The 70,836-nt window shown below is 44.3% G+C and overlaps 16 non-coding genes and 2 pseudogenes across 16 annotated transcripts; 11 read left to right on the top strand and 7 right to left on the bottom strand.

Annotated features, from left to right (window-relative positions):
* The first annotated feature begins 7,094 nt into the window (after window positions 1-7,094).
* LOC138227110 (U1 spliceosomal RNA) lies at window positions 7,095-7,230 on the top strand (annotated as a pseudogene).
* A 635-nt stretch (window positions 7,231-7,865) lies between these two features.
* LOC138227113 (5S ribosomal RNA) lies at window positions 7,866-7,984 on the bottom strand. Its single transcript, XR_011184835.1, has one exon. It is a non-coding gene; the product is annotated as a 5S ribosomal RNA (ribosomal RNA).
* A 1,807-nt stretch (window positions 7,985-9,791) lies between these two features.
* Window positions 9,792-9,955, top strand: LOC138227105 (U1 spliceosomal RNA). The gene has a single exon (XR_011184830.1). It is a non-coding gene; the product is annotated as a U1 spliceosomal RNA (small nuclear RNA).
* A 635-nt stretch (window positions 9,956-10,590) lies between these two features.
* Window positions 10,591-10,709, bottom strand: LOC138227104 (5S ribosomal RNA; annotated as a pseudogene).
* Window positions 10,710-11,995: 1,286 nt separating this feature from the next.
* Window positions 11,996-12,137, top strand: LOC138227112 (U4 spliceosomal RNA). The gene has a single exon (XR_011184834.1). It is a non-coding gene; the product is annotated as a U4 spliceosomal RNA (small nuclear RNA).
* Window positions 12,138-20,774: 8,637 nt separating this feature from the next.
* Window positions 20,775-20,856, bottom strand: trnas-gcu (transfer RNA serine (anticodon GCU)). Its single transcript has one exon. It is a non-coding gene; the product is annotated as a tRNA-Ser (tRNA).
* A 1,623-nt stretch (window positions 20,857-22,479) lies between these two features.
* On the top strand, window positions 22,480-22,552 carry trnar-acg (transfer RNA arginine (anticodon ACG)). Its single transcript has one exon. It is a non-coding gene; the product is annotated as a tRNA-Arg (tRNA).
* A 2,689-nt stretch (window positions 22,553-25,241) lies between these two features.
* trnar-ccu (transfer RNA arginine (anticodon CCU)) lies at window positions 25,242-25,314 on the top strand. Its single transcript has one exon. It is a non-coding gene; the product is annotated as a tRNA-Arg (tRNA).
* A 5,102-nt stretch (window positions 25,315-30,416) lies between these two features.
* trnar-ucg (transfer RNA arginine (anticodon UCG)) lies at window positions 30,417-30,489 on the top strand. The gene has a single exon. It is a non-coding gene; the product is annotated as a tRNA-Arg (tRNA).
* Window positions 30,490-36,695: 6,206 nt separating this feature from the next.
* trnan-guu (transfer RNA asparagine (anticodon GUU)) lies at window positions 36,696-36,769 on the top strand. Its single transcript has one exon. It is a non-coding gene; the product is annotated as a tRNA-Asn (tRNA).
* Window positions 36,770-38,312: 1,543 nt separating this feature from the next.
* Window positions 38,313-38,394, top strand: trnas-uga (transfer RNA serine (anticodon UGA)). Its single transcript has one exon. It is a non-coding gene; the product is annotated as a tRNA-Ser (tRNA).
* A 1,558-nt stretch (window positions 38,395-39,952) lies between these two features.
* trnar-ucg (transfer RNA arginine (anticodon UCG)) lies at window positions 39,953-40,025 on the bottom strand. The gene has a single exon. It is a non-coding gene; the product is annotated as a tRNA-Arg (tRNA).
* Window positions 40,026-45,147: 5,122 nt separating this feature from the next.
* trnar-ccu (transfer RNA arginine (anticodon CCU)) lies at window positions 45,148-45,220 on the bottom strand. Its single transcript has one exon. It is a non-coding gene; the product is annotated as a tRNA-Arg (tRNA).
* A 2,982-nt stretch (window positions 45,221-48,202) lies between these two features.
* LOC138227117 (U4 spliceosomal RNA) lies at window positions 48,203-48,344 on the top strand. The gene has a single exon (XR_011184839.1). It is a non-coding gene; the product is annotated as a U4 spliceosomal RNA (small nuclear RNA).
* An 11,144-nt stretch (window positions 48,345-59,488) lies between these two features.
* On the bottom strand, window positions 59,489-59,570 carry trnas-cga (transfer RNA serine (anticodon CGA)). The gene has a single exon. It is a non-coding gene; the product is annotated as a tRNA-Ser (tRNA).
* Window positions 59,571-61,821: 2,251 nt separating this feature from the next.
* On the top strand, window positions 61,822-61,893 carry trnag-ucc (transfer RNA glycine (anticodon UCC)). Its single transcript has one exon. It is a non-coding gene; the product is annotated as a tRNA-Gly (tRNA).
* Window positions 61,894-62,723: 830 nt separating this feature from the next.
* On the top strand, window positions 62,724-62,797 carry trnai-aau (transfer RNA isoleucine (anticodon AAU)). Its single transcript has one exon. It is a non-coding gene; the product is annotated as a tRNA-Ile (tRNA).
* A 7,253-nt stretch (window positions 62,798-70,050) lies between these two features.
* LOC138227115 (U4 spliceosomal RNA) lies at window positions 70,051-70,192 on the bottom strand. Its single transcript, XR_011184837.1, has one exon. It is a non-coding gene; the product is annotated as a U4 spliceosomal RNA (small nuclear RNA).
* Between the last annotated feature and the right edge of the window lie 644 nt (window positions 70,193-70,836).

Genomic DNA, 70,836 nt, shown 5'->3' on the forward strand with positions numbered 1-70,836 from the left:
ACGCGACAGCCCCGAAATGTTTCCAGAGTGCTGTGCACTGAAGACTTGCCTGGTGCTCCTCCGTGCAGATTGTTTGTCCTCCTCCAGTGCGGGACGAGCCAACACAAGGGAGCGCATTCGCCAACATCCAGGCACGCAATGCGATTTGGAAAGCAGCTCCTTTCCAAAGAGTTGCACACGAACGATCCTTCAGTCCCGCTCGGGGGGCACGGAACCCCCGCCACACACAGCTTCAAGTAGCGAGTCAGGTGCCTGGATGTTGGCGAATGCGCTCCCTTGTGTTGGCTCGTCCCGCACTGGAGGAGGACAAACAATCTGCACGGAGGAGCACCAGGCAAGTCTTCACCAGACAAAAACCTCCAGTGCACAGCACTCTGGAAACATTTCGGGGCTTTCGCGTGTTTATTTCAGCACGTAAAGCGCACCGGTCCAACACGTCGGCCGGGCGCGCGGCGCCTCCGCCCTCTTGTGGCCTTGCGGCGTCAGAGCAAGAGGCTCCTTCTCGCTGCCCTTCCGCTGTGTTGCAGGGCCCCGAGAGGGAACCCGGAGCGCCCACTTTGTGGGGGGCGGGGGACCGCGTTCGCGCTCTGCCCCCGGTCTCTTGCGCGAGTACTAAATCTCACGGACAGGGGGGCCTCGTCATTGATTGTTACAGGTGAGACGGGGATTAGGAGGAGACCCCGACTGATGGGTAAAGGGGAGCACTAACACCAGAGGGACACCCCCGGCGTCTCTTTTTGAGAGACGCCCTGGGGTTTCCTAATGGCCAAGGAGGGTCGGGACCTCGGTTTGACGCCTCCCGCGAAGGACGGCACCTGTTTGTGCAGCAGAGTGTCGCCATCAGGAGGCTGGGGCGTAAGAGAGCCACACAGCCCGCAGGGTGAGCGCTCCCTACTGGTCCCAGTCACACCTCTTGCAGGAGCAGCAGCAACCGGAGCTTTTCCGGGGTGGAATCTCCCATCCGGGTGCCGGCCAGGCTTACACCTGCTGGGCTGCCCCGGGGGTGAGCCCAGTCGAGAGTCGCAGGGCCAGATCTAGTCACCGGGGAGAAACGATACAAGTGAAGGATTGCTCGGCTCTCGGCACTTGAAAAGACCGACAAATGTCTTGTTCCCGCCGGAGCTGAATGTACCCGCATGTGTGGTGTCGTCTTCTTCCCCCGCCCCGCTGTGTTTGCTGTATTGTCTCTGAAGCCGGCCCCCCCGAGACGAGACGGGCTGTTCCTTTGCCCCAATTAACACTTTACAGGTGCCATTCCCCGGCATTGTGGCCATTGTCGGTGCTCACACGCGATAAGATAAGGCGGAGGAGAGCGGGGCATGCCCAGCGGCAGACATTCAAGGAGGGGGCAGTGCGAGGTGAGGTGAGGTGCGACACGCCGGAGCCCCGACGCAGCTAATGCGGAGCACTTGTTGGACTGGCATCGAAAGGACGTGTGCGCACGGAGCGAGCCTTCCCTGCGGCGGAGCGCGGGAACTTTCTCCCCCCCTCCCGCTGCAGGAGTTGTGTGCACTGCAGCGGTGCCGAGAGAAAAGCACAGAAGGCAGCAGGCTCTGGAGAGCAGGTAAGAGACGGAGCCTTGTGGGCAGGCGAGCAGGCCCGTTTTTTGGAAATTGCTGAAAAGGTTTGTTCGGTGTGTGGCAGGCGCACGTCGCGAGCTTGCGTGGCGATCTGCCGGTCTGGAGTTATGCAAATGAGGCCGAATTGCATCCCGGGACATGCTGCGAATCCGCAACGGCGACTGCAGATGTGTAGGAAACGGCGCGCTCATTTTCTCGTTTTGCCCACACTTTTGAGTGTTAGTGTGGCGTGTGAGTGTGTGAAAGAGTGGGCCCAGCAGGAGGCGGTGGCGTGCGGGGCGAGGAGGTGGCCTAGGCTGCGCGATTTGTGCTGTGGGTGCGGGCCGCTTGCAGGGGCCTGTTTAACTCATACTTACCTGGCAGGGGAGATACCTTGATCAGCCTGTAGGTGGAGTAGTTGGATTGTTTTTCTTTTGTTGGAAGCAGTGTTCGATTTGCGGTTTTTGAAATGGCAACCTTTGGATCCCGTAAGAATGCTGTACGTTTTGAGCTCTTGGATGACCTCTTCATGGATCGTATGCAGTTCAGCAGAAAAGTGTTACAGAAGGAACTTGGCTTTGAACCTCGGCACTTGGATTTCATCTTCGCTCTCCCAGGTCAGAAAGCATTTGAGGTTGTATTTGCTACCTATCCTCTGTTTGAACAATGCGTGGATGTGTTTGAGGCAAAAAGAGGCAAAGTTCCTGCACTTGAGAAGATCAACTTGCAGCCTCTGACACAGAGAGAGAGGAAAACGGTGCATGTTGTTATGTTCTCGGAACTGGCAAAGACGGAGGACATTCACACCTGGCTTAACCAGTACTGCACCGTCCACCATGGAACTGAGGTTAGAGATGTTGATGGTATAAAAACAGGAGCAAGGAAATTCGAGGTTCGCTTGCTACCGGACAGCGTAAATGGAGGCTTAAGGCACCTGCCCTCTACAATCCGGCTGGGCGCCTGCAATGGCTATGTGTTTTATGTGGGACAACCAAAGGTGTGTCGGCGCTGTGGTGCTGTGGGACACCTGGCATCGTCCTGCACTGTGAAATGCTGCAAGACCTGTGGCAAACAGGGACATTTAGCCTCTGACTGTTCAATGCTGCCAAAGTGCAATTTATGTGGCTCGGAAGGACACGTTTTTAAGAACTGCCCTCACGCCTACGCCAATAAACTCAAAATGAGAAAGGATGAGGCAGTGCTTGTTTCAGCCAAACCGGCCCGAAAATCCAAAGCAAACAACAAGTCAAACAAAGAACCCTTGTTGGACAAAGACTCTCAGCCTCCAGCCAGGATCAGTCCTGCTGTGGCTCCGGGGCTGGTGGAAGAGAAATCCACTACGCCCCCACAACCGCAGACTGCACCAGACATGCACGAGGGTTTGAAAACCCCCGAGAACAGCGAGGACCCCTCCCCCACTCCTGCTCCTCAGAACGAGGGCCAGTGTGGGGCCCCCCGGTGGAGCGGGTCCAGCGAGGATACCCAGGATTCAGCAGAGCTGCTTTTCTCAGACTCTGCAAGTGCTACAGATGCCCTCCTCTCCTCCATCCAGTCCATCACGGAGGATCTGCAGCAGCTGGTGGGTGAGGGGGAAGAGGAGACTGGTGCATCGGCTGCACCCCTTTCCCCTCAGTGCTCCCAGGAGCTGGACTTGAGGAAAAGAAAAAATGACTCTGTTTTCTCCCCGAGCGAGGAGGAAGGAGAGCATGGCGATGGGGACAGCTGGAACCTCTCCACCCCTCCCTCTACCCCCTTCCTTGAAATGGACTCTGTGAACGCTTTTACTGCTGCCACCCTGATGAAGGCTCATTCAGAGGATGGCTGGCAGGAAATTGGTAAGAAGAAAAAGAAAAAGAAAAAGGTAACAGGTGAGACCGAAGAGAAATGTGTTTTGTAAAGACTGGTTCCACTTTCTTATGTAATATGGCTCTTAACATAATTTCTCTTAACACAAGAGGTATCAATGACAGAGTTAAATGCCAGTCTGTCTTTGATTACCTCCAGCAGAGAGAGGGAGATGTGTTGATGTTGCAGGAGTGTGCTTTAGCCTATCAAGAGAGGTATAAAAGTTTTGAAGATAGGTGGGATAAAGGGCCTTCTGTTTGGTCAGGGGACAATAACAACAGAGCCTCTGGCGTGGCCATTCTTTTCAAAGGATGGGCATTCAAATTGAAAAGTATTCAGAGGGTCATAGATGGCAGGTTGCTGTGTGTGGATGTGGAATGGGGGACCGTTAACCTGCGGCTAATCAATGTGTATTGCCCTACTGACGTAGGAGGAAGGGTGGAGCTACTCAAGGCACTCTCCCCCCTATTGTTATGCAGCACAGACGTGATAGTGGGAGGGGATTTTAATTGTATCTTAGAGCACACAGACAGGCAGTCTAGCTCGCCGATAAAATTGGATTCCAGCTCACTGGCCCTGCAAAACTTAGTTCAAGACTTTAAACTCTCAGACACATATAGATGTATATATCCCACAACAGCAGGATATACATGGTCAGGGAGGAATAGCAGCTCCAGAATTGACTATTGCTTTGTCTCAGAGAGAGTGAAAGTTGTTGGGGTCACTCTTCAGACTGTCTTCTTCTCAGATCATCAGGCTTTAGGGTGTAGAGTGGAACTCCAGGGCGGGACTGTCTTTGGCCCAGGCCTCTGGAAACTCAACACAAAGCTGCTAGAGAACGAGGGGGTAGTATCCCGCTACAAGGAGAAACTATCACAGTGGCTGTCCTTGCAGTGTCTGTACGGGTCAGTAGGAGAGTGGTGGGAGGAGGTGAAGGTGAGGACAAAGGCCTTTTTCATGGCTGAGGGAAGGAAGGCTGCTGCCAGACGGAGAGGAGTGCTAGCCAGGAAACAGAGGCAGCTGCAGCGTCTCTACACGATGCTGCACAGTGGCTTCGATGTGCTCGAGGATATCGCCCTTTTAAAAAAGGACATCCGGAGCATAGCCGAAGAAAGTAGTCGAGGAGTGCTGTTAAGAAGCAGAGTGCAGTTCTTGGAAGAAAATGAGAAGTGTACTCGCTTCTTTTTCAGGAAAGTGGTAGGCTCCAAGACTGTCATGGAAAGTGTAGTTGATGAGGAGGGACGAGAGAGAACAGAGCCGAGTGCTATCCTCTCCTGCACCGAGGCCTTCTACTCAAGACTGTACAGCTCTACAGAGGTAAAGGATGAAGATATTCATTTTTTTACCTCAAAGCTAGAAAACATTTTGAGTGAAGAAGATAGGGAAGTACTTGAGAGGGATTTGACAGTAGAAGAGCTGAGACAGGCTATGGAGAGCTTACAGAAGGGGAAAACTCCGGGTGCTGACGGGCTCCCTAAAGAATTTTATTGCACCTTTTGGGATCTGCTTCAGGATCCGCTACTGCTCCTATTCGAGGAAAGCTACAAGACAGAATTGCTGCCTGACTCCTTAAGAGAAGGCACTATCTCTCTCTTGTTTAAGAAAGGAGCAAAAAATGACATAAAGAACTGGAGACCCCTCAGCCTGTTAGGCGTGGACACTAAGATCCTGTCCAAAGCCCTTTTCCTGCGCCTACAAAATGTAGTGGCCTCACTGGTAGGGAAAGAACAGACTTGTGGGATAGCAGGACGCCTGATGAGCGACAACCTGGCCTTGTTGAGGGATGTCTGTCTGTACTCTGAGGATCGCTCCCTCCCTCTGTGCATTTTAGGTGTAGACCTAGAAAAGGCCTTTGACCGCCTAAACCGGCAGTACTTAACATCGGTACTTGAGCACATGAAGTTTGGCCCCATCATGAGAAAGTGGATTAACCTGCTGTACACAGGTAGCAACAGCAGAGCCATGGTTAATGGCAATAGATCACGCACCTTTGAAGTCTGTTCAGGGGTGAGGCAGGGCTGCCCATTATCCCCCTTGTTATTCGTTTTGGCTATGGAGCCCTTAGCCTGTGCCTTGCGCCAGGATCAGGCCATTAATGGGATACCAGTGCCTGGAAGTGGGGGAGGAGAGGTAAAGACATCTCTATACATGGATGATGTCACCCTGCTCCTCTCTGACAATGCCTCAATTAGCAGAGCTCTGCAGTGCTGTGATCGGTTCTCTTTGGCTTCCTCCGCAAAAATTAACACATCTAAGAGTGAGATTTTTTATCAGAACTGGAGGGAGCCAAAAGAAGGACATGATCTCAGGCTGCAAGAGAAGAGAATTAAGGTCCTGGGGGTGTATTTTGGAGAAGAGATGGGAACAGTAAATTGGCAGAACAAATTGCCAATCTTAAACAAAAAACTGATGCAATGGAAGGACCGAGACCTCACCATGACAGGGAAGGTGCTGGTCATCAAAGCCGAGCTCTTGCCTGTCTTGAATTTTCTGGCTTCTACCTTCCCAATCCCACACCGTGTTGCGGCGGTGCTGAGGAGATTGATGTTTCAATTTCTATGGGGTGGGAAGCAGGAAAGACTCAGAAGGGAAATAATGTACAGGCCGCTACCCTCAGGGGGGAAGTCTGTCCCAGATATTGCTACGAAGCTGCTTTGCATTTTCCTGGCCTCTGTGCTGAGAGGCTTTGCAACAGCACCTGCAGCGCGTACCTGGACTTATTTTTCCAGGCTCTGGGTAGGTAGGGAGGTGTTCAGAGTGTGGGGTGTCAGACCCAAGCTGGACGTCCCACTCTCTGACACATGCCCTGCAATTTATGGGACAGTTAAAAGTTTTCTAAGATCTCACCCAATTGGCCATATTCCCCTCCGAGATGTCAGCGTCCAAAAACTGGAAGATTTCGTAGCACCCCAGAACAATAGGCAGACCCCTGTGGGCATTTTAACATCAGCCCAAACAAGGAAGGTGTGGAAACACACATCCTCTAAATTTCTGTGCAACATTCACAGAGATTTAGCCTGGAGTGTCGTCCACCAGTGCTTACCGGTACGAACTTTCTTGTACCGTAGGGGCCTCACCCCCAGCCCTCGCTGCGTTAGGGTGGGCTGCGGCGAGGAGGAGACTGTGACCCATCTCCTGTGGTCCTGCTTTTTTGCTAAGGCCTTCTGGGCACAGTTTGAAGATTGGTTGCAGGCTCTCTCGCCCCAATTTACCCTGACCGCTGCTTTCATCATATACGGCATCTCTCCTGTCAAACTTCCCCCTGACGTGTTTGACAGGATCTGGGCCGTGGTGAACAGTGGGAAAGACGCCCTGTGGAGAGTGAGGAACATGGGGCTGTTCAAAGGCATCGAGGTCCCAGTCAAGGCAGCAGGTAGCCTGGCCCTGTTCATCACCCGAGAGAACTATTACCTCAGAGATCTGTGGAGAGAAGGGAGGGAGGAAGCAGAAAATCTGTGGGAAATAGAGAGCATTGGACAGTATCTCAAGAAACTGTGAAAAACATTATCATGTTTAAATAAAGAATGTGATTTGCACCAGAAAAAAAGAAAATTGTTGCTATGTAACTGTTACCGTGTCAAAATGTAATGAGATGTGATCATATATACTGTTTTAAGTATGTATATTAATGTAAAGCTTTCTGATTTGTGATTTCCTGTATTTTTTTGTGAAAAGAAAATAAAGTTCTTAAAAATCGAATCGGTTCGCCCAGGGCGAGGCTCGGCCATTGCACTCCGGCTGTGCTGACCCCTGCGAATTCCCCAAATGTGGGAATCTCGACTGCATAATTTCTGGTAGTGGGGGACTGCGTTCGCGCTCTCCCCTGATGTGCTTGGTCCAAAATCAGATACGGGAGGGTTAGGACACCACGAGCTGCGTGGCTGCGGAAGGATCCCGGTTGACAGGAGTGGACGCCGCTGCTGGTTCTCGCTGGCTTTTAGTTAGGGGTCCGGAGAAGCATCTCAAGCTAGTTCCACTACTCCTTCCGGACGTTCATTCCCTTTTCAAAGTCAGTCGTTTTGCTGTAGTCTGCGTTCTTTAGGCTGATTATCGAGGTTAGCCTTTATTTGGTCATGGGGGGCCTCGGTACTGTATGCTGAGTCTAAAGACAGTTTCACCCGTTTTCTGATTGCTCGGTTCTGTACCAGTGCAGACATGTCAAACAGTGAATGGCTGTACCTCTATTGTATCCGTGCTCAATGAATGAAATCGGTAACAAATGAATATATGTCTAGTTATACGAAAAACGAGTGGTTTATCGACTCATCTTCATTTGCATATTTAGAGGCAGCTTCGATATTCGTTTTACAGACGGGTTTTTTTTTTTGAATATGGATCACACACATGCCACAGCAACAAAACATCTCTAGAGATGAGGCTATAGATCACCTTTCCATCCTGCAGGTTTTCCTCCCAAAGCCTACGGCACCAAGGGCGACCCCTGCTGGCCGGGAGAGCAAAAGCTTACAGCACCTGGAATTCCTAGGCAGTCTCCCATCCAAGTACTAACCAGGCCCGACGCTGCTTAGCTTCCGAGATCAGACGAGATCAGGCGTGTTCAGGGTGGTGTGGCCGTAAGCGAAAGCCCTGGCGCCTGACTCGCTACTTGAAGCTGTGTGTGGCGGGGGTTCCGTGCCCCCCGAGCGGGACTGAAGGATCGTTCGTGTGCAACTCTTTGGAAAGGAGCTGCTTTCCAAATCGCATTGCGTGCCTGGATGTTGGCGAATGCGCTCCCTTGTGTTGGCTCATCCCGCACTGGAGGAGGACAAACAATCTGCACGGAGGAGCACCAGGCAAGTCTTCACCAGACAAAAACCTCCAGTGCACAGCACTCTGGAAACATTTTGGGGCTTTCGCGTGTTTATTTCAGCACGTAAAGCGCACCGGTCCAACACGTCGGCCGGGCGCGCGGCGCCTCCGCCCTCTTGTGGCCTTGCGGCGTCAGAGCAAGAGGCTCCTTCTCGCTGCCCTTCCGCTGTGTTGCAGGGCCCCGAGAGGGAACCCGGAGCGCCCACTTTGTGGGGGGCGGGGGACCGCGTTCGCGCTCTGCCCCCGGTCTCTTGCGCGAGTACTAAATCTCACGGACAGGGGGGCCTCGTCATTGATTGTTACAGGTGAGACGGGGATTAGGAGGAGACCCCGACTGATGGGTAAAGGGGAGCACTAACACCAGAGGGACACCCCCGGCGTCTCTTTTTGAGAGACGCCCTGGGGTTTCCTAATGGCCAAGGAGGGTCGGGACCTCGGTTTGACGCCTCCCGCGAAGGACGGCACCTGTTTGTGCAGCAGAGTGTCGCCATCAGGAGGCTGGGGCGTAAGAGAGCCACACAGCCCGCAGGGTGAGCGCTCCCTACTGGTCCCAGTCACACCTCTTGCAGGAGCAGCAGCAACCGGAGCTTTTCCGGGGTGGAATCTCCCATCCGGGTGCCGGCCAGGCTTACACCTGCTGGGCTGCCCCGGGGGTGAGCCCAGTCGAGAGTCGCAGGGCCAGATCTAGTCACCGGGGAGAAACGATACAAGTGAAGGATTGCTCGGCTCTCGGCACTTGAAAAGACCGACAAATGTCTTGTTCCCGCCGGAGCTGAATGTACCCGCATGTGTGGTGTCGTCTTCTTCCCCCGCCCCGCTGTGTTTGCTGTATTGTCTCTGAAGCCGGCCCCCCCGAGACGAGACGGGCTGTTCCTTTGCCCCAATTAACACTTTACAGGTGCCATTCCCCGGCATTGTGGCCATTGTCGGTGCTCACACGCGATAAGATAAGGCGGAGGAGAGCGGGGCATGCCCAGCGGCAGACATTCAAGGAGGGGGCAGTGCGAGGTGAGGTGAGGTGCGACACGCCGGAGCCCCGACGCAGCTAATGCGGAGCACTTGTTGGACTGGCATCGAAAGGACGTGTGCGCACGGAGCGAGCCTTCCCTGCGGCGGAGCGCGGGAACTTTCTCCCCCCCTCCCGCTGCAGGAGTTGTGTGCACTGCAGCGGTGCCGAGAGAAAAGCACAGAAGGCAGCAGGCTCTGGAGAGCAGGTAAGAGACGGAGCCTTGTGGGCAGGCGAGCAGGCCCGTTTTTTGGAAATTGCTGAAAAGGTTTGTTCGGTGTGTGGCAGGCGCACGTCGCGAGCTTGCGTGGCGATCTGCCGGTCTGGAGTTATGCAAATGAGGCCGAATTGCATCCCGGGACATGCTGCGAATCCGCAACGGCGACTGCAGATGTGTAGGAAACGGCGCGCTCGTTTTCTCGTTTTGCCCACACTTTTGAGTGTTAGTGTGGCGTGTGAGTGTGTGAAAGAGTGGGCCCAGCAGGAGGCGGTGGCGTGCGGGGCGAGGAGGTGGCCTAGGCTGCGCGATTTGTGCTGTGGGTGCGGGCCGCTTGCAGGGGCCTGTTTAACTCATACTTACCTGGCAGGGGAGATACCTTGATCAAGAAGGAGGTTCGCCCAGGGCGAGGCTCGGCCATTGCACTCCGGCTGTGCTGACCCCTGCGAATTCCCCAAATGTGGGAATCTCGACTGCATAATTTCTGGTAGTGGGGGACTGCGTTCGCGCTCTCCCCTGATGTGCTTGGTCCAAAATCAGATACGGGAGGGTTAGGACACCACGAGCTGCGTGGCTGCGGAAGGATCCCGGTTGACAGGAGTGGACGCCGCTGCTGGTTCTCGCTGGCTTTTAGTTAGGGGTCCGGAGAAGCATCTCAAGCTAGTTCCACTACTCCTTCCGGACGTTCATTCCCTTTTCAAAGTCAGTCGTTTTGCTGTAGTCTGCGTTCTTTAGGCTGATTATCGAGGTTAGCCTTTATTTGGTCATGGGGGGCCTCGGTACTGTATGCTGAGTCTAAAGACAGTTTCACCCGTTTTCTGATTGCTCGGTTCTGTACCAGTGCAGACATGTCAAACAGTGAATGGCTGTACCTCTATTGTATCCGTGCTCAATGAATGAAATCGGTAACAAATGAATATATGTCTAGTTATACGAAAAACGAGTGGTTTATCGACTCATCTTCATTTGCAGATTTAGAGGCAGCTTCGATATTCGTTTTACAGACGGGTTTTTTTTTTTGAATATGGGTCACACACATGCCACAGCAACAAAACATCTCTAGAGATGAGGCTATAGATCACCTTTCCATCCTGCAGGTTTTCCTCCCAAAGCCTACGGCACCAACGGCGACCCCTGCTGGCCGGGAGAGCAAAAGCTTACAGCACCTGGTATTCCCAGGCAGTCTCCCATCCAAGTACTAACCAGTCCCGACGCTGCTTAGCTTCCAAGATCAGACGAGATCGGGCATGTTCAGGGTGGTGTGGCCATAAGCGAAAGCCCCGGCGCCTGACTCGCTACTTGAAGCTGTGTGTGGCGGGGGTTCCGTGCCCCCCGAGCGGGACTGAAGGATCGTTCGTGTGCAACTCTTTGGAAAGGAGCTGCTTTCCAAATCGCATTGCGTGCCTGGATGTTGGCGAATGCGCTCCCTTGTGTTGGCTCATCCCGCACTGGAGGAGGACAAACAATCTGCACGGAGGAGCACCAGGCAAGTCTTCAGTGCACAGCACTCTGGAAACATTTCGGGGCTGTCGCGTGTTTATTTCAGCACGTAAAGCGCACCGGTCCAACACGTCGGCCGGGCGCGCGGCGCCTCCGCCCTCTTGCTGCCCCTGCAGCTGCTTCACTTTTCCCTTTAGTTGCCATCGATTTTTTTGTAGTGCTATACATATACGATTGAGGTATCTTAGAGTTCTCCTTCGAAGACCCAGCACTCTCTTTTCTTTTCCCAGTGTTACTCATATCGGACTTTTTAAACCTAAAAAGGTTTTTTTTCTTTCAATTATAACTGAAGTTTAAACAACTAGTGTTAAGTCCTTATTTTTCTGTAGTCAAAAAAAGCAAAAATTAACATTCAGGTCATGAAAAACTCAAAAAAACTCCCCAACCACTAAACTTTACCTCCCACCTGAGCGCCATCTTGAACGCCCCTACCACCAGAGAATGCTCACGATTTCGGAAGCTGTCTCCGGGACGTGCTGATTCCACACATCCTGAATAAATCATGATATTGTTAGTTGCTGTAGCTAGACGTTCAAATGAGTTTCATGGCCAGATGGACTGTTTCCTCCAGCGGTATAATATTGCAGTGAGACAGCACTATGCCTGCAAGACTATGTCACGCTAAACGCCACAGATTGTGTTTGTCCGTTTGTGTCAGTCGTCCCGCAGCCACGGGAAGTGGGACACAAACATGCTGCAATGCTTTCAAGACGTTAGGATTTGTTTGTGCAACATCCAAGAAGAGTACTTGTGGCTTGAATGTGAACTGTACGTGCCCGCCCCCTTTCCTCTGTAGTGCATGAGTTCCTCCCGGCATGCCCTTCGTCATTGTTCTGTCATCTTGTATTTAAAGGGTTGTATTTCTGCTGCTGAAAATAAGCAACGGTTTTCTCACAACGCCCTTTGTTCCCAACGGAGCCCTTGTCTGTCATGAAATTCTTCAAAACCTCAAGCTAGAAGAAGAAGAAGACGACAAATATGAAGCGTTATAGCAACGACATGCCATGAGACGATCGATAACGATTTCCATAGGATCCCCGCGGTTGCCTGGCAACCGTCAGCTTTGCGCAGTGGCAGTATCGTAGCCTGTGAGGTTTAGCCGAGGCGCGATTATTGCTAGTTGAAAACTTTTCCCAATACCCCGCTTCCGCCGGTTTGCAATACAATCGGCGAGAGCAATTTTTGACAGTCTCGTCAGAGACTGAGCAAGGTGTTTAAAGACAGATTTGGTCACGGTGATATCATGGTAGAAAGAAACGAGCTTGTTACGTCTCAACAGAAACGCTCTTTAGCTCTTTCAGCTTTATGCAGAGAACGGCGTCTGTCGAGATTACTTTTGTGTCAGCGCGAAACGCCGTGTGCTGTCAGTTTGGTTTCATATTGCTCGTAGCGGCGCCTGGCTTTTGTCTGTCAAACGTTAGGTTGCGCTTCTTCATGCTGCATCGTCGGCATGAGTGGAGCATTTTAAACGTCTGTACTTACTGCGCCCCATAAGAAATCGTTTGTCCCCATTCAAAAGAGATTGTGCGATGTCCTGCAGCGTTCGCAAAGCAAACCTTTGACAGTTTGAAAAGAGGAATTTATTCTGCTTCCTGTGCGTGCAGTAGTTACAAAGTTGAACGTCTTTACACGATCTGCTGCAGTTTTCAGTGGGTGGGCTTTGTCAAATGGCTTGGAAAAACGCACTGTGTTTCGGCTCGGGAAACATCATGAGCAGTGTCCTGCGTGTTTTCTGTGTATAGCTGTCTTTTAACGCATACAGAATTCATTCGAAATCATTGATTTCTCCAATTAACAAGGGTCCCTTTTTGAACCTGCCAGAAGCATTCTTTCAATGTAACAGATTTACTCCGGGGAAGGGCAGCATGACATTGAGAGTAGCTCAAGCTTTCGGCACCTTTATCTGACTGCATGTATGCAGACACTGCTCAGAATCCCCTGTAAGGTTCTCCTTCAATTCCGTTTTGCAGTGCTTTAGCTCTTTCAAAAGGCTTCGCTTTGCTAGTCACAATCCAAGGCTCATGACAGCATTTGAAAACATTCGCAACTGCGTTGGCCGGGAATCGAACCTGGGTTAACTGCTTTGAAGGCAGCTATGCGCAACACTGGCTCGCTCCAGAATAAATCTCACGTCGAGGGCATATTTTTTTCCATTTTACCGTGAGTCGGGCTCAGCTGCACAGAGGAGAGAGCAGAGCAATGAGGTCACGGGGACAGGGGAGTCACACGCTAGCGGTTTGAATACGCGGAAGATCACTGAGGGATCCACAGTATATGGACCCTCCGTGCGCCATCAGTCCACACTCCGGACTCTGAATCCTGCCATCCGAGTTAAGATCTCGGCGAAACCTGAGGCGCAGTTCCTTCTTAAAACGTAATCTGGTGAGCATTTCTAGAATCGTACTTGTATAGATGCAGCCTTTAATGTGTTGCTAGGTTAAAATTGATGACTTCTTGTATTTCAGTAGGCAACTGCCCTCTTGATTTCGGATTTAATTTCTTTATTACAGGAGCGCTTTTATGAAGACAGAGTCATGTTCAGGTACTTTGCTTGATGGAGGAAGCTCATTTCAGACTCTGTGATCTGCTCACCTGGAAAGGTCTGCTATACTACTACAAGAGAGAAGTAGAGTCTGGAAGAAGGGACAATTTTATGATGCTTTGGAAGATAATGTTTTTTTTTCTTATACTGAAAATGAAAGGTAGTTGTTTCTATATGGACTCAGTCTTTGGAATTTGTATATATATATTTCAGTGATCCCTCAGCCATTCCTTCTGTATTGTAATTCAATTTCTCTTTTAAAATTCCTTCCCCACTTCTAGGACCTGCAGTTGCTGAACTCCACAATGGCTTCTATTGGAAAGTCTGTGACTGAGACCAAGTAAGTGTTCACTTTTTTATGAAACCATTATTTATTTAGGAGCAATGAGCAATTCTTATATAAATGCAATAAAATCATTATGCTCAAACTATGAGAGAGAAAATTAAGGATAATTTAAGAAATCAGTCTTAGCTTGTTTCTATACACAGATGGTATTATTTATTTTCAAAGGAAACCCGCGAGGATTCCCCTGGTGTGCAAGATGTGCCTGAATACTCTTGATCAGCTTCCTGCTCACTTGAAGAGGGCGTGTATGAAGCACGCCACGGCAGAAAAGATCAGGATGGCCTCTCAACAGGCGAGGGAGGACATGATGAATCACCTGAAGAACGGGGTCATCGTGGATTACCACAGAATAGAGATCGTGTCTGGTGAGGCAAACAGGATAGTGGTTGTAAGACTGCTAGAGTCCTTGGGCCTTTTTGTACATGGGAAGCCTGAAGACACATTGGCAAGGTGAGATATTTTTAATCTGTAAGGCTTCTGTAGTTTCTTTTTGAAATCATTGTTACAACATATTATGTAAAAGCATGTTGAAAAGAATCTACCTGCATTCCAGCGGCCCTGAGCAAGAGGCCGCTGTCCAGGAGGAAGAGATGCCAGAGGCTGCTCTAGAAACTGAAACAGAAGCGGATAAGGAAGGGGAAGATGTGAGCTCTGAAGAACTCTATCAGCAGTAAGACTTTTTATTTTTCAGATGTATCAATTTTTTACTAAAATTCTAATTTGTCTTATAGGTATAAAATGTTTAAACCGGTGTTTTATATCCTTACAGGCCCTGAGTAGTTAAAAAGTATCAGCAGGCCGGAAGAGAGTGGCCCAAGCTGGACTCTATAGAAAGCACTCCCTGGATGCTCCTCTCCTGATTGGATTCAAACAGTACCTTACCAAGGATCTGGGAGTGGCAAATTATTCTCAGGAGGTATTTATTTTTTAAAGGCATTTAAAATTAAGCAATGGTATCTTCATTGTAAATGTTTTTATTTCTTAGCTTAAAATTCACCCATGTGAAATGATGTCAGCCATAAACATCATGACTCTATATTTCCTACCTGAATCTATTCTACTTAAATTATTACATTATACACAATTTGAGTTCATTTTAAAAAGTTAAAGGTAATGAAAGGAATGCATTTTCATAAGAAAGATAATACCGATATGCATGTGATAATCTTCCTTATATCATGTAGTGCATCATTTGGACACTTTGTGGGCTTCAAATACAAAGAAAATCATGTTCTATGGTACAAGATAAATACAAAACTTAAGCTTTTATTTTAATTAGATTTCTTTATAAAGCATAAGCAATAATTTATTACATCGCTTCTTGAATTAAATCTTTTGACAAGAGGTAAGACTTCTGTTACATTTAAACCCATGTTTAGCTGTGTTTTTTAGATTTAACTGAACCAATTTCTGTGTGTGATAATGTCCTTGAATTCTGACAACATCACACTAAATTACATGATATAAAACAGCTAATGTTTCTAGAGATAAAGTTTCTGAGATGCTTCTAATTACTTTTTATTACCAGGGACAGTTTAATTCACCTTGTACAGTACTGTAAGACCAAGATGCTTTTTTTAAAAGTTATTTAACATTTTATAGAACTTTGTCTACTATGGCAACATGATGTGCTTGGTGAAACTTGGAAAAATACTGCTTGGCCACTTATCTTAAGATAAAGATAGGATAAAGGTTTATCTTTTGCACCTACCTGACCCCCAGGGAAGGCCAATGCTTTCTAAGTTGATGGTTCCCTACAGTAGACTGTACTTTAATTTCAAAGGTAATGTATATTGACCCAAATCAGTTTTGGAATCCAATCTACTGACGAGATGGAGCACATCCTTTTTTCAGGATTTTAGCATCATACGTTTGGTATATTTAGTCCCTAATGCTGAAAGAAATGATCATAGAACATTTGGACACTTTGTGGGCTTGAAATACAAAGCAAATCATGTTCTATGGTACAAGATAAATACAAAACGTAAGCTTTTATTTTAATTAGATTTGTTTATAAAGCATAAGCAATCATTTATTACATTAATATATGTGAAAATAACATTTTAGCATCATACGTTTAGTATATTTAGTCCCTAATGCTGAAAGAAATGATCATAGAACATGACATCTAACCTTACCTGCGGTGTTTTTAATCCCTATTGCTCAATGCACGGTGAAAGCATTCCATACATGTGTCTGACAATGAGGAATGGGCCCCTGAGACAGTCATTTGCCTGTTTCACAAATGATCGTATTTTACTAGAGATTCTGTTTGGGATTCAAATGTGCATTCGGACAGCAATCCCTTTCAAGAAATGATACGTTCTGGATGAGGTCAAAGGTGCTGGAACACTGTATCTAGGATGTGTTTGCAGAGACTGTGTGTCTCCTGCTTCAACGCAGTGATAAACAGATGTGCTCCTTTAATTTATTGGTACATGCCCAGGGCAGTAAGCAGTCTGAGGATTTATTTCCAGATGGCATAGAGCAGTGAAGCAGTGAAGTAGTGCAAAACACTGGATCATTATATTATTAGAATCTATTCTACTTAAATTATTACATTATACTCAATTTGAGTTCATTTTAAAAAGTAAAAGGTAATGAAAGGAATGCATTTTCATAAGAAAGATAATACCGATATGCATGTGATAATCTTCCTTATATCATGTAGTGCGTCATTTGGACACTTTGTGGGCTTGAAATACAAAGAAAATCTTGTTCTATGGTACAAGATAAATACAAAACTTAAGCTTTTATTTTAATTAGATTTGTTTATAAAGCATAAGCAATCATTTATTACATTAATATATGTGAAAATAACATTTTAGCATCATATGTTTAGTATATTTAGTCCCTAATGCCAAAAGAAATGATCATTTGTTTAACATGCACAGGTCTGTCTCAAAGGATGCAGTACTCCTGAAGGGTCTCAAACCCTACATTTTGGATACCTAGCTGTATCCCTCACATGTGGCACCTCAGAATGACTTCTAACCTTACCTGTGGTGTATTCAGTCCCTATTGCTCAATGCACGGTGTACATACTGCATACATGTGTCTTGAGAATGAGGAATGGGCCCCTGAGACAGTCATTTGCCTGTTTCACAAACAGGGACCTGGACCTAGACCTGGCCCGTACGGGGCTCAAACCCGCGACCTTGGCGTTATTAGCACCACACTCTAACCAACTGAGCTAACCAGCCTCACGACAGTGCTCCTCTCTGTGTTGCAAAAAATCAAACTCAGGGAATTTTGTCCTCCTCTGAATAGAAAGCTGTGTAATTCAGTGTACGGGCTTTCTCGTGCACTTTCATGGTTCTTGTAACCCAAATCCTACACTGGCCTGAAGTGCCCCCCCATTTCACAGCATTTTTCAGCTGATTTAAAATGTACCTAAAGGAGAAGCATTATTGAAGACCATCACTTACCAAGAGCTTTTGTCAAAGGTTTTGGTGGTCATTTTGAATGACCACAGAGCGCTGTGACCTCGGTTTTACATCTCATCCAAAAGACAGCACCCTTTTACAACACAGCATCTCCGTCACTATATTGGGGCATTGGGACCCGCACAGACCTCAGGGTGAGCGCCCCCCCCGCCGGCACCATTAACACCGCTTCCAGCTGGAAGCTTTGTTTTTCCCTGTAGCTCATCCTCATCCAGGTACTGACCTGGCTCACACCTGCTTAGCTTCAGTGGGTTTTCAGTTGCGAGTTGCAAGGGGATGCAAGTGATGGAGCCGCTCGCTGCAAAAGCCACTGCATTGGCCGGGAATCGAACCCGAGCCTCCCGCGTGGCAGGTGAGAATTCTACCACTGAACCACCAATGCTCACTGCCTGAGCCTTCAAAAAAGACGCTTTTTTGGTGCTCTGTGCAAAACGCGTCGACATCTGCTTCCAGCTGCAAAATGCCATTTGCGGACGCTGAAGAACTTATTTCCAAGGCAGCGGGTACAAGCGATTGGGCGTTTTAAAACCACCAGGAACAGCAAAGAGGCGCGCTTCTTTGCTTGTGCCGAAACACACCGACTGAAGGCGGACAACGTAGTCGGCAGGATTGGAACCTGTGCGGGGAGACCCCAATGGATTTCTAGTCCAACGCCTTAACCACTCAGCCACGACTACAGCAAGCCCCACCGCCGCTGCGTTCTTGCTACAATCTTACCTGGATCGCGAGGCGCCGGCGGAAGCCTATTTCAAAGTCGTTCTCCGTTTCAAAAAAACATTTCCAAAATACAAGCCTTGCAGACAGACACGCCTCAGAGGACTTAAGGGTGGCTTCATGTCGGAATGATAAAGTCTCCCCGTCCGGACATGAAAATGCCACTTTGTTACACACAAAAAAAGAATCAACAACAGAGAAATGCCCACAAGCATTTGAAAAGCCGCACCACGTCGCACTTGAAATAGCTCTTACATTAGTGGTAGACACAGGAATCGCCTTTTTATTTACGCTCTTACCAACGCGATGGAAAGCAAAACAAAGCAAAGCAGAGCAAAACAAAACGAACAAACGAAAACCCTCACGTCCTGCACTTGCATATAACGCCGTTACGTGCCCAAGCGGTATTGTACGTCATCCTAGCACTGCACCCCGGGTCGTACGGTATATGGGAACGAGCACACGCCACGAATCGTCTCGAATCACTCCCTACAGCTGTAAGGCGCCTTGAAGCGTGCACCCCCAACATTCTTCTTTGCGCATCTGTGAAAGGTAAACTCTTGAGCAAACTCTGAACCAGCTCTAAGGAAACTAATCCGATTAGACGTTACTTTGACTCATCTTCTTACGCTCAGTGCCGGATTGCTCAAACTCCAGCTAGGGTTAGGGTTAGCATTCCCACGCTACTTAGACACTTTGTTTACGCTCAGTGCTGGATTTTGGGAACTTCAGGACGAGTGGGAATTTTCTCCTATCTGTCCATTCTGTTTTGTTTTGGAGACTCTTGGCTGCCTATGTTGTTCAGTGCAGCGTGAAGGAAACATTTTCCAAAACTGTGTCAGCTCAAAAGTTGTAAGAAAACCTCTCCAGGTGCTTTAACTCTCTTCATTTTTGTCATTTAATGTGACACTCGATGTATAACTGGAGCCTCACTTATGCAAATGGTGAGGCTCCAGTTCGACACCCAGTTCCACACCACTTTACAGTATATGACAAAAGCATGGCAGACTGTGCCGGACCAGCTGGTAACTTCCGCTTATTTTGACCATATTAAACATTGGAAATCTTCCCACTTGCATTTGTGACACTTGATTTTGGCTCCACCTAAGACACTCTTAAATCTTCAAACACTTTTCTCTTCTCTCGCAACACACTTGTCTGTCGGCACTATGTGGCAGCGTTGCATGACAACCCATCTCACCACGGAAAGGAACCTAACAGCTTTGGTAAGAGAGTAGAATTACCTGAAGAACTGCTTTCCATGGAAGCAGGACCAAGCGATGTAGCATTTTTATAGTACCAGGAAAGGAGAAGCGGCACTTCGCCTTTGCTGCACAGGCACAAGGTGATGTGCGGCAGACACCGTAGTCGGCAGGATTCGAATCTGAGTGGGGAGTCCCCAATGGATTTCAAATCCATCGCCTTAACTACTCGGCCACGACTACAGCGAGCTCGCCGCCGCCGCATTCCTCCTATAATCTAACACGGAGTGCGAGGTGGCTGCGGAAACTTTATTAAAGTCGCTCTCCGTTAAAAAAAAAATACCTTTCACAAGATACATGCCGGCAGACAGACACGCCTCAGAGGGTTTAAGGCTGGCTTCACGTTCAAATGATAAAGTCTCCCCGTCCGGATGTCAAAATGCAACTTTGGCAGACAGAAAAAACATCAACAAACCACAAATGTGGACAAGGATTTTACAAGCTGCACCACACTGCACTTTCAAAAGCATTTACATTCGTGTTAGACGCAGGAATTGTCTTTGTTTTGCGCGCTTACGAACGCCATAGAAAACGAAACAAAACAAAAGCCCTCAGCTCCTGTACTTGATTATAATGCCGTTACGTGTCGAAGCAGGAATTTACGTCATCTTACCACTGCAACATGGGGAATAGAGGGAAATGAACACACGCTACGAATCGTCTCAATCACTCCCTAGAGTCGTAAGGCACATTGAAGGGTGCACCCCCATCATTAATCGTTGGGCCTCTGTAAAAGGAAAGCTGTTGAGCAGTCTTTGAAACAGCTCGGATGAAACACTTGATTGTTTCCATGTGCATCTGGAGCCCACTTCTTATTTTCACTTCACGCCGCCCAAAGCATTTCTAAAACAGAAGATTCGCGTTTGGGAATGCGCCCTGCCCTACAAATAAAACAGGTCTACGGGTCTGAAACCTGCTCCACGGAAAACAGTTCTGTTGCGCTTTTGATCAAAGGGAGATTCTCTGTTCTAACTTTTTGATTACATAACACCCAAAGGGGCTTCTTTGGAGCTGGATTCCAACCAGCATCCTAAAGTTTCTTGGCGGTATCTTTTACAGTCCTCTGTTCGGTCGACAAGGAACAGAAGGGGGCAGCTTTCCTCACACATACAGTGCAATGTACTGTAGTGTTCCTGTTCATTGAATTCGCAGTTCTGCATCAGACCTCTAACTCGTTTCCTTAGCTTGGATTTAAGCCACGAAGCAGGCTTCTACTGTATAAACGTCTAGAGGAATCACAAACTATTTGAGAGGCCATCATCCCAGGGGGAACTGACAAAGTCTATCCCTAAACACCTAGCGCAGTCTCTCGAGAGACTGTCAAAAATCGCTTTCTCCGTTTGTGCTGCAAGTAAGTGAAAACGCGGTCTCAACCCAGAGCCACTTGGCAGCAGCGGCACGTAAATACTGTTACTACCACTGCTCGATACCAACGTTAGCCTACTATACCATGTTCAGCCACCGCTAGAAAATGTAAGGCTCTAGTACTGGAGCAAACAAAAGGAGAGCCAACGTCAAACGTAGAGAGCGACGAGGATGGGATTCGAACCCATGCATGCAGAGCACAATGGATTAGCAGTCCATCGCCTTAACCACTCGGCCACCTCGTCGATGAAACTGGGCTGTCCAGACATGGGTTGGCGCGCTCCAGATGATCTTTTTCTTTTTTTTCCCTCGTACTCGAGGGTCATTTTCCTGTTCCACATGCGATTTCAACATTTTCCTTGCGAGATGTCAAGCCAGCAAGCCACTGCTGTGGTTCAGTGGCCAGTGTGGAGTTCAGTGGCCCTGTTGTACACAGAAAGCACATTGAGCTCCTTGGACATGAAAAGTTCCAGATAAAAGCCATTTGTCATCCTTTCTCTTGGTGTCGATGTTGCTATTGTATGTAAAGGTGGCAACTTGCTCAACGAGCAGGCGGAGCACACACCGAATGCAGATGTGTCTGAGTGGTGTGTCCAAGTGGCTGCAAAAGGACAACACTCCCGGGGCGCCGTGGCTTAGTTGGTTAAAGCGCTTGTCTCTTAAACAGGAGATCCTGAGTCCGAATCCCAGTGGTGCCTTCTTTGTTCTGTTTTCTCGAACAGAACTGGTCCTTACAGACAACCGCCTACGGCTAGACTTAATTAAATGCAAGTATTCATTTCCTGTCTTTAACGCGACTTGTTTTTCTTAAAATGGATGGAACTTGCAAAACATGAAATACAAACATTGCTAATCAGCGCTAGCGGCTGGCAAAAAAAAAGAAGTCAGCAATGTTTTTTTTCTTTAACCTTAACCCTGCTAATGGAGAAGAGTTAAACGACCGAGTCTATGCAGCTTAAACGGTGCTCATGTCGGGTTCTTAGCTGAAAGGGTGGTAAATCACGCTCACCCCAGTCCTTAATCTTTTAAAAGGATACAAAATTGAACCTAGTCGCCACATCACATACATCCTGTTCAACGATAAAAAGGTGACATCTATCCTCGATCCAGAGTAAATCCCACAATGAGGGCATATTTTTTTCCACTTTACCATGAGTCGGGCTCAGCTGCACAGAGGCGAGAGCAGAGCAATGAGGTCACGGGGACAGGGGAGTCACACGCTGGCGGTTTAAACACGCGGAAGAAAACTGAGGGATCCACAGTATGTGGACCCTCCGTGCGCCATCAGTCCGCACTCCGGACTCTGAATCCTGCCATCCAAGTTAAGATCTCGGCGGAACCTGAGTCGCAGTTCCTTCTTAAAACGTAATCTGGTGAGCATTTCTAGAATCGTACTTGTATAGATGCAGCCTTTAATGTGTTGCTAGGTTAAAATTGATGACTTCTTGAACTTCAGTAGGCAACTGCCCTCTTGATTTCGGATTTAATTTCTTTATTACAGGGGCGCTTTTATGAAGACAGAGTCATGTTCAGGTACTTTGCTTGATGGAGGAAGCATATTTCGGACTCTGTGATCTGCTCACCTGGAAAGGTCTGCTGTACTACTACAAGAGAGAAGTAGAGTCTGGAAGAATGGACAATTTTATGATGTTTTGGAAGATAATGTTTTTTTTTCTTTGAAATCGAAATGAATCAGAATATCAGTGCAAAAGACAAACTCTTGGTTTGGTTTAAAGAGATATGGTTTTAAAACAGACAAAATGTAGAAAACAGGTGTTTCTCACTTTTGGAAAAGAATGGACCGGGGGTAATATTTTACTAGGTGCAGTGCTCATCTCACTGGGTTACAGTCCTGTAGTGTCACAGCAGGGCCAGTGGCGCAATGGATAACGCGTCTGACTACGGATCAGGAGATTGCAGGTTCGACTCCTGCCTGGCTCGGGTTGTTTTTAAACACATCGGGCTACTCCCTAAGTAGTCTGTGCTACTTACTGCATTGTAATCGTACCCAGTAAGATATTTCCTTCATGTAAATGAACTGCACCTGACAGCTTTAGAAAAACACCTGGGCTCAGTACGGTGCTGAGAGCTTAGCGTTGCTGTTCTAATTAGCACGCACTGCATCGGCTATGAGCCCGAACTTTTCAATTATTCCGATCAGTAAGTCAACACGTAGTCCACATGAACGGTAGAAATATTCTCTTGTCTGTCTCTTGTTTGTATAGAACTGAATGTCCCTGACAATGTACTGTTAGTTTTAATTGAAGAACGGCATTTGTGTTCAAATATACCAGACAAGTTTATGTAACTGCTCATGCGACACTCAGTTGTAATTAGTCAAGAAAAAAAAGTCGAACAACAGCTGCGGGTTTGATTCTGAACGTATGAGATTGCAGCGCCTTTTACTTCCATTGACAAATGATAGAGATTCGAAGAGAGATCCTTCAGACCAGCAAGCAAACCCACGGCTTTTTCGGTTTTCTATCTAGGCAACGTTGGTGTCTGCAATAGCATACATGAAAGCGTGATGCAATTTCTGTGGCTACATTTGTTGCACGTCATGCACAGTAAGAGTGTTTCTAACACCAAATAAAAAGTCAACAATTAGCGATCACGCCTTCTCCTCAGTTAACCCACTGAAACCCTTGCTGTTAACAGTTCTTTACTGCGTGCTTTACCAGCACCTACATATCGTGTCGGTTCTTTCAGCTTTATTCATTAGGTTTTCAAAGGCATAAGTAGAGCACCAGAGGTGCGAACGCAAAATGTGTGGTTATCTGAAGAATTGCTTCCCATGGCGGCGGGTCCAAGTGATTTCGCGTTGTTATAGTACCAGGAAAGGAGAAGCAGCACTTCACTTCTGCCGCGCAGGCACAAGGCGACGTGCGGCAGACGCCGGAGTCGGCAGGTTTCGAACCTACGCGGGGAAGCCCCAACGCATTTCGAGCCCATCGCCTTAACCACTCGACCACGACAAAAGCGAGCCCGCCACCGCCGCATTCCTCCTATAATCTAACACGGACTGCGAGGTGGCTGCGGAAACCTTTTTAAAGTTGCTCTCCGTTAAAAAAAATACCTTTCACAAGATTTGTGCCGGCAGACAGACACGCCTCAGAGGGTTTAAGGCTGGCTTCACGTTCAAATGATAAAGTCCCCCAGTCCGGATGTCAAAATGCAACTTTGGCAGACAGAAAAAACATCAACAAACCAAAAATGTGGACAAGGATTTTACAAGCTGCACCACACTGCACTTTCAAAAGCATTTACATTCGTGTTAGACGCAGGAATTGCCTTTGATTTGCGCGCTTACGAACGCCATGGAAAACGAAACAAAACTAAAGCCCTCAGCTCCTGCACTTGATTATAATCCCGTTACGTGTCGAAGCAGGAATTTACGTCATCTTACCACTGCAACACGGGGAATAGAGATGTAACGCAACGGGGGCTCAGGCGGGCGCCCTTGCCGCATCTGGTCGGCCCCATCCCGACTGGAGGCTCAAACCCGGGACTTCCGCGTCTCTCTGCAGCGACCTAGCCCCGTGAGCTAAAGAGAGATCTCTCCACAGCCCGGTAGCTGTGGTCCTGCTATCACAGGGAAGGGCGGTGACGTCACCCGCTCTTGTACGCCGGCTCTTACACAGTGCCTGTCGGCCGTAAGCGTTACAGAGGGAAATGAGCACAAGCTACGAATTGTCTCTAATCAGTCCCTACAGTTGTAAGACGCTTGGAAGCGTGCACCCCCATCATTAATCTTTGCGCATCTGTGCAAGGTAAACTCTGGAGCAGTCTCTGAAACGGCTCAAAGGAAACACGTGATTGATTCCATGAGCATCTGGGGTTCATTTCTTATTTACATTTAATTCAAGGGAAAGGCTTGGGTCAGTTTCAGACGGCCTCCAACAGCGAGATTCAAGCGCCCCACCTTCAGCCCAATCTGCGCCGCCAGAACGCCAACGGCTCCTCTGGTCTCCGGGGTGCGGTTGTGACCCCGTAACCTAAAGTGTTGGTGGCAGACAAATGGAGACTAACAGGTGATGTCCTAGGACATGACTACATTGTGACACTCGGTTGGGATGGTGACCATTGCTTGGAAAAGAGTGCGAGGCCCCTTTAGAAAAACATTTTGTTAACAGGCATTCTGCCTCAGCCTAAACACCTATAGCTTGCAAAGCGCATGCTATTAGACAGGCACCTCTGCAAGACCTTAAGAGTCTCTTAAACTAGTGATAGTAAGGTGTTCCCAATGGGCGATGTTTGGCTTTCAAATCATCTCTCTGTGGAAGCGCCGAGATGCAGCTGTTTAAGGCTTAGAAGCAGCTGACTGTTTCACTACCTAGCTGATTACTGTCAGTCAGGGAGCTCAGAAGTGAAAAGCCTGTCTGAGAGACAATTCGCCGTCGATCAGTTCAATATGTTCCGTACCAGCTCGGCGCACCTGAGATCATCTTGGTAGCCGTGTAGCTCAGATGAGTGAGAGCGTGTGTGTGTGTACCACCGTGATTGGATGCTGGTCCGTCTCAGGTCACAGTAAACCTTCTGCTGCCTAACTTTCCTAATTTTGGGGATCCCTTTGAAAAAGCAAAGGAAAAAAAAACTGGCTCTCATCAGCGTGATCGACCCAACCCAGTGTGTCCCAGTGGCCTAATGGATAAGGCACTGGCCTCCTAAGCCAGGGATTGTGGGTTTGAGTCCCATCTGGGGTGCTCCTGTCCCATTTTGAGCGTACAAATGTCCTTGTGATTTGCAAAGCTGCAACCCCACCTTACTCAGTGAGCGTCTCTGCTTTTCTCTCACATACAGTTGGGAGAAAAACTTTTGTAAACAGCCCTTCGGAATGATGTGGATTTCTGCATGAATGGCTCCTAACATGTGATCTTATCTTTATCTAAGTCATAATAATTAATAAAGAGAGTCTGATTTAACAAACAACACACGCCCAACATTTGACATTGCTGTTTCTTTATTGACCAAATGGTTTAAACAATCAAGGTCATTGATGGAAAAAGTATGTGAACCCTTATATTAAGGAGCTAGTGGAACCTCCTTTATGACAAAAACCTCAACCCCCACTTTCTGTAGCGGTTGGTCAGACCTGAGCAGCGGTTAGGAGGTATTTTGGCCTATTCCTCTATGCAAAACTATTTCAGTTCATGTATATTTTTGGGATGTCTTGCGCTGAACGGCCTGCTTCAGATCACGCCACAGCACTTCAATGGGATTGGGGTCAGGACTCTTACTTGGCCATCCCAAAATACGGAATTTCTTCTGTTTCAGCCACTCTGTTGTTGATGTACTCCTTTGTTTTTGTCATGCTGCATGACCCAGCGTCTTTCGAGTTTTAGATCACAGGCAGACACCCTGACATTCTGCTGTAGATTTTCCTGATACATCTTGGAATTCATCGGTCCCTCGATGATTGCAAGCCGTACAGCCTCCGCTATGCTTCCCAGGTGGGATGAGGTTTTGGAGTTGGTATGCAGTGTTTTGTTATCTCCAAACATAACGCTGTGCACATTTACCAACAAGTTCAACTTTTGTCACGTCTGTCCACAGAACATTGTTCCAGGAGTTGCTGTGGAACATCCATGTGGTCTTTAGCAAACTTGAGAGGGGCAGTGGTGGTTTTTTTGGGGGGGAGAGCAGTGGTTTCCTCCATGGTGACCTCGCATGATCACCACTCCTGTTCAGATTTCTTCTTATGGTGGACTCATGAACACAGACGTAAGACAAAGTCAACCACCTGTTCGCTAGATCCCATCCCCACTCAGCTAGTCAAAGATTCCCTCGAGGGACTGGCAGGACCTATAATTAGTATGATGAATGCATCGCTTGCGTCAGGCATTGTACCTGATCAATTTAAGGTAGCGGTTGTTAGACCGCTCCTTAAGAAGTCAAATTTGGATCCACAAGTTCTTAACAACTACAGGCCTGTCTCAAAGGTCCCATTTCAATCTAAAAGTCTTGGGAGAATAGTTGTTGCCCAACGTCAATCGTATCTGGATTCAAATAATATACTTGAGAAATTTCAGTCTGGTTTCTGAAACTGCATTAACAAGAGTCATAAATGATATTCTCTTAGCTACTGATGCGGGGAATGCAACAGTGCTTGTGCTTCTAGATCTTAGAGCTGACTTTGACACGGTTGACCTCTCTGTTTTGTTACACAGGCTTGAGTTTGAGGTTGGCTTATCTGGAACCGTCCTTCAGTGGTTTACTTCACATTTTACTCATCGTTTTCATTATGTTCAAATATCTAATAATTGTACTGCTTCATCAATGTCACGAGTTCAATTTGGGGTACCAGAAGATCAGTGCTGGGACCAATATTGCTCTCTCTCTCTACATGCTGCTGCTAGGTAGGATAATATGAAAAAATAATATGAACTTTCATTCATATGCTGATGACACTCAAATAAACATTTTGTTTACACCAAACGACAACTCTTCTATTATCAGTTTAGTTAAATGCATTAAGGAAGGAAATACTTGGATGTGTGAAAACTTTTTGTTACTCAACTCTGAGAAAAATGAGGATCAGTTGATCGGAGGCAACAATACTGATAGGACTACTATAACTTCAGCACTTAACTCAGAGGATTTAAACATTTGCCTCAAAAAGACAGCACGTAACCTAGGCGGCATATTAGACACAAGGCTCTTAAAAACTTGCATTGTTAAGTGCCTTGGGACAACCTTGTTGTGAAAGGCGCTATATAGAAATACATTGATTTGAATTGAATTGACAATGTAAAATGTTGTGTGTGTTGTTTGTTAAACAAGACTGTCTTTATTTATCAAAAAATAAAGGAATTTGCTAGGAATGCAAACGTTAGGTTGCGCTTCTTCATGCTGCATCGTCGGCATGAGTTGAGCTTTTTAAACGTCTGTACTTACTGTGCCCCATAAGAAATCGTTTGTCCCCGTTCAAAAGAGATTGTGCGATGTCCTGCAGTGTTCGCAAAGCAAACCTTTGACAGTTTGAAAAGAGGAATTTATTCTGCTTCCTGTGCGTGCAGTAGTTACAAAGTTGAACGTCTTTACACGATTTGCTGCAGTTTTCAGTGGGCGGGCTTTGTCAGATGGCTTGGAAAAACGCACTGTGTTTCGGCTCGGGAAACATCATGAGAAGTGTCCTGCATGTTTTCTGTGTATAGCTGTCTTTTAACGCATACAGAATTCATTCGAAATCATTGATTTCTCCAATTAACAAGGGTCCCTTAAAAGATGAGTCAAAGTAACGTCTAATCGGATTAGTTTCCTTAGAGCTGGTTCAGAGTTTGCTCAAGAGTTTACCTTTCACAGATGCGCAAAGAAGAATGTTGGGGGTGCACGCTTCAAAGCGCCTTACAGCTGTAGGGAGTGATTCGAGACGATTCGTGGCGTGTGCTCGTTCCCATATACCGTACGCCCCGGGGTGCAGTTCTAGGATGACGTATAATACCGCTTGGGCAAGTAACGGCGTTATATGCAAGTGCGGGACGTGAGGGTTTTCGTTTGTTCATTTTGTTTTGCTCTGCTTTGCTTTGTTTCGTGGTCAAGAGGCGTAAGGTAAGTCGTTATCCAGGGAGAACACTGGTGGCAAACAGTCCGAGGTGAGAGGCGAGGTCCAAAGTCGAAAAGGCAGAAGGGGAGTCCAATATCCAGAATAAACGAGGTAATGGAAAAAACGCCAGGAAGAGCTCTCAAGGAGTAGACTCAATACCAGTGGGAAGCAGGTAAAGATGGTAAAAATAGCACTGCGTACCGCACGGTGGAGTGTGTGCAGGTGGGTTAACTCGTGCGGCGGCGTTTGTTAATAATCACCCGCTGCTGGTGCTGTTTAGATTGCTTAAGAGTTGGTCTTAACTGCCTGGCGGTCATGACAAGCTCCTCTTTAAGCTGTGGTTTAGTTTTGCATTCATGTGTTTCTAGAGCAGTTATTTATGGGGGTGGGTGGGTCTTTCACAGAGGCTCAGGACAAATCCCCTGCATGAAAGTCTACTGTGTGCGTACAAACAGGTCAAGAGCCAGGCAGGAGGACAATGGACAGAAGAAGCAACGAACTAAAAATAAAAGAACGAATATGAAAAAGCCACCATCTTTTTCTTTTTGACATTTTCCGACTTTCATGCAAGCCAGGACAAAGTTGCTCGTAGCTACTTGTGGATTCAAATACTCTATCGAGTGCTTTGATGAGTTTTTGCAATTTGATTGTCGTCCTGTCAGCCTGTTTCTGTTTTTTTTTTCAACCTAGTGATGGAAAGTTAGAGGGAAATGATGGAGCAATCAATAACCGCTCCGGAAAAATGGCAGAAAGAAATGGCCCGTCACTAAGGACATTTGTGAAGCAGAGGAGTGACATCACCACAAAGGCGACTTATTCTGCTGATCGTTTTGGTGAATAATGATTGAGGCGCGTTAAGAGAAAGGTAGCTGCGTCAGCATGCTTAGGCTGCAAAGGATAAAGCAAAGGTTTACTCCATGCTGAAAAGAGAAGAAAAGAAGCACAACGTTTCGGCTGTGGAGCCTTCTGCGCCATCTTCTTTAGCGATGGTGATGATGTTTACATTGGAAAAACTGAGACACGCATACTGGAGGGGCTTGAACCACCAACTTTTCAGCACCACAGAGTCTGACAGTCTTTTGTGCGCCCTACATTTGCAGGTTTATGGTCAAAGAAAACAATCACTTGTGCTTCTTGCAGCCGGCAATCTTTTTCCACTGACAACCAAGAAATGGATTTCATCTTTCACAAGCTGTATGGATTTCTTCAAAAACAAGTTATTCCAGAAAGGAAATGAATTCTTGCATTAAACTGAACCAAGCTGTACATGTTTGTCTGAAATGAGACATGCGGCACAACAAGACACGGAGAGAGGCACCGCTGGTATTCAGACCCAGGATCGCCTGCTTACTAGGCAGGCACTTTAAGCCACTAGGGAACAGCGCCAGCAGAGCACCGCGCTTTTACAGACACTTGGACACATCTGCGTTCGGTGTGCACTTAACCTGCTCTCTGAGCCCGTTGCCTCCGTCCCATTTAATAGCAGAACTGACGCCAAGAGAAATGATGAGAAATGGCATTTATCTGGCACTTCTCATGTCCAAGGAGCTCAATGCCCTTGACACCTCCCCAAGGCGACAGAGCTGTGCATTCTTTGGCGACAACATTTTTTCTTTTGTTTTATTTCTATACTTATTGATAGAATAAAAACGATATGTCATGTACTGTAAGGGAAATGTCTCTTTTCATGGGGAAAGCTAGCACCAGCAAATGTTGTGTTTAGAAGAAGTGATTTAACATGACACGTGACCTAATTTACCGGAGCAAAAGCTCACCCAGCAAGCCCTGCTTTACTTCTACAGGAGAGAAGTACTGTAGAGTCTGCAAGATGTTCAGCTGGGTAGCTACGTCAGCATGCCTCGGCTGCAAAGGAACAAGTAATTGGTTTATTGCATGCTGAAAAGAGAAGAACGGAAACACAGCATTTCGGCCGTGAGATCTTCTCACACCTGAAGAAGCCTCACACCTGTAAAAGGCTCCATGGTTTTCTTTCTTCTCTTTTCAACATTGAATACACCTATTGTCTTCAAGATGTGACAATTTCACGGTGTTTTGGAAGAAAACCTTTTTTCTTTGAATTCAAAATCAATCAGAATTTCAGCACGACACACCAACACTTTTTCTGTTTTAAGGAGATGATATTTTAAACCTGATAAAAATAGTAGGAAACACAAGTTTCTTGCTGTGAAAATTTAGATGGGGAAGTGTACTACTAGTAGCAGTGTAGAGCTCTCTGTGGTGGAGTGCAAGCGCATGTTCTATGGGCCAGTGGCGTAATGGATAACGCGTCTGACTTCGGATCAGAAGATTGTAGGTTCGAGTCCTGCCTGGCTCGTGAGGCTTTTAAACCTCTCAGGTTCCTCGGTAACAGGTTGCCGTCATGTATATGAACTATAGAAAAGCATCTGCCACAACCCGTAAATTAGCACACAAGTGCGGGCTAGTTAACACAGAACTGTATGGAGATCATCTCCAGCTCCGAGCTCAATTGCAATGAAAAAACATGCAGAACAGAACTGGAGAGCAGCTGAATTTGTGCTCAGTAGGGTGGGTAGGAATCAGCATTGCTATTGTTCTAATTGGCATGAACTGCAGGGGATCTGAATCAGAACACGTCACTTAGTTCGATCATTGCGTCAATATGTAGGCCACGTTAATATAGAATTATTACTTTGTCTGTCTCGTCTTTGTATATAGCTGAATGTCCCTGACAATTTCATGTTAGTTTTTAAGAACGACATTGGTGCTAATATATACATATATAGCATATAAGGAACACGTAAAAGTTTAGTCCATGCTGAAAAGATAAGAAAACCGCCACAACGTTTCATCTTGGAATAAATCTTTACTTGTTGTTTTGCAGCCTACCCATTCTGACCTAACTCCTCCCTTGAAATTCCCTAACAGATAAGGGTACGTAACGGCTCATGCGATGCTCAGTTGCAATTTGTCCCAAAACAAACAAGAACAGCAGCTGAGGGTTTGAGTTTGAACATGCACTGTATTAAAGCAGCTTTTATTTCCATTGATAAATGCTAGATATTCCTACAGAGATTCTCCAGGTAGTAAGCGATTCCTGTTTCTGTTTCTATTTCTGTTTCATATATATATACAGTATATATACAGTATTGTACTATTATTATATAATTTGTTACACTGTGGCTGTGTTGTGTGTGTTAAGCTGCTGTTGCACTGCAATTTCCCTCACGGGATCAATAAAGTATCTATCTATAAGAAGACATTACCAACAACGACCACAAGATGGAGATATTGTCTAGACATTACCAACAACGACCACAAGATGGAGATATTGTCCAAAGAGGCAAGAAGGGCAAAGCCGCGATAAGGTAAAATCATTTTTTGTAAGAGATTGCTGTCAGAATGCACATCCGTATCCCAAACAGAATCTCTAGTAAAATATGATCATTTGTGAAACAGGCAAATGAGTGTCTACTACAATATGATTGCTACAGATGCAGCCATTCAAAATGCGCAGGCGTACGCTGTACGCAGTCTACCACAAGTTACCGGTATATACCGCGAGTTATCGGTAAATACCGCTAGCAAAATAATAGTATCCGGAATTTCCGCAAGGTGGAGCTAATAAAGCTCAACTTCTCATGTTTGAGCTGTAGCCATCAAAGTCTTTAATGAAGATATTACTAATAGTATTAATAATAAATGACCTTGGACAAGCTGTAAACTCAAAGTATTGCCCTGGTCCACATTATTTTTTTCATTGACCGTCTTTGTAAAAGTAACACCACAGCATTTCGCAATCACGCATTTTTTTCCAATCATGCAAAGTACAGTAATTTTTGAGAATCGATTCACCATGCCTTTCACATGCTCATAAAAGAGGTTGATTTAGGAACATAAACATATTACCGTATGCAAACTGTACTGTATACAGTTTGTATATGTATATGTATATGTATATTTAATGTCTTAACTGTGCCCGTTTAAGTATTGAATATTTATATGGAATTTTACCACTGAAGGGAAATCTTAGTGCCTGAGCATAAAAAGAATAGGAGCATGCTGCAACGCGTGTGAAGGCCATAAACGATATTAATTTTGGAACATAAACATACAGTATATGGCTGGTCTCGGTACTTTAAAGAAAACATACACGAAACATGGTTTCATTATGACCAGAATCGGTCTTGAGATATTTTTAACTTGATTTACAGTATTTGAGAGGTATGTCTTGACACCGATACTACGTAAATACTCCTCACGTATATGTTTCTAGGTTTATATTATGCATTTCATACGGTCAAATTGCTTTTGAGCAACTGATAAGAAGCGCGAAACGGTATGCCCAGGGCGTTTTAGTTTTCGTTTTGTTTTAATGCAGTGCAGTGGATTGATTAGAGATATCAAGTACATACAAGTCATTTTTTAAATGTTGTAGTTCGTCTTGTAAAAATGGTACGAGTACATCATCTGTCAACAATTACACAGGTTCTGTTTCCATATTGCGGTTTTTGGTTACGTAATATTATTTTCTAATTCACGTTGTGAATATATGATTTGGGCAAACAGAGCCGCAAAGAAGTACATTATGGGTTGTTGTTGTTTTTTTGCAGTTTTATCTAAAATAAGCGATGCTTAAACCTTTGTCTGATTCTTGTGAAACTATCCACACGACAGTTACCTAGGAGTTGACTTCAGTGATGTCATTGATGGGATGTTTCTAAAAATCCATCCTCTGTAAAACATCTTCTCTAGTTGTTCTGCATATGTATTCGCTAATGAAGCTGTGTGTTCTGAGCCTGGTTCTCTACATTTCTGTATGAACCAGCTTAGAGGGCTAAAGACAGCTTGTGTTTAAATTGAGTGTAAGGTAATTTATGCTTCTAAAGTCATGGTCAGCATTTATTATTGTACTGTGCTGTAAACTTCTTCTGTGCCTAATTACATTATTTTATAGTCGATAATGTTTCTGTAGTGCTTTTTCAGCCCTCAGCATGTGTCTGCGCTGGTGGTGCTGTGGGTTAGGTTCCTGACTCCTATGTCACATGGTTTGTGGTTGAATCTCATGGAACTATGACTTTAATTTTTAACAAACATTTCTTTGAAAAAATGAAACATTTCCCTTGGTCAGAGATTAAATAAAACCTCACTCGCATCAAAACAAATTTATATTTCTAAATATCACAACATGATCGAATTTACGTTTTTTTAATAACAATGAATAGTCACCTATGCGTTACAAAATAAACATTTATATTGATTTGAATCGCGTTTTGATTTAAATCGTAAACGCGTGTTTAAATATATGTGTTTAAAGGCGATATACTGTATAAAAGCGCTGATTCTTATGGAATGTGTTCGGCCGGGGATTCAAAAAAATTATTTTTTTTAATTGCGTATCTAAGGAAAATTGCAGTATAACTTTGTTCATGCACAAACAGTGGCATGTTACATTATAATTTGGGTGTCTCCTCTTGCCAGAAAGCTCTAAATTGCATTTTGAGTGCGGTTTTTGACTTTTTCTAAATTGCAACCCATAAATAAAGCTGATACAGTTTAGACTTACTGTATTCTAAACTGTATTACAACATCACATTGGACAATGCAACGTAAATTGCAAAAATGTTTAGAAACTAATATGTCTTCAAAAATGGTTGTTTTTCACTCCTAGGAATGAAAGCTGTTGTTATATAATGTTTATTTTCAAATTTTGAAAAATCAAAGGATTCTAGCTTTCTCCCCTTGCAGGCATCGGACACAGAGAACCTCATGGTTTTCCTAAAAATCATTTTTTATGTTCCCTGGTGTTCCAAACTTAGTTTTAATCAATTTTAATTTGTTATAATGTTAAAAACAGGGTAATAAATTTCTAATTGGACTATAAATAATGTCATATTGTCTGCTATAAAACTGATGTTTTCAACTCTATTGTAGAGATTCTAGAATCAACTAATAGAGAATTGAAATAAAAAAAGGGCATAAGAAAACATTTACAACAACGACCACAAGATGGAGATATTGTCTAGACATTACCAACAACGACCACAAGATGGAGATATTGTCCAAAGAGGCAAGAAGGGCAAAGCCGCGATAAGGTAAAATCATTTTTTGAAAGAGATTGCTGTCAGAGTGCACAACTGAATCCCAAACAGAATCTCTAGTCAAATATGATCATTTGTGAAACAGGCAAATGAGTCTCTCAGGTGCCCATTGCTCATTTTCAGACACATTTATGCAATACTTTCACCATGCGTTGAGCAATAGGGATTAAAGATACCAGAGGTAAGGTTTAAAAGTGATTCTGAGGTGCAACACATCAGCGATACAGCTAGGCATCTGAAATGCGGGGTTTGAGAGCCCTTCAGGGAACACCGTACCCTAAAGGTACCAGAAGTCCACTAGTATAAGCATTAAGTCACTGTCACCCCTGTTACAATGTGATTGCTACATATCTTCATTTCTTTGGTTTTTAAGGAGTAAGAGTGCAGGGGGTCTAAATCTGTGATCCAGTGTGTTGAAGTATTTCACAACACTACCTGTAGCCCGTATGGAAATAAATACTAATTCTGATTATTGCCCTGGGCATGTACCAATAAATCACTGAGCATATATATATATATCACTGTTGAAGCTAGAGACCTGTATGTAATATTATGGTGCTAAAATGTCATTTTCACATATATTAATGTAATAAATGATTGCTTATGCTTAATAAACAAATCTAATTAAAATAAAAGCTTAAGTTTTGTATTTGTCTTGTACCATAGAACATGATTTTCTTTGTATTTCAAGCCCACAAAGTGTCCAAATGATGCACGACATGATATAAGGAAGATTATCACATGCATATCGGTATTATCTTTCTCATGAAAATGCATTCCTTTCATTACCTTTTAATTTTTAAAATGAACTCAAGTTGTGTATAATGTAATAATTTAAGTAGAATAGATTCTAATAATATAATGATCCAGTGTGTTGCACTACTTCACTGCTTCACTGTTCTATGCCGTCTGGAAATAAATCCTCAGACTGCTTACTGCCCTGGGCTTGTACCAATAAATTACAGGAGCACATCTATATATCACTGCGTTGAAGCAGGAGACACACAATCACTGCAAACACATCCTAAATACAGTGTTCCAGCACCTTTGTCCTCATCCAGAACGTATCATTTCTTGAAAGGGATTGCTGTCCAAATGCACATCTGAATCCCAAACAGAATCTCTAGTAAAATACGATCATTTGTGAAACAGGCAAATGACTGTCTCAGGGGCCCATTCCTCATTCTCAAGACACATGTATGCAGTACGTACACCATGCATTGAGCAATAGGGATTAAAGACACCACAGGTAAGGTTAGAAGTCATTCTGACTATATTCTAAAATATTGGACTCATATTCTTATGATGGCAGACATGATGCTGCGTTTAAAACCGGGGTTAATGGACATTATATGACTGTCAATTCTGTTTTGTTTTGGAGACTCTTGGCTGCCTATATGGTACAGTGCAGCGTACCATATAGGTACAGTGCAGTTCCAAAACTGTGTCAGCTCAAAAGTTGTAAGATAGCCTCTCCAGCTGCTTTAACTCTCTTCATTTTTGTCATTTAATTGTCTGTCGGCACTATGTGGCAGCGTTGCATGACAACCCATCTCACCACGGAAAGGAACCTAACAGCTTTGGTAAGAGAGGAGAAAAGGACCTGGCCAGTAAGGGGCTCGAACCCGCAACTTTGGCGTTATTAGCACGATGCTCTAACCAACTGAGCTAACCGGCCTCACGACAGTGGTCCTCTCTGTGCAGCGCCTTTTACTTCCATTGACAAATGATAGCGATTCGAAGAGAGATCCTTCAGACCAGCAAGCAAACCCACGGCTATTTCGGTTTTCTATCTAGGCAACGTTGGTGTCTGCAATAGCATACATGAAAGCGTGATGCAATTTCTGTGGCTACATTTGTTGCACGTCATGCACAGTAAGAGTGTTTCTAACACCAAATAAAAAGTCAACAATTAGCGATCACGCCTTCTCCTCAGTTAACCCACTGAAACCCTTGCTGTTAACAGTTCTTTACTGCGTGCTTTAAGAGCACCTACATATCGTGTCGGTTCTTTCAGCTTTATTCATTAGGTTTTCAAAGGCATAAGTAGAGCACAAGAGGCGTGAACGCAAGATGTGTGGTTATCTGAAGAACTCATTTCCATGGCAGCAGGGCCAAGTGATTTAGCGTATTTATAGCACCAGGAAAGGAGAAGCAGCACTTCGCCTTTTCCCGCCTAGTAAGCAGGCGATCCTGGGTCTGAATACCAGCGGTGCCTCTCTCCGTGTCTTGTTGTGCCGAATGTATCATTTCAGACAAACATGTACAGCTTGGTTCAGTTTAATGCAAGAATTCATTTCCTTTCTGGAATAACTTGTTTTTGAAGAAATCCATACAGCTTGTGAAAGATGAAATCCATTTCTTGGTTGTCAGTGGAAAAAGATTGCCGGCTGCAAGAAGCGCAAGTGATTGTTTTCTTTGACCATAAACCTGCAAATGTAGGGAGCACAAGCGGCCGTCAGTCTCTGTGGCGCAATCGGTTAGCGCGTTCGGCTGTTAACCGAAAGGTTGGTGGTTCAAGCCCACCCAGGGATGCATGTCTCCGTTTTTCCAATGTAAACATCATCACCGCTAAAGAAGATGGCGCAGAAGGCTCCACAGTTGAAACGTTGTGCTTCTTTTCTTCTCTTTTCAGCATGGAGTAAACCTTTGCTTGATCCTTTGCAGCCTACGCATGCTGACACAGCTACCTTTCTTTTAACGCGCCTCAATCATTATTCACCAAAACCATCAGCAGAATGTGTCGCCTTTGTGGTGATGTCACTCCTCTGCTTCACAAATGTCCTTAGTGACGGACCATTTCTTTCTGCCATTTTTCCGGAGCGGTTATTGATTGCTCCATCATTTCCCTCTTACTTTCCATCACTAGATTGAAAAAAAAAAAACAGAAACAGGCTGACAGGACGACAATCAAATTGCAAAAACTCATCAAAGCACTCGATAGAGTATTTGAATCCACAAGTAGCTACGAGCAACTTTGTCCTGGCTTGCATGAAAGTCGGAAAATGTCAAAAAGAAAAAGATGGTGGCTTTTTCATATCTGTTCTTTTATTTTTAGTTCGTTGGCTCTTCTGTCCATTGTCCTCCTGCCTGGCTCTTGACCTGTGACTGTCTGAACGCACACATTAGACTTTCAGGCGGGGGATTTGTCCTGAGCCTCTGTGAAAGACCCACCCACCCCCATAAATAACTGCTCTAGAAACACATGAATGCAAAACTAAACCACAGCTTAAAGAGGAGCTCCAACTCAGTGCCATACTAATGTAAACGAAGTAATACTAAGACATGTTCTTATGGATTTGTCTTACCTTGAGATATGTAATTGGATTTCAGGATTAACTTCCTCATTCAATGTACTGGTGATTCTTTGCCTGGTCAGTACCTGGGTGGGAGACCTCCAGCGAACAATTAAGCTTGCTGCTGGAAGTGGTGTTAAGAGACTCTTAGGATCTTCCAGAGGCGTCTGTCCAATAGCACTAGTTGCCTTAGAGCTGGCTCAAACATTGCTCAAGAGTCTACCTTTCACAGATGCGGAAAGATGAATGATGGGGGTGCACGCTTCAAGGAGCCTTCCAGCTGTAGGGACCGATTAGAGACGATCCGTAGCATGTGTTCGTTTCCATATACGCCCCGTGTCTCAACGGTAGGACAGAGTCAAATACTGCCTCGACACGTAACAGCGTTATATTAAACCGCAGGACTTGAGGGCTGTTTTGTTTGAATGTTCAAGGCATTGGTAAGAGCGTAGGTCAAGGGCCATTGGTGCATCTCCTGTAACTGGAGTAAAAATGCTATTCAAAGTGCAGTGACTAAAATCGTCGTCCACATGTCTCCGTTGTTGATTGCTTTCTGTCTAAGAACGTTCTGTTTTCATGTCCGAACAGGGAGACTTTATCATTCCAACTTGAAGCCACCCTTAAGTCCTCTGACTTAACGCCGTGTGTGTGTGTGCTTGCACGTATGGCGTAAAAGGTTTCTTAAACGGAGAGCGAACTTGAAAAAAGTTGCCTCCGCTGCCGCGGCCGCCTCGCACTCCCTGTTCGATTGTAGCAAGAAGGCAGCGGCCACGGCGCTCGCTGTAGTCGTGGCCGAGTGGTTAAGGTGACGGACTTGAAATCCGTTGGGGTCTCCCCGCGCAGGTTCAAATCCTGCCGACTACGGCGTCCTTTGCATTTGGTTGCGTGCGTGCGTGTAAAAGGACTAGCGCCGTTTCGTTTTCGCTGGGACCTTTAGCACTCTAAATCGCCTGGACCCGCAGCCTGTGAAATCGATTCTTCGGCACCCACGAAGGACGCTTTGCCGCTGGACACAGATAACGATGCTTTTCTGCAACGAGCTTTCCAGCTGAATTTTCTCGGCAGCTCCGTACTGAACCTGTTCTCCATTGCAACATAGCGGAGGCTCGTCACGTCTATAGCAAGGCTGTGTAGGACCGCATACGCCACAGTGACTTGTACACAGACCACACGAAAGGCAAGCAAAATACACTTTTAAAATTCCAAAGACTCACAAGGTCAGAGAAACAGCGATGACCTGAACAGATCTGTTACAGAAGTCTAGGTTGACCTTTTTAGAGCTGTAATTGCATTTTTGTTTAATAGAAGATCAAATCTACTCGCATGTACCAGCACCTTACAGTTTATTGATGTTAATTCTTTTTAAGTAATAAGATTGCTAACGATGTTGGACTTTAGCCGGTGTTTTTTAGAACAAATTGCTTACACTTCTGTAAGGAATACGCAGTACGTGCCTTTGTCAGTCATTGCTCACCATACCTGTAACTTTCTTATCTAACTCACTTCCTCAAATGGTGAAGGTCCACAAACATAAATGAAAAAAAAACCCTTGTTGTAGATGAGGTGCACAAAAAAGCAGCCCCTGATAGTGTATAACACATTTATACTATTGCAGAGACACATGTAACATATATATATATACTGTATATATATATGAAACAGAAATAGAAACAGAAACAGGAATCGCTTACTCACCTGGAGAATCTCTGTAGGAATATCTAGCATTTATCAATGGAAATAAAAGCTGCTTTAATACAGTGCATGTTCAAACTCAAACCCTCAGCTGCTGTTCTTGTTTGTTTTGGGACAAATTGCAACTGAGCATCGCATGAGCCGTTACGTACCCTTATCTGTTAGGGAATTTCAAGGGAGGAGTTAGGTCAGAATGGGTAGGCTGCAAAACAACAAGTAAAGATTTATTCCAAGATGAAACGTTGTGGCGGTTTTCTTATCTTTTCAGCATGGACTCAACTTTTACGTGTTCCTTATATGCTATATATGTATATATTAGCACCAATGTCGTTCTTAAAAACTAACATGAAATTGTCAGGGACATTCAGCTATATACAAAGACGAGACAGACAAAGTAATAATTCTGTATTAACGTGGCCTACATATTGACGCAATGATCGAACTAACTGACATGTTCTGACTCAGATCCCCTGCAGTTCATGCCAATTAGAACAATAGCAATGCTGAGTCCTCCCCACCCTACTGAGCACAAATTCAGCTGCTCTCCAGTTCTGTTCTGCATGTTTTTTCATTGCAATTGAGCTCGGAGCTGGAGATGATCTCCATACAGTTCTGTGTTCACCAGCCCACACTTGCGTGCTAATTTACAGGTTGTGGCAAATGCTTTTCTATAGTTCATATACATGACGGCAACCTGTTACCGAGGAACCTGAGAGGTTTAAAAGCCTCACGAGCCAGGCATGACTCGAACCTACAATCTTCTGATCCGAAGTCAGACGCGTTATCCATTACGCCACTGGCCCATAGAACACGCACTTGCACTCCACCACAGAGAGCTCTACACTGCTACTAGTAGTACACTTCCCCATCTAAATTTTCACAGCAAGAAACTTGTGTTTCCTACTATTTTTATCAGGTTTAAAATATCATCTCCTTAAAACAGAAAAAGTGTTGATGTGTCGTGCTGAAATTCCGATTGATTTTGAATTCAAAGAAAAAAGGTTTTCTTCCAAAACACCATGAAATTGTCACATCTTGCAGACAATAGGTGTATTCCATGTTGAAAAGAGAAGAAAGAAAACCATGGAGCCTTTTACAGGTGTGAGGCTTCTTCAGGTGTGAGAAGACCTCACAGTCGAAACGCTGTGTTTCCGTTCTTCTCTTTTCAGCATGCAATAAACCTATTACTTGTTCCTTTGCAGCCGAGGCATGCTGACGTAGCTACCCAGCTGAACATCTTGCAGACTCTACAGTACTTCTCTCCTGTAGAAGTAAAGCAGGGCTTGCTGGGTGAGCTTTTGCTCCGGTAAATTAGGTCACGTGTCATGTTAAATCACTTCTTCTAAACACAACATTTGCTGGTGCTAGCTTTCCCCATGAAAAGAGACATTTCCCTTACAGTACATGACATATCGTTTTTATTCTATCAATAAGTATAGAAATTAAACAAAAGAAAAAATGGTGTCGCCAAAGAATGCACAGCTCTGTCGCCTTGGGGAGGTGTCAAGGGCATTGAGCTCCTTGGACATGAAAAGTGCCCGTTAAATGCCATTTCTCATCATTTCTCTTGGCGTCAGTTCTGCTATTAAACGGGAAAGAGGCAACAGGCTCAGAGATTATGTTAAGTGCACACCGAGCGCAGATGTGTCCAAGTGTCTGTAAAAGTGCGGTGCTCCCTAGTGGCTTAAAGTGCCTGCCTAGTAAGCAGGCGATCCTGGGTCTGAATACCAGCTGTGCCTCTCTCCGTGTCTTGTTGTGCCAAATGTATCATTTCAGACAAACATGTACAGCTTTGTTCAGTTTAATGCAAGAATTCATTTCCTTTCTGGAATAACGTGTTTTTGAAGAAATCCATACATTTTGTGAAAGATGAAATCCATTTCTTGGTTGTCAGTGAAAAAATATTGCTGGCTACAAGAAGCGCAAACGATTGTTTTCTTTGACCATAAACCTGCAAATGTAGGGAGCACAAAAGACCGTCAGACTCTGTGATGCAATCGGTTAGTGCATTTGGCTGTTAACTGAACAGTTGGTGGTTCAAGCCCCTCCAGTATGCATGTCTCAGTTTTTCCAATGTAAACATCATCACCATCGCTAAAGAAGATGGCGCAGAAGGCTCCACAGCCGAAACGTTGTGCTTCTTTTCTTCTCTTTTCAGCATGGAGTAAACCTTTGCTTTATCCTTTGCAGCCTAAGCATGCTGACGCAGCTACCTTTCTCTTAACGCGCCTCAATCATTATTCACCAAAACGATCAGCAGAATAAGTCGCCTTTGTGGTGATGTCACTCCTCTGCTTCACAAATGTCCTTAGTGACGGGCCATTTCTTTCTGCCATTTTTCCGGAGCGGTTATTGATTGCTCCATCATTTCCCTCTAACTTTCCATCACTAGGTTGAAAAAAAAAACAGAAACAGGCTGACAGGACGACAATCAAATTGCAAAAACTCATCAAAGCACTCGATAGAGTATTTGAATCCACAAGTAGCTACGAGCAACTTTGTCCTGGCTTGCATGAAAGTCGGAAAATGTCAAAAAGAAAAAGATGGTGGCTTTTTCATATTCGTTCTTTTATTTTTAGTTCGTTGCTTCTTCTGTCCATTGTCCTCCTGCCTGGCTCTTGACCTGTTTGTACGCACACAGTAGACTTTCATGCAGGGGATTTGTCCTGAGCCTCTGTGAAAGACCCACCCACCCCCATAAATAACTGCTCTAGAAACACATGAATGCAAAACTAAACCACAGCTTAAAGAGGAGCTTGTCATGACCGCCAGGCAGTTAAGACCAACTCTTAAGCGATCTAATCAGCACCAGCAGTGGGTGATTATTAATAAACGCCGCCGCACGAGTTAACCCACCTGCACACACTCCACCGTGCGGTACGCAGTGCTATTTTTACCATCTTTACCTGCTTCCCGCTGGTATTGAGTCTACTCCTTGAGAGCTCTACCTGGCGTTTTTTCCATTACCTCGTTTATTCTGGATATTGGACTCCCCTTCTGCCTTTTCGACTTTGGACCTCGCCTCTCACCTCGGACTGTTTGCCACCAGTGTTCTCCCTGGATTACGACTTACCTTACGCCTCTTGACCACGAAACAAAGCAAAGCAGAGCAAAACCAAATGAACAAACGAAAACCCTCACGTCCCGCACTTGCATATAACGCCGTTACGTGCCCAAGCGGTATTGTACGTCATCCTAGCACTGCACCCCGGGGCGTATGGTATATGGGAACGAGCACACGCCACGAATCGTCTCGAATCACTCCCTACAGCTGTAAGGCACCTTGAAGCGTGCGCCCCCAACATTCTTCTTTGCGCATCTGTGAAAGGTAAACTCTTGAGCAAACTCTGAACCAGCTCTAAGGAAACTAATCTGATTAGACGTTACTTTGACTCATCCTTTAAGGGACCCTTGTTAATTGGAGAATCCAATGATTTCGAATGAATTCTGTATGCGTTAAAAGACAGCTATACACAGAAAACATGCAGGACACTTCTCATGATGTTTCCCGAGCCGAAACACAGTGCGTTTTTCCAAGCCATCTGACAAAGCCCGCCCACTGAAAACTGCAGCAGATCGTGTAAAGACGTTCAACTTTGTAACTACTGCACGCACGCACAGGAAGCAGAATAAATTCCTCTTTTCAAACTGTCAAAGGTTTGCTTTGCGAACACTGCAGGACATCGCACAATCGCTTTTGAACGGGGACAAACGATTTCTTATGGGGCGCAGTAAGTACAGACGTTTAAAAAGCTCCACTCATGCCGACGATGCAGCATGAAGAAGCGCAACCTAACGTTTGCATTCCTAGCAAATTCCTTTTATTTTTTTATAAATAAAGACAGTCTTGTTTAACAAACAACACACACAACATTTTACATTGTCAATTCAGTTCAAATCAATGTATTTCTATATAGCGCCTTTCACAACAAGGGCTTCCCAAGGCACTTAACAATGCAAGTTGTTAAGAGCCTTGTGTCTAATATGCCGCCTAGGTAACATGCTGTCTCTTATGAGGCAAATGTTTAAATCCTCTGAGTTAAGTGCTGAAGTTATAGTAGTCCTATCAGTATTGTTGCCTCCGATCAACAGATCCTCAGTTTTCTCAGAGTTGAGTAACAAAAAGTTTTCACACATCCAAGTATTTCCTTCCTTAATGCATTTAACTAAACTGATAATAGAAGAGTTGTCGTTTGGTGTAAACAAAATGTTTATTTGAGTGTCATCAGCATATGAATGAAAGTTCATATTATTTTTTCATATTATCCTACCTAGCAGCAGCATGTAGAGAGAGAGAGCAATATTGGTCCCAGCACTGATCTTCTGGTACCCCAAATTGAACTGGTGACATTCATGAAGCAGTACAATTATTAGATATTTGAACATAATGAAAACGATGAGTAAAATGTGATGTAAACCACTGAAGGACGGTTCTAGATAAGCCAACCTCAAACTCAAGCCTGTGTAACAAAACAGAGAGGTCAACCGTGTCAAAGGCAGCTCTAAGATCTAGAAGCACAAGCACTGTTGCATTCCCCGCATCAGTAGCTAAGAGAATATCATTTACGACTCTTGTTAATGCAGTTTCAGAAACCAGACTGAAATTTCTCAAGTATATTATTTGAATCCAGATACGATTGACGTTGGGCAACAACTATTCTCTCAAGACTTTTAGATTGAAATGGGACCTTTGAGACAGGCCTGTAGTTGTTAAGAACTTGTGGATCCAAATTTGACTTCTTAAGGAGCGGTCTAACAACCGCTACCTTAAATTGATCAGGTACAACACCTGACGCAAGCGATGCATTCATCATACTAATTATAGGTCCTGCCAGTCCTTTGAGGGGAATCTTTGACTAGCTGAGTGGGGATGGGATCTAGCGAACAGGTGGTTGACTTTGTCTTACGTCTGTGTTCATGAGTCCACCATAAGAAGAAATCTGAACAGGAGTGGTGATCATGCGAGGTCACCACGGAGGAAACCACTGCTCTCCCCCCAAAAAAAACCACCACTGCCCCTCTCAAGTTTGCTAAAGACCACATGGATGTCCCACAGCAACTCCTGGAACAATGTTCTGTGGACAGATGTGACAAAAGTTGAACTTGTTGGTAAATGTGCACAGCGTTATGTTTGGAGATAACAAAACACTGCATACCAACTCCAAAACCTCATCCCACCTGGGAAGCATGGCGGAAGCTGTACGGCTTGCAATCATCGAGGGACCGATGAATTCCAAGATGTATCAGGAAATTCTACAGCAGAATGTCAGGGTGTCTGCCTGTGATCTAAAACTCGAAAGACGCTGGGTCATGCAACATGACAAAAACAAAGGAGTACATCAACAACAGAGTGGCTGAAACAGAAGAAATTCCGTATTTTGGGATGGCCAAGTAAGAGTCCTGACCCCAATCCCATTGCAGTGCTGTGGCGTGATCTGAAGCAGGCCGTTCAGCGCAAGACATCCCAAAAATATACATGAACTGAAACAGTTTTGCATAGACGAATAGGCCAAAATACCTCCTAACCGCTGCTCAGGTCTGACCAGCCGCTACAGAAAGTGGGGGTTGAGGTTTTTGTCATAAAGGAGGTTCCACTAGCTCCTTAATATAAGGGTTCACGTACTTTTTCCATCAATGACCTTGATTGTTTAGACCATTTGGTCAATAAAGAAACAGCAATGTCAAATGTTGGGCGTGTGTTGTTTGTTAAATCAGACTCTCTTTATTAATTATTATGACTTAGATAAAGATAAGATCACATGTTAGGAGCCATTCATGCAGAAATCCACATCATTCCGAAGGGCTGTTTACAAAAGTTTTTCTCCCAACTCTATGTGAGAGAAAAGCAGAGACGCTCACTGAGTAAGGTGGGGTTGCAGCTTTGCAAATTGCAAGGACATTTGTATGCTCAAAATGGGACAGGAGCACCCCAGATGGGACTTGAACCCACAATCCCTGGCTTAGGAGGCCAGTGCCTTATCCATTAGGCCACTGGGGCACACTAGATGAGGTCGATCACGCTGATGAAGAGCCAGTTTTGTTTTCCTTTGCTTTTTCAAAGGGATCCCCAAAATTAGGGAAGTTAGGCAGCAGAAGGTTTACTGTGACCTGAGAAGGACCGGCATCCAATCACGGTGGTATACACACACACGCTCTCACTCATCTGAGCTACACGGCTATCTCAGGATGATCTCAGGTGCGCCGAGCTGGTACGGAACATATTGAACTGATCGATGGCGAATTGTCTCTCAGACAGGCTTTTCACCTCTGAGCTCCCTGACTGACAGTGATCAGCTAGGTAGTGAAACAGTCAGCTGCTTCTAAGCCTTAAACAGCTGCATCTCAGCGCTTCCACGGAGAGATGATTTGAAAGCCGAACAAGTCACCTCTGAGCTCCCTGACTTTAGGGTACGGTGTTCCCTGAAGGGCTCTCAAACCCTGCATTTCAGATGTCTAGCTGTATCGCTGATGTGTTGCACCTCAGAATCACTTTTAAACCTTACCTCTGGTATCTTTAATCCCTATTGCTCAACGCATGGTGAAAGTATTGCATAAATGTTTCTGAAAATGAGCAATGGGCACCTGAGAGTCTCATTTGCCTGTTTCACAAATGATCATATTTGACTAGAGATTCTGTTTGGGATTCAGTTGTGCATTCTGACAGCAATCCCTTTCAAAAAACGATACATTCTGGATGAGATCAAAGGTGCAGGAACACTGTATTTAGGATGTGTTTGCAGGTATTCTGTCTCTCTAGCTTCAACACAGTGATATATATATATATGCTCACTAATTTTTTGGTACATGCCCAGGGCAATAATCATTATGAGGATTTATTTCCTGATGTGCTAGGGGTAGTTTTGTGAAATACTTCAACACACTGGATCGCAGGTTTAAACCCCCTGGACTCTTACTCCTTAAAAACCAACAAATGCAGATATGTAGCAATCATATTGTAGCAGACACTCATTTGCCTGTTTCACAAATGATCATATTTTACTAGAGATTCTGTCTGGGATACGGATGTGCATTCTGACAGCAATCTCTTTCAAAAATGATTTTACCTTATCGCGGCTTTGCCCTTCTTGCCTCTTTGGACAATATCTCCATCTTGTGGTCGTTGTTGGTAATGTCTTCTTATGCCCTTTTATAATTTCAATTCTCTATTAGTTGATTCTAGAATAGAGTTGAAAACATCAGTTTTATAGCACACAATATGACATTATTTATAGTCCAATTAGAAATTTATTACCCTGTTTTTAACATAATAACAAATTAAAATTGATTAAAACTAAGTTTGGAACACCAGGGAACATAAAAAAAATGATTTTTAGGAAAACCATGAGGTTCTCTGTGTCCGAAGCCTGCAAGGGGAGAAAGCTAGAATCCTTTGATTTTTCTAAATTTGAAAATAAACATCATATAACAACAGCTTTCATTCCTAGGAGTGAAAAACAACCATTTTTGAAGACATATTAGTTTCTAAAACACTACAATAAAGTTAAAAACATCCGTTTTATATTACATTATTTTTTGTGAAATTAGTCATTTTTTGCACTATTTTTAATAAAATCTCTAATTAAAAGTGATTAAAATTAAGTTTGGAACAACAAGAAACACAAAAAAAAAGATTTTAAGGAAAAAAATGATGTCTTCTGTGCCAGGTGCCTGAAAGGGGAGAAAGCTAGAATCCTACCCAGGCTCCTGGAGCTCTTTCCTGGCTAAAGGAGGGTGAATCCATCCCCTTCAAAGCTCCATGAAAAAATGATATTTTTAAATTTGAAAAAAAAAACATTATAGAACAACATCTCTTGGTCCACAGAGTGCAAAAATCCAACTTTGAAAAAAATCCATTGACTGGTCCCTGAATCCTGAAGTTTCTTTGCATGATATCGGGCTTGCAACCACTTTCTGGAAAATGATGAAAAATGCCAAAAATGAAAAAAAAGTTATCAATTCTAGAGCCTAAGAGGAAAACAAGACAAAGGTATATCTCCAAATAATTTTATGTGCTTCAGAAGAGCCCAGGAAAGTTTTTTGCATACATGAAACCACGCCCGTTTGCACGTAAGAGGACATGGTTGCACACACGACTGCATGAAAGCACGCGTGCATGCGAAGTCATCCTGTTGAGCATTTGAAAAGCCGCACCACGCCGCACTTGAAATAGCTCTTACATTAGTGGTAGACGCAGGAATCGCCTTTTTATTTACGCTCTTACCAACGCGATGGAAAGCAAAACAAAGCAAAGCAGAACAGAGCAAAACAAAACGAACAAACGAAAACCCTCACGTCCCGCACTTGCATATAACGCCGTTACGTGCCCAAGCGGTATTGTACGTCATCCTAGCACTGCACCCCGGGGCGTACGGTATATGGGAAAGAGCACACGCCACGAATCGTCTCGAATCACTCCCTACAGCTGTAAGGCGCCTTGAAGCGTGCACCCCCAACATTCTTCTTTGCGCATCTGTGAAAGGTAAACTCTTGAGCAAACTTTGAACCAGCTCTAAGGAAACTAATCCGATTAGACTTTACTTTGACGCTAAACGCCACAGATTGTGTTTGTCCGTTCGTGTCAGTCGTCCCGCAGCCACGGGAAGTGGGACACAAACATGCTGCAATGCTTTCAAGACGTTAGGATTTGTTTGTGCAACATCCAAGAAGAGTACTTGTGGCTTGAATGTGAACTGTACGTGCCCGCCCCCTTTCCTCTGTAGTGCATGAGTTCCTCCCGGCATGCCCTTCGTCATTGTTCTCTCATCTTGTATTTAAAGGGTTGTATTTCTGCTGCTGAAAATAAGCAATGGTTTTCTCACAACGCCCTTTGTTCCCGACGGAGCCCTTGTCTGTCATGAAATTCTTCAAAACCTCAAGCTAGAAGAAGAAGACGACAAATATGAAGCGTTACAGCAACGACATGCCATGAGACGATTGATAACGATTTCCATAGGATCCCCGCGGTTGCCTGGCAACCGTCAGCTTTGCGCAGTGGCAGTATCGGAGCCTGTGAGGTTTAGCCGAGGCGCGATTATTGCTAGTTGAAAACTTTTCCCAATACCCCGCTTCCACCGGTTTGCAATAGAATCGGCGAAAGCAATTTTTGACAGTCTCGTCAGAGACTGAGCAAGGTGTTTAAAGACAGATTTTGTCATGGTGACATCATGGTAGAAAGAAACGAGCTTGTTACGTCTCAACAGAAACGCTCTTTAGCTCTTTCAGCGTTATGCAGAGAACAGTGTCTGTCGAGATTACTTTTGTGTCAGCGCGAAACGCCGTGTGCTGTCAGTTTGATTTCATATTGCTCGTAGCGGCGCCCGGCTTTTGTCTGTCAAACGTTGGGTTGCGCTTCTTCATGCTGCATCGTCGGCATGAGTGGAGCTTTTTAAACGTCTGTACTTACTGCGCCCCATAAGAAATCGTTTGTCCCCGTTCAAAAGAGATTGTGCGATGTCCTGCAGCATTCGCAAAGCAAACCTTTGACAGTTTGAAAAGAGGAATTTATTCTGCTTCCTGTGCGTGCAGTAGTTACAAAGTTGAACGCCTTTACACGATCTGCTGCAGTTTTCAGTGGGCGGGCTTTGTCAAACGGCTTGGAAAAACGCACTGTTTCGGCTCGGGAAACATCCCAGTGGGCATTGATTCGTCGAATATACGTATATTTACGGCGAAAATACGGCTTTACGTATATATACGTCGCCTCGACGTATAATCAACGTCGAATTGCAACCGTAAAATCGACGACATGAATAAACGCATACATAACGTCGAAAACACATCTAACACAGTGCCTGAGGCTTTTTACTGTATGTATCGTGTGTGCCGCAACTAGGAGTATACGGCACTCTGCACAGTGTACGAAGTAAATTATTTTCGCAGTAATTAATTTATTATATTTACTATATTTATTATACACGTGTAAATTAATTACTGCGAAAATAATTTACTTCGTACACTGTGCAGAATCAGCGGTTTTACAGTATATATCGCCTTTAAAGGTGGCTTCTCAAAACGCTTTACGGGATAAAAACAACCAGAACAGCAGCAACAACAATATTGTATTTCGTTGCACTTTGAAAACCAAGTAATAACTTAACTATACAGTACGTGCAAACGTTTCGTATGTTGCTGTCGTGAATGCCTGCGTACCCATAAGTATCTTATTTGCCTTGAGTCTGTCTACAGTATATCTGTCCCACTACCCCCCTCTCTCCCTCAATTCAATTCAATTCAAGGTGTTTTATTTGCATGACAGATGGGTACAAGCATTGTTGGGTATGTATATGGTAACGCTTACTGCCGACATGCACTGTGTAAGACCCGGCGTACCAGAGCAGCGCACCGAGGAAGCGTTTGCATTTATAACTTAGTTTTTAAAATTAGTCAAGCAATATGAACTCCCGGAGTGCTGGCTGTGACAAATTAAACCGGTCTCACAGGTATTCAAAGTAGGAAGTACAGTGTTAAGTGGTAGCTGGGCTACTCCCTCAATAGAATCGCTTTAAGGAAAAGCATTTTCAGAGAGCAATCACGCTGTGTTTATGTAGAAAAAGCGATTAGGTTTATGAGCAATCTAATTACCTATTCGCTTAAAACGCTATATAAAATAAAGTTTATTTAGAGATGAATGATCAGTGTCGCAGTTTAAATAATGGGAGTCAGGAAACTAACACACAGCGCCACCGGATTTAATAACGCAATAAAAACGCTATAAAATAATGTGACTAGGCACAGAAAAAGTTTACAGCACAGTACAATAATAAATGCTGACCATGACTTTAGAAGCATAAATTACCTTACACTCAATTTAAACACAAGCTGTCTTTCTGTATGAACCTCTAAGCTGGTTCAAACAGAAAATGTAGAAATGCATTAGCCTGATTATGATTAAAAAACACATAATTAAACACGCGTTTGCGATTTAAATCACAACACGATTTAAATCAATATAAATGTTTATATTGTAACGCATACTGTCCAGCCTCCATTTCTCTATAAAAATTTACTCTGTTGCACACACACACTAGAAGCAGGAACCGCTGTCAGAAGGGAAGATATGTTCAAAATATCGCAAATATCGATCATGTTGCGATATTTTGAAATATAAAAGTCAATTGATTGTCCATAATATCACTTACCTATTTTTTCGAAGAAATGTTTGTTAAAAGAAAAGTCCAACACCAGCTGGATTTGAACACACAACCTGCCAGTTGGTAGTCACGCACCTAGACCAGTCAGCTACAAGACAGCTCGCATGAACAGGCAGACGAAACAGCCCTACACAGCCCTGTCGCAGTACACGGATATAATCATACCGTTATTAAATTCTTTAGATACGCGATTCCATATTATATTCCCTTTTAATCAAATTCTAAAAGTATGCTTGTTGACTCCGGTATCACGTTAGTTAAAGACTTTGAAGCTTACAATGTTTAGGGAGAAATGGAATACTGGTGTGTATTTTTTTCTTTAAAGTACCAAGACCAGCTATATACTGTATGTTTATGTTCCAAAATTAATATCGTTTATGGCCTTCACACGCATTACAGTATGCTCCTATTCTTTTTATGCTCAGCTACTAAGATTTTCCTTCAGTGGTAAAATTCAATATCTACAACGGGCACAGTAAAGACGTTTACAGTAAGTCTTTCTACGACAGACCAACGGACCACGAGTGCCCCTGTCGGTCAACCAATCACGCACCGCGGTACCCCGTGTCATCTTACCTGCGGTACGTGTCTGTACCGCTCACTTTGAATGGCTGCATCTGTAGCTGATCACTGTCAGTCAGGGAGCTCAGAGGTGAAAAGCCTGTTTGAGAGACAATTCGCTGTCGATCAGTTCAATATGTTCCGTACCAGCTCGGCACACTTGAGACCATCTTGGTAGCTGTGTAGCTCAGATGAGTGAGAGCGTGCGTGTGTGTATCACCGTGATTGGATGCCGGTCCTTCTCAGGTCACAGTAAACCTTCTGCTGCCTAACTTCCCTAATTTTGGGGATCCCTTTGAAAAAGCAAAAGAAAACTAAACTGGCTCTTCATCAGCGTGATCGACCCCACCCAGTGTGCCCCAGTGGCCTAATGGCTAAGACACTGGCCTCCTAAGCCAGGGATTGTGGGTTCGAGTCCCAGCTGGGGTGCTCCTGTCCCATTTTGAGTGTACAAATGTCCTTGTGATTTGCAAAGCTACAACCCCACCTTACTCAGTGAGCGTCTCTGCTTTTCTCTCACATACAGTTGGGAGAAAAAAATGTGTAAACAGCCCTTCGGAATGATGTGGATTTCTGCATGAATGGCTCCTAACATGTGATCTTATCTTTATCTAAGTCATAATAATTAATAAAGAGAGTCTGATTTAACAAACAACACACGCCCAACATTTGACATTGCTGTTTCTTTATTGACCAAATGGTTTAAACAATCAAGGTCATTGATGGAAAAAGTACGTGAACCCTTATATTAAGGAGCTAGTGGAACCTCCTTTATGACAAAAACCTCAACCCCCACTTTCTGTAGCGGCTGTTCAGACCTGAGCAGCGGTTAGGAGGTATTTTGGCCTATTCCTCTATGCAAAACTGTTTCAGTTCATGTATATTTTTGGGATGTCTTGCGCTGAACGGCCTGCTTCAGATCATGCCACAGCACTTCAATGGGATTGGGGTCAGGACTCTTACTTGGCCATCCCAAAATACGGAATTTCTTCTGTTTCAGCCACTCTGTTGTTGATGTACTCCTTTGTTTTTGTCATGCTGCATGACCCAGCGTCTTTCGAGTTTTAGATCACAGGCAGACACCCTGACATTCTGCTGTAGAATTTCCTGATACATCTTGGAATTCATCGGTCCCTCGATGATTGCAACCCGTACAGCCTCTGCCATGCTTCCCAGGTGGGATGAGGTTTTGGAGTTGGTATGCAGTGTTTTGTTATCTCCAAACATAACGCTGTGCACATTTACCAACAAGTTCAACTTTTGTCACGTCTGTCCACAGAACATTGTTCCAGGAGTTGCTGTGGAACATCCATGTGGTCTTTAGCAAACTTGAGAGGGGCAGTGGTGGTTTTTTTGGGGGGGAGAGCAGTGGTTTCCTCCATGGTGACCTCGCATGATCAACACTCCTGTTCAGATTTCTTCTTATGGTGGACTCATGGACACAAACGTAAGACAAAGTCAACCACCTGTTCGCTAGATCCCATCCCCACTCAGCTAGTCAAAGATTCCCTCGAAGGACTGGCAGGACCTATAATTAGTATGATGAATGCATCGCTTGCGTCAGGCGTTGTACCTGATCAATTTAAGGTAGCGGTTGTTAGACCGCTCCTTAAGAAGTCAAATTTGGATCCACAAGTTCTTAACAACTACAGGCCTTTCTCAAAGGTCCCATTTCAATCTAAAAGTCTTGAGAGAATAGTTGTTGCCCAACGTCAATCGTATCTGGATTCAAATAATATACTTGAGAAATTTCAGTCTGCTTTCTGAAACTGCATTAACAAGAGTCGTAAATGATATTCTCTTAGCTACTGATGCGGGGAATGCAACAGTGCTTGTGCTTCTAGATCTTAGAGCTGCCTTTGACACGGTTGACCTCTCTGTTTTGTTACACAGGCTTGAGTTTGAGGTTGGCTTATTTGGAACCGTCCTTAAGTGGTTTACTTCACATTTAACTCATCGTTTTCATTATGTTCAAATATCTAATAATTGTACTGCTTCATCAATGTCACCAGTTCAATTTGGGGTACCAGAGGGATCAGTGCTGGGACCAATATTGCTCTCTCTCTCTACATGCTGCTGCTAGGTAGGATAATCCGAAAAAATAATATGAACTTTCATTCATATGCTGATGACACTCAAATAAACATTTTGTTTACACCAAACGACAACTCTTCTATTATCACTTTAGTTAAATGCATTAATGAAGGAAATACTTGGATGTGTGAAAACTTTTTGTTACTCAACTCTGAGAAAACTGAGGATCTGTTGATCGGAGGCAACAATACTGATAGGACTACTATAACTTCAGCACTTAACTCAGAGGATTTAAACATTTGCCTCAAAGAGACAGCACGTTACCGAGGCGGCATATTAGACACAAGGCTCTTAACAACTTGCATTGTTAAGAACCTTGGGAAGCCCTTGTTGTGAAAGGCGCTATATAGAAATACATTGATTTGAACTGAATTGACAATGTAAAATGTTGTGTGTGTTGTTTGTTAAACAAGACTGTCTTTATTTATAAAAAAATGAAAGGAATTTGCTAGGAATGCAAACGTTAGGTTGCGCTTCTTCATGCTGCATCGTCGGCATGAGTGGAGCTTTTTAAACGTCTGTACTTACTGCGCCCCATAAGAAATCGTTTATCCCCGTTCAAAAGCGATTGTGCGATGTCCTGCAGTGTTCGCAAAGCAAACCTTTGACAGTTTGAAAAGAGGAATTTATTCTGCTTCCTGTGCGTGCGTGCAGTAGTTACAAAGTTGAACGTCTTTACACGATCTGCTGCAGTTTTCAGTGGGCGGGCTTTGTCAGATGGCTTGGAAAAACGCACTGTGTTTCGGCTCGGGAAACATCATGAGAAGTGTCCTGCATGTTTTCTGTGTATAGCTGTCTTTTAACGCATACAGAATTCATTCGAAATCATTGGATTCTCCAATTAACAAGGGTCCCTTAAAGGATGAGTCAAAGTAACGTCTAATCGGATTAGTTTCCTTAGAGCTGGTTCAGAGTTTGCTCAAGAGTTTACCTTTCACAGATGCGCAAAGAAGAATGTTGGGGGCGCACGCTTCAAGGTGCCTTACAGCTGTAGGGAGTGATTCGAGACGATTCGTGGCGTGTGCTCGTTCCCATATACCATACGCCCCGGGGTGCAGTGCTAGGATGACGTACAATACCGCTTGGGCACGTAACGGCGTTATATGCAAGTGCGGGACGTGAGGGTTTTCGTTTGTTCGTTTTGTTTTGCTCTGCTTTGCTTTGTTTCGTTGTCAAGAGGCGTAAGGTAAGTCGTAATCCAGGGAGAACACTGGTGGCAAACAGTCCGAGGTGAGAGGCGAGGTCCAAAGTCAAAAAGGCAGAAGGGGAGTCCAATATCCAGAATAAACGAGGTAATGGAAAAAACGCCAGGTAGAGCTCTCAAGGAGTAGACTCAATACCAGCGGGAAGCAGGTAAAGATGGTAAAAATAGCACTGCGTACCGCACGGTGGAGTGTGTGCAGGTGGGTTAACTCGTGCGGCGGCGTTTGTTAATAATCACCCACTGCTGGTGCTGATTAGATCGCTTAAGAGTTGGTCTTAACTGCCTGGCGGTCATGACAAGCTCCTCTTTAAGCTGTGGTTTAGTTTTGCATTCATGTGTTTCTAGAGCAGTTATTTATGGGGGTGGGTGGGTCTTTCACAGAGGCTCAGGACAAATCCCCTGCATGAAAGTCTACTGTGTGCGTTCAAACAGGTCAAGAGCCAGGCAGGAGAACAATGGACAGAAGAAGCAACGAACTAAAAATAAAAGAACGAATATGAAAAAGCCACCATCTTTTTCTTTTTGACATTTTCCGACTTTCATGCAAGCCAGGACAAAGTTGCTCGTAGCTACTTGTGGATTCAAATACTCTATCGAGTGCTTTGATGAGTTTTTGCAATTTGATTGTCGTCCTGTCAGCCTGTTTCTGTTTTTTTTTTCAATCTAGTGATGGAAAGTAAGAGGGAAATGATGGAGCAATCAATAACCGCTCCGGAAAAATGGCAGAAAGAAATGGCCCGTCACTAAGGACATTTGTGAAGCAGAGGAGTGACATCACCACAAAGGCGACTTATTCTGCTGATCGTTTTGGTGAATAATGATTGAGGCGCGTTAAGAGAAAGGTAGCTGCGTCAGCATGCTTAGGCTGCAAAGGATAAAGCAAAGGTTTACTCCATGCTGAAAAGAGAAGAAAAGAAGCACAACGTTTCGGCTGTGGAGCCTTCTGCGCCATCTTCTTTAGCGATGGTGATGATGTTTACATTGGAAAAACTGAGACACGCATACTGGAGGGGCTTGAACCACCAACTGTTCAGTTAACAGCCAAATGCACTAACCGATTGCACCACAGAGTCTGACGGTCTTTTGTGCTCCCTACATTTGCAGGTTTATGGTCAAAGAAAACAATCGTTTGCGCTTCTCGTAGCCAGCAATAATTTTTCACTGACAACCAAGAAATGGATTTCATCTTTCACAAAATGTATGGATTTCTTCAAAAACAAGTTATTCCAGAAAGGAAATGAATTCTTGCATTAAACTGAACAAAGCTGTACATGTTTGTCTGAAATGATACATTTGGCACAACAAGACACGGAGAGAGGCACAGCTGGTATTCAGACCCAGGATCGCCTGCTTACTAGGCAGGCACTTTAAGCCACTAGGGAGCACCGCACTTTTACAGACACTTGGACACATCTGCGCTCGGTGTGCACTTAACATAATCTCTGAGCCCGTTGCCTCTTTCCCATTTAATAGCAGAACTGACGCCAAGAGAAATGATGAGAAATGGCATTTATCGGGCACTTTTCATGTCCAAGGAGCTCAATGCCCTTGACACCTCCCCAAGGCGACAGAGCTGTGCATTCTTTGGCGACACCATTTTTTCTTTTGTTTAATTTCTATATTTATTGATAGAATAAAAACGATATGTCATGTACTGTAAGGGAAATGTCTCTTTTCATGGGGAAAGCTAGCACCAGCAAATGTTGTGTTTAGAAGAAGTGATTTAACATGACACGTGACCTAATTTACCGGAGCAAAAGCTCACCCAGCAAGCCCTGCTTTACTTCTACAGGAGAGAAGTACTGTAGAGTCTGCAAGATGTTCAGCTGGGTAGCTACGTCAGCATGCCTCGGCTGCAAAGGAACAAGTAATAGGTTTATTGCATGCTGAAAAGAGAAGAACGGAAACACAGCGTTTCAGCTGTGAGGTCTTCTCACACCTGAAGAAGCCTCACACCTGTAAAAGGCTCCATGGTTTTCTTTCTTCTCTTTTCAACATGGAATACACCTATTGTCTGCAAGATGTGACAATTTCATGGTGTTTTGGAAGAAAACCTTTTTTCTTTGAATTCAAAATCAATCGGAATTTCAGCACGACACATCAACACTTTTTTTGTTTTAAGGAGATGACATTTTAAACCTGATAAAAATAGTAGGAAACACAAGTTTCTTGCTGTGAAAATTTAGATGGGGAAGTGTACTACTAGTAGCAGTGTAGAGCTCTCTGTGGTGGAGTGCAAGCGCATGTTCTATGGGCCAGTGGCGTAATGGATAACGCGCCTGACTTTGGATCAGAAGATTGTAGGTCTGAGTCCTGCCTGGCTCGTGAGGCTTTTAAACCTCTCAGGTTCCTCGGTAACAGGTTGCCGTCATGTATATGAACTATAGAAAAGCATTTGCCACAACCCGTAAATTAGCACGCAAGTGCGGGCTAGTTAACACAGAACTGTATGGAGATCATCTCCAGCTCCGAGCTCAATTGCAATGAAAAAACATGCAGAACAGAACTGGAGAGCAGCTGAATTTGTGCTCAGTAGGGTGGGGAGGACTCAGCATTGCTATTGTTCTAATTGGCATGAACTGCAGGAGATCTGAATCAGAACATGTCAGTTAGTTCGATCATTGCGTCAATATGTAGGCCACGTTAATACAGAATTATTACTTTGTCTGTCTCGTCTTTGTATATAGCTGAATGTCCCTGACAATTTCATGTTAGTTTTTAAGAACGACATTGGTGCTAATATATACATATATAGCATATAAGGAACACGTAAAAGTTTAGTCCATGCTGAAAAGATAAGAAAATCGCCACAACGTTTCATCTTGGAATAAATCTTTACTTGTTGTTTTGCAGCCTACCCATTCTGACCTAACTCCTCCCTTGAAATTCCCTAACAGATAAGGGTACGTAACGGCTCATGCGATGCTCAGTTGCAATTTGTCCCAAAACAAACAAGAACAGCAGCTGAGGGTTTGAGTTTGAACATGCACTGTATTAAAGCAGCTTTTATTTCCATTGATAAATGCTAGATATTCCTACAGAGATTCTCCAGGTGAGTAAGCGATTCCTGTTTCTGTTTCTATTTCTGTTTCATATATATATACAATATATATATATGTTACATGTGTCTCTGCAATAGTACAAATGTGTTATACACTATCAGGGGCTGCTTTTTTGTGCACCTCATCTACAACAAGGCTTTTTTTCATTTATGTTTGTGGACCTTCACCATTTGAGGAAGTGAGTTAGATAAGAAAGTTACAGGTATGGTGAGCAATGACTGACAAAGGCACGTACTGCGTATTCCTTACAGAAGAGTAAGCAATTTGTTCTAAAAAACACCGGCTAAAGTCAAACATCGTTAGCAATCTTATTACTTAAATAGAATTAACATCAATAAACTGTAAGGTGCTGGTACATGCGAGTAGATGTGATCTTCTATTAAACAAAAATGCAATTACAGCTCTAAAAAGGTCAACCTAGACTTCTGTAACAGATCTGTTCAGGTCATCGCTGTTCCTCTGACCTTGTGAGTCTTTGGAATTTTAAAAGTGTATTTTGCTTGCCTTTCATGTGGTCTGTGTACAAGTCACTGTGGCGTATGCGGTCCTACACAGCCTTGCTATAGACGTGACGAGCCTCCGCTATGTTGCAATGGAGAACAGGTTCAGTATGGAGCTGCCGAGAAAATTCAGCTGGAAAGCTCGTTGCAGAAAAGCATCGTTATCTGCGTCCAGCTGCAAAGCGTCACTCGTGGGTGCTGAAGAATCGATTTCCAAGGCAGTGGGTCTAGGCGATTTAGAGTGTTAAAGGTCCCAGCGAAAACAAAACAGCGCTGGTCCTTTTTCATGCACGCACGAGAGCACCGTAGTCGGCAGAATTTGAACCTGCGCAGGGAGACCCAAACAGATTTCAAATTTGTTGCCTTAACCACTCGGCCACGATTACAGTAAATACGCCAGCTGTTGGCTTCTTGCTACAATCGAACAGGGAGTGCGAGGCGGCGGCGGCGGCAACTTTTTTCAAGTTCGCTCTCCGTTTAAGAAACCTTTTACGCCATACGTGTAAGCAGACACACACCTCAGAGTACTTAAGGGTGGCTTCAAGTTGGAATGATAAAGTCTCCCCGTTCGGACATGAAAATAGAACTTTCTTAGACAGAAATAAATCAACAACGGAGACATGTGGACGACGATTTCAGTCACTGCACTTTGAATAGCATTTTTACTCGAGTTACAGGAGATGCACGAATGGCCCTTGACCTACGCTCTTACGAATGCCTTGGAACATTCAAAGAGAACAGCCCTCAAGTCCTGCGGTTTATTATAATGCTGTTGCGTGTCGAGGCAGTATTTGACTCCGTCCTACCGTTGAGACACGGGGCGTACTGTAAATGAACTGCACCTGACAGCTTTAGAAAAACACCTGGGCTCAGTACGGTGCTGAGAGCTCAGCGTTGCTGTTGTTCTAATTAGCACGCACTGCATCGGCTATGACCCGAACTTTTCAATTATTCCGATCAGTAAGTCAACACGTACTCCACATGAAAGGTAGAAATATTCTCTTGTCTGTCTCTTGTTTTTATAGAACTGAATGTCCCTGACAATGTACTGTTAGTTTTAATTGAAGAACGGCATCTGTGTTCAAATATACCAGACAAGTTTACGTAACTGCTCATGCAACACTCAGTTGTAATTAGTCAAGAAATAAAGTCGAACAACAGCTGCGAGTTTGATTCTGAACGTATGAGATTGCAGCGCCTTTTACTTCCATTGACAAATGATAGAGATTCGAAGAGAGATCCTTCAGACCAGCAAGCAAACCCACGGCTATTTCGGTTTTCTATCTAGGCAACGTTGGTGTCTGCAATAGCATACATGAAAGCGTGATGCAATTTCTGTGGCTACATTTGTTGCACGTCATGCACAGTAAGAGTGTTTCTAACACCAAATACAAAGTCAACAATTAGGGATCACGCCTTCTCCTCAGTTAACCCACTGAAACCCTTGCTGTTAACAGTTCTTTACTGCGTGCTTTACGAGCACCTACATATTGTGTCGATTCTTTCAGCTTTATTCATTAGGTTTTCAAAGGCATAAGTAGAGCACCAGAGGTGCGAACACAAAGTGTGTGGTTACCTGAAGAATTGATTTCCATGGCAGCGGGGACAAGCGATTTAGCGTTTTTATAGCACGAGGAAAGGAGAAGCGGCACTACACCTTTTCAGCGCAGGCACAAAGCGACGTGCGGCAGACGCCGTAGTCGGCAGGATTCGAACCTGCGCGGGGAGTCCCCAATGGATTTCGAATCCATCGCCTTAACCACTCGGCCACGACTACAGCGAGCTCGCCGCTGCCGCATTCCTCCTATAATCTAACACGGAGTGCGAGGTGGCTGCGGAAACGTTTTCAAAGTCGCTCTCCGTTAAAAAAAAAAATACCTTTCACAAAATACGTGCCGGCAGACAGACACGCCTCAGAGGGTTTAAGGCTGGCTTCACGTTCAAATGATAAAGTCTCCCCGTCCGGATGTCAAAATGCAACTTTGGCAGACAGAAAAAACATCAACAAACCACAAATGCACCACACTGCACTTTCAAAAGCATTTACATTCGTGTTAGACGCAGGAATTGCCTTTGATTTGCGCGCTTACGAACGCCATGGAAAACGAAACAAAACTAAAGCCCTCAGCTCTTGCACTTGATTATAATGCCGTTACGTGTCGAAGCAGTAATTTACGTCATCCCACCACTGCAACACGGGGAATAGAGGGAAATGAGCACAAGGTGAGATATTTTTAATCTGTAAGGCTTCTGTAGTTTCTTTTTGAAATCATTGTTACAACATATTATGTAAAAGCATGTTGAAAAGAATCTACCTGCATTCCAGCGGCCCTGAGCAAGAGGAAAAAAATGATGTCTTCTGTGCCAGGTGCCTGCAAGGGGAGAAAGCTAGAATCCTACCCAGGCTCCTGGAGCTCTGTCCTGGCTAAAGGAGGGTGAATCCATCCCCTTCAAAGCTCCATGAAAAAATGATCATTTAAAATTTGAAAAAAAAAACATCATATAACAACAGTTTTCATTCATAGGAGTGAAAAACAACCATTTTTGAAGACATATTAGTTTCTAAAACACTACAATAAAGTTGAAAACATCCGTTTTATATTACATTAATTTTTGTGAAATTAGTCATTTATTGCACTATTTTTAATAAAATCTCTAATTAAAAGTGATTAAAATTAAGTTTGGAACAACAAGGAACACAAAAAAAAAGATTTTAAGGAAAAAAATATTGTCTTTTGTGCCAGGTGCCTGCAAGGGGAGAAAGCTAGAATCCTACCCAGGCTCCTGGAGCTCTGTCCTAGCTAAAGGAGGGTGAATCCATCCCATTCAAAGCTCCATGAAAAAATGATATTTTTAAATTTGAAAAAAAAAACCATTATAGAACAACATCTCTGTGTCCACAGAGTGCAAAAATCCAACTTTGAAGAAAATCCATTGACTGATCCCCGAATCCTGAAGTTTCTTCGCATGATATCGGGCTTGCAACCACTTTCTGGAAAATGATGAAAAATGCCAAAAATGAAAAAAAAAGTTATCAATTCTAGAGCCTAAGAGGGAAATAAGAGAAATGTATATCTCCAAATAATTTTATGTGCTTCAGAAGAGCCCAGGAAAGTTTTTTGCATACATGAAACCACGCCCGTTTGCACGTAAGCAGACATGGTTGCACACACGACTGCATGAAAGCACGCGTGCATGCAAAATCATCCTGTTAAGCATTTGAAAAGCCGCACCACGGCGCACTTGAAATAGCTCTTACATTAGTGGTCGACACAGGAATCGCCTTTTTATTTACGCTCTTACCAACGCGATGGAAAGCAAAACAAAGCAAAGCAGAGCAAAACAAAACGAACAAACGCAAAACCCTCACGTCCCGCACTTGCATATAACGCCGTTACGTGCCCAAGCGGTATTGTACGTCATCCTAGCACTGCACCCCGGGGCGTACGGTATATGGGAATGAGCACACGCCACGAATCGTCTGAAATCACTCCCTACAGCTGTAAGGCGCCTTGAAGCGTGCACCCCCAACATTCTTCTTTGCGCATCTGTGAAAGGTAAACTCTTGAGCAAACTCTGAACCAGCTCTAAGGAAACTAATCCGATTAGACGTTACTTTGACTCATCCTTTAACAGTTTTCAGTCTCTGTCTTTAAACACCTTGCTCAGTCACATTCAAGCCACAAGTACTCTTCTCGGATGTTGCACAAACAAATCCTAATGTCTTGAAAGCATTGCAGCATGTTTGTGTCCCACTTCCCGTGGCTGCAGGACGACTGACACGAACGGACAAACACAATCTGTGGCGTTTAGCGTGACATAGTCTTGCAGGCATCGTGCTGTCTTACTGCAATACTATACCACTTGAGGAAACAGTCCATCTGGCCATGAAACTCATTTGAATGTCTAGCTACAGCAACTAACAATAACATGATTTATTCAGGATGTGTGGAATCAGCACGTCCCGGAGACAGCTTCTGAAATCGTGAGCATTCTCTGGTGGTGTCCTGGAGGGCTCCCCCGGGCATGTGTTGGTGGTATAGTGGTGAGCATAGCTACCTTCCAAGCAGTTGACCCGGGTTCGATTCCCGGCCAACGCAGTGGCAAGTGTTTTCAAATGCTGTCACGAGCCTTGGATTGTGACTAGCAAAGCGAAGCCTTTTGAAAGAGCTAAAGCACTGCAAAACGGAATTGAAGGAGAATCTTACAGGGGATTCTGAGCGGTGTCTAAATAAATAAATTCACAGCGTCCGCGGATGGCATTTTGCAGCTGGAAGTAGATGTCGACGCTTTTTGCACACAGCACCAAAAAAGCGTCTTTTTTGAAGGTACAGGCATTGAGCATTGGTGGTTCATTGTTAGAACTCTCACCTGCCACGCAGGAGGCTTGGTTTCGATTCCTGGCCAATGCAGTGGCTTTTGCAGCGAACGGCTCCATCACTTGCATCCCAACTTTTGCAACTCGCAACTGAAAACCCACTGAAGCTAAGCAGGTGTGAGCCAGGTCAGTACCTGGATGAGGGTGAGCTACAGGGAAAAACAAAGCTTCCAGCTGAAAGTGGTGTTAATGGGGCCAGCGGGGAGGCGCTCACCCTGAGGTCTGTGCGGGTCCCAATCTCCCAATATAGTGACGGAGAAGCTGTGTTGTAAAAGGGCGCTGTCTTTTGGATGAGATGTAAAACTGAGGTCATAGTGCTCTGTGGTCATTAAAAATGACCACCAAAACCTTTGACAAAAGCTCTTGGTAATTGATGGTCTTCAATAATGTTTCTCCTTTAGGTACATTTAAAATCAGCTGAATAATGCTGTGAAACCATGAAACTGCATGAGAAAGCCCGTACACTGAATTACACGGCTTTCTATTCAAAGGAGGACAAAAGAAATTCCCTGAGTTTGATTTTTTGCAGCACAGAGAGGGGCACTGTCACGAGGCCGGTTAGCTCAGTTGGTTAGAGTGTGGTGCTAATAACGCCAAGGTCACGGGTTCGAGCCCCGTACGGGCCATGTCCTTTTCTCCTCTCTTACCAAAGCTGTTAGGTTCCTTTCCGTGGTGAGATGGGTTGTCCTGCAACGCTGCCACACAGTGCCGACAGACAAGAGTGTTGCGGGAGAAGAGAAAAGTGTTTGAAGATTTAAGAGTGTCTTAGGTGGAGCCAAAATCAAGTGTCACAAATGCAAGTGGGAAGATTTCCAATGTTTAATATGGTCAAAATAAGCGGAAGTTACCAGCTGGTCCGGCACAGTCTGCCATGCTTTTGTCATATACTGTAAAGTGGTGTCGAACTGGAGCCTCACCATTTGCATATGTGAGGCTCCAGTTATACATCGATTGTCACATTAAATGACAAAAATGAAGAGAGGTAAAGCAGCTGGAGAGGTTTTCTTACAACTTTTGAGCTGACACAGTTTTGGAAAATGTTTCCTTCACGCTGCACTGTACAATATAGGCAGCCAAGAGTCTCCAAAACAAAACAGAATTGACAGATAGGAGAAAATTCCCACTCGTCCTGAAGTTCCCAAAATCCAGCACTGAGCGTAAACAAAGTGTCTAAGTAGCGTGGGAATGTTAAACCTAACCCTAGCTGGAGTTTGAGCAATCCAGCACTGAGAGTAAAAAGATGAGTCAAAGTAACGTCTAATCAGATTAGTTTCCTTAGAGCTGGTTCAGAGTTTGCTCAAGAGTTTACCTTTCACAGATGCGCAAAGAAGAATGTTGGGGGTGCACGCTTCAAGGCGCCTTACAGCTGTAGGGAGTGATTCGAGACGATTCGTGGCGTGTGCTCGTTCCCATATACCGTACGCCCCGGGGTGCAGTGCTAGGATGACGTACAATACCGCTTGGGCACGTAACGGCGTTATATGCAAGTGCGGGACGTGAGGGTTTTCGTTTGTTCGTTTTGTTTTGCTCTGCTTTGCTTTGTTTTGCTTTCCATCGCGTTGGTAAGAGCGTAAATAAAAAGGCGATTCCTGCGTCTACCACTAATGTAAGAGCTATTTCAAGTGCGGCGTGGTGCGGCTTTTCAAATGCTCAACAGGATGACTTCGCATGCACGTGTGCTTTCATGCAGTCGTGTGTGCAACCATGTCTGCTTATGTGCAAACGGGCGTGGTTTCATGTATGCAAAAAACTTTCCTGGGCTCTTCTGAAGCACATAAAATTATTTGGAGATATACATTTGTCTTGTTTTCCTCTTAGGCTCTAGAATTGATAACTTTTTTTTAGGATTCTAGCTTTCTCCCCTTGCAGGCATCGGGCACAGAGGACCTCATGGTTTTCCTAAAAATCTTTTTTTTTTGTGTTCCTTGTTGTTCCAAACTTAATTTTAATCACTTTTAATTAGATATTTTATTAAAAATAGTGCAAAAAATGACTAATTTCACTAAAAATAATGTAATATAAAACTGATGTTTTTAACTTTATTGTAGTGTTTTAGAAACTACTATGTCTTCAAAAATGGTTATTTTTCACTCCTAGGAATGAAAGCTGTTGTTATATGATGTTTATTTTCAAATTTTGAAAAAATCAAAGGATTCTAGCTTTCTCCCCTTGCAGGCATTGGACACAGAGAACCTCATGGTTTTCCTAAAAATCATTTGTTATGTTCCCTGGTGTTCCAAACTTAGTTTTAATCAATTTTAATTTGTTATTATGTTAAAAACAGGGTAATAAGTTTCTAATTGGACTATAAATAATGTCATATTGTCTGCTATAAAACTGATGTTTTCATCTCCATTGTAGAGATTCTAGAATCAACTAATAGAGAATTAAAATAAAAAACGGCATAAGAAGACATTACCAACAACGACCACAAGATGGAGATGTTGTATAGACATTACCAATAACGACCACAAGATGGAGATATTGTCCAAAGAGGCAAGAAGGGCAAAGCCGCGATAAGGAGATTGCTGTCAGAATGCACATCCGGATCCCAAACAGAATCTCTAGTAAAATATGATCATTTGTGAAACAGGCAAATGAGTGTCAGCTACAATATGATTGCTACATATCTGCATTTGTTGGTTTTTAAGGAGTAAGAGTGCAGGCGGTTTAAACCTGCGATCCAGTGTGTTGAAGTATTTCACAACACTACCCCTAGCACATCAGGAAATAAATCCTCATAATGATTATTGCCCTGGGCATGTACCAAAAAATCAGTGAGCATATACATATATCGCTGTGTTGAAGCTAGAGACACAGAATAAGTGCAAACACATCCTAAATACAGTGTTCCTGCACCTTGACCTCATCCAGAATGTATCGTTTTTTGAAAGCGATTGCTGTCAGAATGCACAACTGAATCCCAAACAGAATCTCTAGTCAAATATGATCATTTGTGAAACAGGCAAATGAGTCTCTCAGGTGCCCATTGCTCATTTTCCGACACATTTATGCAATACTTTCACCATGCATTGAGCAATAGGGATTAAAGACACCACAGGTAAAGTTTTCGCGTTGAGCAATAGGGATTAAAGATACCAGAGGTAAGGTTTAAAAGTGATTCTGAGGTGTAACACATCAGCTAGGCATCGGAAATGCGGGGTTTGATAGCCCTTCATGGAACACCGTACCCTAAAGGTACCAGAAGTCCACTAGTATAAGCATTAAGTCACTGTCAGCCCTGTTGCAATGTGATTGCTACATATCTTCATTTCTTTGGTTTTTAAGGAGTAAGAGTGCAGGGGGTCTAAATCTGCGATCCAGTGTGTTGAAGTATTTCACAACACTACCTGTAGCCCGTCTGGAAATAAATCCTCATTCTGATTATTGACCTGGGCATGTACCAGTAAATCACTGAGTATATATATATATCACTGTGTTGAAGCTAGAGACCTGTATGTAATAATATGATGCTAAAATGTTATTTTCACATGTAAGAAAACCGGCTCAGGGACGCCAAATATGTAATGTTGCCATAGCAAAATTAAATGTAGTGGCTCTCTGAAGGCACCAGTTCTGTAGGGTTTGGGCATTTACTGAGACAATTATTAATTGTAGCAGTAAATCACAAAGTTGATTCTTTTGATGGCTTTAGAATCCAACCATGTGACATAACTCAAACAACGCGCACACACAGGTACTAATACACGAGGATACATTTATTAATACATAAAATATGCATGTAAACCTAACAGATCTTATCGAGAGGGTTATCAGAATACAAAAGATATATATTCAGTCAGTTACGAAGTGTTACACATATCAAGAGGACATACGTTCAGTATATCATTCATTAAGACCGTTTCGTTAATGAACTTGGTTATAACTTCTACATTAGATACTCAAACAAGTACATAACTCTTAGGAATTAAATTGATATCAACTGGTTGGGATAACAATTGAATTCTCGAGCTGTAATGCATTGAAGTTGAATACTCATCCAATCTTTGGGGATTCAGATCTTCCTGCGGGCACAAAGAAACAGTTGCAGGCTGTTGCTGTCCAATCCGCGCTCTCTGGCTCCGTGCCAGGCTGTGCTGTGCGGCTTGCGACGCTGCGCTGCTGATGCTCACTGTGGGCTTTAACTAGCAAAGTTTGTGCACAGGAGAAAAGATGACTGTGGGTCCCAGCAAGTCAGGAAGAGGACCGGTTCGTTTCTGATGAAGAGCTAGTTCTGAATAGTGATTCAGCTGTCCACAGTTCCGACCTGTTCACGAGGCCTGCTGCTGGTGCTAACCTCGGGTGGATCCTCTGGTTATTCTCTGGCAACCTCCGCTCTAGACTCTTAGAACAAAGGAAAGTTCTGGCACTCGGACACACTGGCCGTTCCGTGGTTGTCCGGGCTGAGTCTCAGGATGGTCAGGAGGCGCGCTGCGAGAATGTCCTGCCCTTGGGAGCCTTCTGCTCCTGGGCCGCCCTGCCCTGGAATTCTCCTTTGAATTCCCTTTAGAATTGTCCACAGAATCCTCTGAATCCTCCCTTCTGAATCTTACTGAATCTCACAGGCTCTCTGTGTTGCCTGTTTTTACCTGGAGGAACTTCAGCTCATTGATTGGCTGAAAGTTCCATGGGCATCAGAGTCCCACGTGGGTTACTCGGCCCTACCAGTCCCTGATTGATTGATCAAGGTGAGATATGAGTCACTTAGTCCTGACACTTAGTAATGCAGTCCAGATGTCCAACTGGCACTCCCTAGACAGATAGGCGCCAATGGATGACCATTGATCATGATAGCCAGGCTTAGCTAAGTGCATCCCCCTTTGGGAGCTGTCCTAGGACCTTAAATCACCCTGCATGAATAGTCTCTCTGTGGCTGCACCACAGAGATGAACAGAGAAATGGGGCCTCATTTGGGAAGGCTCAGAACACTTAATTCTGCCTTATTAATAAGCCTCGCCGCTACACACATATATTAATATAATAAATGATTGCTTATGCTTTATAAACAAATCTAATTAAAATAAAAGCTTAAGTTTTGTATTTATCTTGTACCATAGAACATGATTTTCTTTGTATTTCAATCCCACAAAGTGTCCAAATGACGCACTACATGATATAAGGAAGATTATCACATGCATATCGGTATTATCTTTCTTACGAAAATGCATTCCTTTCATTACCTTTTACTTTTTAAAATGAACTCAAATTGTGTATAATGTAATAATTTAAGTAGAATAGATTCTAATAATATAATGATCCAGTGTGTTGCACTACTTCACTGCTTCACTGCTCTATGCCGTCTGGAAATAAATCCTCAGACTGCTTACTGCCCTGGGCATGTACCAATGAATTACAGGAGCACATCTATTTCTCACTGCGTTGAAGCAGGAGACACACAGTCTCTGCAAACACATCCTAAATACAGTGTTCCAGCACCTTTGACCTCATCCAGAACGTATCATTTCTTGAAAGGGATTGCTGTCCGAATGCACATCTGAATCCCAAACAGAATCTCTAGTAAAATACGATCATTTGTGAAACAGGCAAATGACTGTCTCAGGGGCCCATTCCTCATTGTCAGACATATGTATGCAATGCTTTCACCGTGCATTGAGCAATAGGGATTAAAAACACAGCAGGTAAGGTTAGATGTCATGTTCTATGATCATTTCTTTCAGCATTAGGGACTAAATATACTAAACGTATCATACTAAAATGTTATTTTCACATATATTAATGTAATAAATGATTGCTTATGCTTTATAAATAAATCTAATTAAAATAAAAGCTTAAGTTTTGTATTTATCTTGTCCCATAGAACATGATTTTCTTTGTATTTCAAGCCCACAAAGTGTCCTTTGATCTCTATTCTGTGGTAATCCACGATGACCCCGTTCTTCAGGTGATTCATCATGTCCTCCCTCGCCTGTTGAGAGGCCACCTGATCTCTTCTGCCGTGGCGTGCTTCATACACGCCCTCTTGAAGTGAGCAGGAAGCTGATCAAAAGTATTCAGGCACATCTTGCACACCAGGGGAATCCTCGCGGGTTTCCTTTAAAAATAAATAATACCATCTGTGTATAGAAACAAGCTAAGACTGATTTCTTAAATTATCCTTAAAATTCTCTCTCATAGTTTGAGCATAATGATTTTATTGCATTTATATAAGAATTGCTCATTGCTCCTAAATAAATAATGGCCTCAGTCACAGACTTTCCAATAGAAGCCATTGTGGAGTTCAGCAACTGCAGGTCCTAGAAGTGGGGAAGGAATTTTAAAAGAGAAATTGAATTACAATACAGAAGGAATGGCTGAGGGTTCACTGAAATGTATAAATATACAAATTCCAAAGACTGAGTCCATATAGAAACAACTACTTTTCATTTTCAGTATAAGAAAAAAAAAACATTATCTTCCAAAGCATCATAAAATTGTCCCTTCTTCCAGACTCTACTTCTCTCTTGTAGTAGTATAGCAGACCTTTCCAGGTGAGCAGATCACAGAGTCTGAAATGAGCTTCCTCCATCAAGCAAAGTACCTGAACATGACTCTGTCTTCATAAAAGCGCCCCTGTAATAAAGAAATTAAATCCGAAATCAAGAGGGCAGTTGCCTACTGAAATACAAGAAGTCATCAATTTTAACCTAGCAACACATTAAAGGCTGCATCTATACAAATACGATTCTAGAAATGCTCACCAGATTACGTTTTAAGAAGGAACTGCGCCTCAGGTTCCGCCGAGATCTTAACTCGGATGGCAGGATTCAGAGTCCGGAGTGCGGACTGATGGCGCACGGAGGGTCCATATACTGTGGATCCCTCAGTGATCTTCCGCGTATTCAAACCGCCAGCGTGTGACTCCCCTGTCCCCGTGACCTCATTGCTCTGCTCTCTCCTCTGTGCAGCTGAGCCCGACTCACGGTAAAATGGAAAAAAATATGCCCTCGACGTGAGATTTATTCTGGAGCGAGCCAGTGTTGCGCATAGCTGCCTTCAAAGCAGTTAACCCAGGTTCGATTCCCGGCCAACGCAGTTGCGAATGTTTTCAAATGCTGTCATGAGCCTTGGATTGTGACTAGCAAAGCGAAGCCTTTTGAAAGAGCTAAAGCACTGCAAAACGGAATTGAAGGAGAATCTTACAGGGGATTCTGAGCAGCGTCTGCATACATGCAGTCAGATAAAGGTGCTGAAAGCTTGAGCTACTCTCAATGTCATGCTGCCCTTCCCCGGAGTAAATCTGTTACATTGAAAGAATGCTTCTGGCAGGTTCAAAAAGGGACCCTTGTTAATTGGAGAAATCAATGATTTCGAATGAATTCTGTATGCGTTAAAAGACAGCTATACACAGAAAACATGCAGGACACTGCTCATGATGTTTCCCGAGCCGAAACACAGTGCGTTTTTCCAAGCCATTTGACAAAGCCCACCCACTGAAAACTGCAGCAGATCGTGTAAAGACGTTCAACTTTGTAACTACTGCACGCACAGGAAGCAGAATAAATTCCTCTTTTCAAACTGTCAAAGGTTTGCTTTGCGAACGCTGCAGGACATCGCACAATCTCTTTTGAATGGGGACAAACGATTTCTTATGGGGCGCAGTAAGTACAGACGTTTAAAATGCTCCACTCATGCCGACGATGCAGCATGAAGAAGTGCAACCTAACGTTTGACAGACAAAAGCCAGGCGCCGCTATGAGCAATATGAAATCATACTGACAGCACACGGCGTTTCGCGCTGACACAAAAGTAATCTCGACAGACGCTGTTCTCTGCATAAAGCTGAAAGAGCTAAAGAGCGTTCCTGTTGACACGTAACAAGCTCGTTTCTTTCTACCATGATATCACCGTGACCAAATCTGTCTTTAAACACCTTGCTCAGTCTCTGACAAGACTGTCAAAAATTGCTTTCGCCGATTCTATTGCAAACCGGCGGAAGCGGGGTATTGGGAAAAGTTTTCAACTAGCAATAATCGCGCCTCGGCTAAACCTCACAGGCTACAATACTGCCACTGCGCAAAGCTGACGGTTGCCAGGCAACCGCGGGGATCCTATGGAAATCGTTATCGATCGTCTCATGGCATGTCGTTGCTATAACGCTTCATATTTGTCGTCTTCTTCTTCTTCTAGCTTGAGGTTTTGAAGAATTTCATGACAGACAAGGGCTCCGTTGGGAACAAAGGGCGTTGTGAGAAAACCGTTGCTTATTTTCAGCAGCAGAAATACAACCCTTTAAATACAAGATGACAGAACAATGACGAAGGGCATGCCGGGAGGAACTCATGCACTACAGAGGAAAGGGGGCGGGCACGTACAGTTCACATTCAAGCCACAAGTACTCTTCTTGGATGTTGCACAAACAAATCCTAACGTCTTGAAAGCATTGCAGCATGTTTGTGTCCCATTTCCCGTGGCTGCGGGACGACTGACACGAACGGACAAACACAATCTGTGGCGTTCAGCGTGACATAGTCTTGCAGGCATCGTGCTGTCTCACTGCAATATTATACCGCTGGAGGAAACAGTCCATCTGGCCATGAAACTCATTTGAACGTCTAGCTACAGCAACTAACAATATCATGATTTATTCAGGATGTGTGGAATCAGCACGTCCCGGAGACAGCTTCCGAAATCGTGAGCATTCTCTGGTGGTAGGGGCGTTCAAGAT

Source organism: Lepisosteus oculatus, unplaced genomic scaffold, assembly GCF_040954835.1.
Source record: "Lepisosteus oculatus isolate fLepOcu1 unplaced genomic scaffold, fLepOcu1.hap2 HAP2_SCAFFOLD_239, whole genome shotgun sequence".
Classification (NCBI taxonomy): domain Eukaryota; kingdom Metazoa; phylum Chordata; class Actinopteri; order Semionotiformes; family Lepisosteidae; genus Lepisosteus; species Lepisosteus oculatus.